This window comes from Melanerpes formicivorus, unplaced genomic scaffold (genome assembly GCF_026170545.1).
Source record: "Melanerpes formicivorus ecotype bairdi unplaced genomic scaffold, bMelFor1.0.p_v2 SCAF_193, whole genome shotgun sequence".
In the NCBI taxonomy this organism is placed as follows: domain Eukaryota; kingdom Metazoa; phylum Chordata; class Aves; order Piciformes; family Picidae; genus Melanerpes; species Melanerpes formicivorus.
This window is the reverse complement of record NW_027142545.1, coordinates 349,834-418,253: the sequence shown is the minus strand read 5'-3', so window position 1 is coordinate 418,253 and position 68,420 is coordinate 349,834. Positions and strand designations below refer to the sequence as shown.

Genomic DNA, 68,420 nt, shown 5'->3' with positions numbered 1-68,420 from the left:
TTAGTCCTTACTGCAGCTGGGCTCCTGCTCCTCCCCTTCCTGCTATTTTTAAACAAGTTACTTTTAATATTACCTAGACATTAATGTTTTAGATTGGGTACTATTCATGCTTCATAACTACTTTTCATAACTGTTTCAAGGGGTCCAGGCCCAATTCCACTGAGGTCAATTAGAAGAGTCCAAATAAATCCTTCCTTCCCCTCCTTGCATGAGTATGCAGCTTGTAAGAGGGCTGCCATTGGCCTGTGCTTCTATCTTCAAATATTCCAAAGGCAGATTTTCCTATGGGAAGAACTATCACTATATAATTTGTGGGTGGTACTTAAGGGGATGATACCCAGGCTAAAAGACTTCTCTAAGTTAGAGCCCAATTTTCAGCCATGCTGAACACAAATCTACCTGAAGTTAAATATAGGTGTTAGTGGTCAATACCTCTGGAAACCAGAACCATATTTTGTAACAACCCTCGTTTTGTCTCAGGCTTGTATTGTCCAGAACTAGGTTTAGAGTAGTTTGGAAGTGCATTTCAGTGTGTTCTTTCTGCAGATGTTGCAGCAAAGTGGTATATTATGGTATAATATGTTCTGTTTTATTTGTATCTTAACTTCATGCTTGTGAGTATCTGACTCTTATAAAATTCACTTTTAAATGGACTTCAAACTTTATGTAACTAAAGGCATCTTTCTTCACAGTAAGAGTATAGTGGGTCTTTGGTCTGGTATGCTATAAAGAAATGAAGGATGAGTTGTAAAATACTGTGAGAAAGATTGATTGATTGGTTTGTTTGTTCATACTGTGGATGGCTAACTGGATAAATACTACTGCAGCTTGGTGCAGAAACTTGAATTTCTTTTGTGTCACTGCACTTGCAGCATGGTCTAGGAGAAATGCTTTAAATAATAAGGCCTGAAGCCTCCATGCTGTATGTGTGAAGTCCCTGAACCCCAAAGGTCTAGCTGTAATCGTAACTTTGAGAATACTCTTTTAATGCTTATAAATGTAATTTTTATGTGGCATGCTTTAACTGAAGAGTTTCACATCTGTCTGGGGTGTTCTAAGAAATCAGCAATGATTTCTGGTATTTGAAACCAAGCTTGAAATTATGCTGAAAACACAGTTCTTGCAGAGACTTTTCAGCTGAATTAATTACAGTACAGTCAAGCCGTGGCACGTGGGACAAGGAACATCTGGTGATAGCCTTGGCTGATCTTACAGTAGATTGCATTGGTGAGTGTAAATAGTTTTCTGGACATAATTATGTAGTCATTATGCCCTTTATCAGGTTATGTACTTGTGATGGGTTTGGCCATCGTGACAAAACAATCCCACACTTAAGTCAAGGACTCTGGAACCGTTCACTTCCAGTGAGAAATTACTTGCAGACTCATTATGTTTATTGTCTAAGGCTCCTTGTAATAGGAAATCTCTTTAGGTACGTTAGCAGTGTACATCATTCTCTTTGTATATTCCAGCTGAAACTGTTAGAAACACAAGAAGAGATCTTGAAACAAGTCAACAGCAACAAAAAAGAAATCAAACTGTGCTATTTTTTTTCCATTCTCTTCTAGTTATATTATCTGTGAATTCATATATGTAGTGAGGAAATTTAATGGCTAGATAGCTTCAAGACAATTCTAGCTTTTAAAAAGCAAATAGAAAATCATCACTCTGTGAAGCTGAACCACTCATACAGCAAAGGGAAAAGAAATCCACGTTTGCCAAGCATATAGCTATATTGTCTTTTTTATTGTCGTCTGTCCTGTGCATAAGCAAAATGTCACCCCTGCAACCTGGTAGCATTCTCTGTCCACTCTGAAGACTAAAGGATAGGAAAAGATGCAGGGCAAATGAAGACCAAGCTGCTGTAGATGTTGATGTCTTCCAAGTGGCAAAATACTTCTGCTGTTTTATATTTGTAAATGTACGGCTCACAGACTGAAAACTGAAAACAAAGAGAGTAATCATGCACATCAACACATTAAATCCATTGAATTTTCTAATGAAATCAGAAGTCCTGACACTTGCTGGAGAAATATTTTCAGTTGATGCAGCCTTTTGAACAATAAAGGACACCATCATGCCGCTCTTCTTTTCTGCATCTGCACCCTTGTGTCCGCTTCTCTTGAAGCATGAAACCATCCTGACTTGGGCAGATTCCAGCTGCAGCATTGATGGGCACTTTATGAAGGAGGGATTCTGTGGATTGGGTTCATTTGGGATGTATCTCTGGTCTCTCTGCTTCCTTGTGTGTGGCAGGTTTACAACACAGTGAAATTATTCCATAGCAATGGGGCCCCAGCTTTGGCCTTCCCATGACAGCTTCCTCCCAGTGCTCTGCTGCCCAAGTCAGTGCAGAATTGATTTGCTACGTGTGTGGTTTTACAGCTTACCTGCTGCACTTCTTTCTTTCCTGGCACAAAACCCAGCTGCTGAGGGTCTGCAGAGGCACCAATTTGGATGGAATAGGTTCTAAAAGAATCTAACAAATATTACTCCCTGTTTGTGATAGGTAGCACATAGAACATTCTTTGTGCTTTCTAGAGGCAATTGGAAGGGGAGAGATCTTGGCTTTGTATAGAAAATCTCTACAAATATTTTCTCTTCTGCCAAAGAATTTTTTTCTTTCCTTTGATCTTCAAGTCTTAAACTTCTGTATGCCTAGATTTATGATGCCCTGCTACTGTATGTATTGTGAGAGTATTGTTTAGTTGCAGGTAGCTACAGAGTTTTAACAATGACTGCAATCACTGATGCACTGTTCAGATATGACAAAACTCTATAAAATCCTTTTGCCCTTCATGTTGTTCACAAATACAACAAACTTGTTCTGCATTAGATTTTAGAGATACCCAGGGCATATACATTTTAAATTATGTAGCTAGTCCAGGAGAAAACTGTTTGTTCCTGCTTATCAGGTGTTTATTAAGCATTTCCTGAACTTATAAAGGAATGATTTTAATCTGCTTAATCAATATGGGCCTGATTCCTTTGTTTTCACTGGTGTAATTTTGACTTCCACAGAACTACAGCTGCATCACGTCTATGTAAACAATAAATGCAGCACTTCTGTGGATCACTGTATGTAGCCTAGAGATACGAGAGAGCCTTGACTTAAAAGTCTCGTGCCAGTTACATTAAATCTTGGTGCAAACCTGAAAGTTAACATTTTAAGAAATGTGTATTATCAATAGTTTATGAAGAACGTTTTTTCCTGTTTAAGCTGTTGGTATTCAAGACTGGATGTGATTTGTGAGATTCAGCACAAAGATTCAACAAAAAATGCCCAAATACGGTGATAATTTCTCCCCTGGGGATTTTATGTGTTTATATATATGCAGCCTGTTTTCTGCAGCTGTATTTGACAAGCTATTGCACAGTACAATGAGATCCTAATTTTTACAGCCAATCAAAGCTGTGCCTTCCATGTAATCAGCTGTTTGCTGTGTAGCAAAACAAACCAATGCCCTATGAAAAATTAAGTTGTATTTCTTTTTTAATGTAGTACTCAGAATATTAGGTATATGAATCACATAAACCAGCACCTAATTAGATTATCTGCCAATCAATGATGGTGGTAGCACCAGCTATTTAAGAGGGGGAAAATCAGCAGCACCTGTGGGGTGCCTTAGAATGTGAAAAAATGGGGTCTATCATAATTTCTTTCTTTCTTTGCCAGTTAAGGAGATGTACACCTAGGGACCAGTTTCACTGTATCCACCACTGGTTGGTAACACCATGTCCTGAACAGGAAGATGTATTTCGCTGTGCTACTGACATGGACTAGTACACTCTTTTAGAGTAATTTGGTATGATGCATTGCATGTCTACATGCATAATGTCTACAATATCTAGGTATTCTTTACATCCCCCTCAGCTATTGGACTTGGTATTTTACAGTGAGAGAGTGTTCCACAATTTAATGACACGTTTAGTACAAAACATTTCCATTTAACAGTTCCAAACTGTCTCTTCCTTTTGAGTATAACCATTTTGGCTCAGCTCCCGTCCCTAGCAATGGGAGTGTCAGATACAGTCCCTAAGTGTTTGAAAATGCTATTCTTTAGTCTCCATTTATCAAATGTGTCTTCCACCCTTTATTATGCACTCACCATTTTAATTCCTGTTATGGCCTCTACCATTGTTTTCTCAGGGAGAACAGCATAACCCACGGTGGCTGTGTTTTTACTCTGAAGTCTCCTTGCATTCCCAGTGTGGCTTACAAATCCCAGCAGCCTTGCTCACAGCCTAATTCTAATTTTGTCCCTTCTAGATGAGTTAACAAGGCCAGATTGTGAACCTTTATTCCTGATAACTGTTCATAAGTGGTACTTTGCTGCAGAAGACTGGCTTGAAAGTATTTCTTCATATTGGGGAGGTGGAAATTGTGTAGCTAACAGGAAAGATGCCACTCAGTATGAGGGTACAACTGACTTCTGTTTTGTGAGCTTTGGAGATGGTAGAAGGAAGGGTTTGCCTTTTATGGGCCCCCTCCAATGCCTCCCTCAGGAGAGTTCTGGGTGTAAAAAGGTCAAAAGATCATCTTCCTGTGCTGACAGGAAAGGAATATCCTTGGGAATCTGTAATATTTATCCTCATGCAAGAGTCAGTGCAGAGAGAGAAAACCACCTTGATTTCTGTGCAACACAACCAGTCTGTTCTGACTGTAGGGCAGAGAGCTGGGAGGATGTCCTTTTGCATCCAGAGTATACTGCAATTCCTTCATCTTCTTGGCTTATGGAGTGATTAAGGGATCAGAAGCACAAGTAGTGCTCTTCTCTTTCCAGCTGCAGGAAATTATGAAGGAGAAAACAGGAAGACCCATCAGATCAATACCTGGCTCTGCTCCTGTTGTCACCGGCAGAATTTGAGATGTTTTTTGCTGGTGGGTCGGTTTAAATGACACCAGACCTGCTGGCAAGAGATGGGGTACACCTGTCTTAAAGTGGGGAAAGGATCAGGAGTTGGCAGGGCTCTCTGAAAGAGGTTTAAACTGGATTTGAAGGAGGAAAGGGATAAAACCAGCTTTGCTAGAGATAAGCCTCGGGGTGGCACGCCAATATTTGAGGGATGGTGTGCTGGAAAGGTCCTTTGGTCTGCTGACTCAGTGGAGGATGGAGATCCATGCAGCAGCAAAGACACCAGGGTTGTTGATGGATTAGAAAGCACAGAAGCATTTGAGCGTGGTCACATAGGAATGAGGGCTTCTCCCCCTTGAAAGGTGTCAGGATCAACAGCCCAGCTGAAGTGCATCTACACCAATACCTGAAGCACAGGCAACAAACAGGAAGAGCTGGAAGCTGCTAGGCGTCAGGAACACTATGGCATAGTTGTCATCATGGAAACGTGATGGGATGAGTTTCATAACTGCAGAGCTCCTTTGGAGGGCTATAAACTCTTCAGAGGTATGAGCAAGAAAGATGAGGTGGTGAGGTAGCCCTGTACATTAGGGAGTGTTTTCATTTGCTAGAGATTAATGGTGGTGATGACAGAATCAAGTTTATGGGTAAGAATCAAGGAGAAGGCCAGTGAGGCAGAGATCAATATGACAGTGGGGAAGAGTGTCTGGAAAGCTGGAGAGGCTGCACCTCGAATACTGTGTTAGGTTTTGAGCCCCTCACTACAAGAAGGCTGTTAAGGTGCTGGAGTACATCCGTAGAAAAGCAACAAATGTGAGGGAACTGGAATCATATGGTCTGGAGTAAAGAAGTTTCAGGGGAGACTTTCTTGCTCTCCTACAACTACCTGAAAGGAGATTAGAGCAAACTGGGAATCAGTCTCTTACTCCAAGAAACAAGAAATAAGAGGAAATGGCCTCATGTTTTGCCAGGGGAGGTCTAGGTTGGATTTTAGGAGAAGTTTCTTCCCAAAAGGGGTTCTGAAGCCCTGGAAGAGGCTGCAGAGGGAAGTGGTGGAGTCACTGTCTCTGGAGGTATTTAACAGACGTAGAAGTGGTGCTGAGAGATGTGGTTTAGTGGTGTGCTCAGTAGTGCCAGGACTCTGTTACCTTAAAACTCTTCTCCAACCTAAATGATTCTAAGATTGTGTGAAAAAGAACTGCCTTGGCAAATCAGGAGGCTGAGGCAATAGTATGCTGTTGCTAGCTGATAACTAGACAGTCTGTGCCAATTTCTACCTTCTGATGAGCGATGTAACCGGTCTAGATTTGTTAGCTCATGGCAATCCTTATCTGGACAGTATGCAGCAAGAGACAAGGATGGTGAGACAGCAGGAGTGATACAGTTAGTATTAATCAACCCAATACATCAGGAGTAGGTGCCTTATGAGGTTTGTTTGACAAATCCTGCCTGCTCTTGCCAGCATTAAAATGTAAACAATTTGAAGTATCCCACTGCTTGTGAGCTGAAGCAATCACTCCATTTCAGATGCTAAAAAGGAAACTAATTAGAGGAGAGGAAGGAAAACAGCAAAGCAAAGTGGAGTGAGATGAAGTGTCATTTTTTGAAGAGCCATGTCTTTCCAGTGCAAGTACCTGACTGCTTCCAAGCTTTAAGAATATAAGGTTCTCTCTAATGTAGTAATGCCACCTGTTGGGCTGTGTCACTCTGACTTCACCATTAGCAGTAGACATTCAGCCCAGAAGGTGCTATTTACCTTCTGCAAAACAGCATTATTCCAGTTACTGCATTTGCTGGTGCAGCACGACAAAGTCAAAGCACAACTCAACTTAGCAAATATTATTGAGTAAAATTGAAGTGATTCCAAAGGTTGTGGACTTGCTGTAGCCAGTGGCAGGTCTAATGCCCACACAGCTTGGCTTCAATATTTCTTTGTTGTCATTGTTTGATCCAAAGGACTAATTTCAACTCTGACATCAGATAACCGGAGGGGTTTGCTTCCGGCACGCTAACATCAGAGGGGCTTCGTAAATAGAGTCTGGCAGGCAATGAAACCATTTGGGTGCTAGGTAGACTTCCCCTCTCATGCTGAGTCTGCTCTTTCTGACATCTGAGCGTGCCTTTCATGAGTCTCATTTTTGTAGTAGGTCAAGAGATCTAAGCCTTAAATGAAGCAGGCTGTACCAGACACAGATTTTCATCACTGGTAGAATCATGACCTTGCAGTGTATAGTGAATTTAAGTTGAATACTGCAATGGATGGGACTTGTAATAACAATTGCTAGATGTTTTGTGGATGAGTAATAAAGAGGAGATCAGAGTACAGGACTTCAGGAATCCACAGTGCCAAGGAATTTCAAACACTACTGAATTTATGCTTTCTTTTGGCTTTGTTTTTGTGCTTTGGAAAGCTTTGAATAAAATTCAGGCCTTGTCCATTATTTAATTCCTTTGCTACATTTTTTGGCACTTTCATAGCAGCTTACTAGGGAGTGTGCATAAAATTGTACCGCTGTTAGATATCTGTTTGTGCAGCTAGGAACACAGTGGTGTTCCTCCTGTCCTAATGTATCACTTAAATGGAGATAAAATAGTGATTGCACTTACTCCTTAGGACCATCGACTTGGATTTACTTTCAGCTCTTGCTACATGTGTAACCATTTGGGCAGACTCCTTGAAGTTGTCAGAGCATACCAGTACTTGCTGCTACCTTACTCTGACTTGAAGTGGAGTTTTATTTTACACTCTTGTCATTACCCTGCTCATCTCTCACCAGCAGTAAATATGAGCAGTCCCCTTATCTTAGCAGCCAAAAAAAAAAGGTCAAATGTTTGAAGCCTGGCAGAGAGCATTAACTGCAGCCTGGCATTTGTCTGCCTTGGGGTTACCCATGTGGAGCTTTCTTCTCTTTTAGAAGTCTGAAGGTGGAGCAGGCAGATTCATTGCGTGTAAGGGTTTGTGGGGATGTGTCTGTTGCTTTCACCTTTCCCACAGAAGTGACAAACTGTCTGAGACTGTCAGGGCTGGCTTGAACAGCAGGAGCAGTACACCAGCTGCTAAATTTCCTTCCAAAAGAGAGATGGTGTGATGGAGCTTTGGAGAAACATGCCATGTGGTGCAAGGCCTCAGTGACACCATTCCTATTTTGGAAACCACAGTGTACTGATTTCAGAGTAGAATAGCATTAACCAGGTTGGAAGAGACCTTTGAGATCATCAAGTCCAACCTATCATCCAACACCATCTAATCAACTAAACCCTGGCACCAAGCACCCCACCCAGGCTCTTCCTAAACACCTCCTGTGACGGTGGCTCCACCGCCTCCCTGGGCAGCCCATTCCAATGGCCAATAGATTTTCCCACCTTCTTTAATGCTCCCCTTCCATGGTACTCTCAGGAAAGTCATGGTGAGGTTGATGACTGAAGTGGCCTTCCAAGGGTTGGCAAAGTTAAGAATCTCAATTATGACATTTTATCTGAAGTACTAATGACAACAAAGCCATCAAAAATGGCACAGGAGAAATGAAATAAAACAATTGTTTGGAAATAAAGGTTCTTCAGACATCAAAGTTGGTATGCTCATAGAAACTTTTCCTGTCATGCTGATGAAGTCCTGCTAAAAACCTAAACCAGAATCAGCTCTTTTTACTGTCTAGAGAGGTGAGGCCACACATCCAAATACTGTGCTCTGTTGTGGGTGCCCGACTACAAGGCCATTGAATTGCTGGAGTGTGTCCAGAGAAGGGAAACCAAGGTGGTGAGGGGTCCAGATCACAAGTCTTGTGAGGAATGGCTGAGGGAACTGGAATTGTTTAGTCTGGACAAGAGGAGGCTGAGGGGGGACCTCGTTGCTCTCTACAACCACTCTTTCTCTCTAGTATCAGGTGAGATGATGAGACGAAATGCCCTGAAACTGTGCCAGGGGACATTTAGATTGGATATTAGGAAAACTTTCTGTATGGCAAAAGTGGTCAGGCATTGGAACAGGTTAGGTGGTGGAGTCCCTGTCCCTGGAGGTGCTCAAGAAATGTGTGGACATGGCACTTCAGGATGTGATTTAGTGGCCATGGTGGTGTTACGTCGATGGCTGGACTTGATGATCTTTTCCAACCAAAACCATTCTATGATTGCTGTGTTCTGCAGCATATTTCATGTCAACAATCACACCAGTTGGAAACTTGATGTCAATTATTATTGCTTACTACACTAATGTATTGCATAATTAGTACATGTAATTCCTGAATAGTAACAAGAAGCCCAAGAAAGTTTGTAACTAGCTTAGAAATGGCATGAAATCAGGAAGGAGGACACAAAGACCAGCAAGGAAGAGGGGAAAGATCTGAAGGTTTCAGTGTGAACTTGAAGTAACCATGAGCTTTAAAATGCTTTCAGAAATTGTCTGCACTCAGAACAGACATCCTGGGAGTGCATCACGCAGTTCTCTATGTCACTTATCCTTCCTCACCCTCTGTCCATACACCTTTTCAGCTCTTGAAAAATGCCAATATAAATGTGCTGTGAATTGTGTGTGCCACAGAAATGTTCCTTTTCTTTTTATCAGGACATTGTGATTTATAACGACCAGCTCCTCTGTGTTGTGTCACTTATACCAGAAGGGTGGCATTACTCTTTGGTTTGAAGCGTAGGACAGGCACTGGCAATACAAAGTACATTTTGCTTGGCAAATGTGGCTGAAGAATGGCTGTGTCCTCCTCTGGGACATAGCAGCAAGGGTGAAGTGAGAACTTAGGAAGCTCTTCTTTCAGTTTTGTATCACTCCTGTCAGAAACAGGTTGTAGACTTCTTGTGCTAAAACTGCAGCCTGTACCAGGGAAAGGTTTGGAAGCGGCAGAAGGTAATTTATTCTGGCAGCTTTCTGGGAGCCATCCTGTGGATATGCAAAGGCACTCCTGGGAAAGCCTCTTCTGCTGGTCCTCATGCTCTGGAAGGAGGAAGTAGAGACCTACCTAAGTGCCTCTGTTCCCTTCCTTAAGAGACCTGTGTTACTGGCAGTGCAAGCCATTTATACTTCTCCAGAGTGAAGCAATGATGAGTTTGCACATGTAGTGCATTAAAAGTGAGGTTTCTTGCATTTGGATGCCAAGGGAAAGGTTGCTGCAAGCCAGTTGCACTGGTGGAGTTTCTGAGCAGCTGCTTGCTACCCCAGAAACACAGATTGAGAGGTGAGGAACTCTGCAATCTGGAAGCAGCTTTGCACAGCTCCTCGCTGAAACCAAAGACAAGGAACAGAATTCTGCTTTCAAGATTCTAATCTTCTTTTTCAACAGCTAAGTCTGTTGCTGTCATGTTTTGATGATAATGACATCAGAGGGCAATCAGTAACTTGGTCAGAAAAGGGACAGAAATGTTGAGAAGAGCCAGTTCTGATGAATGCTGTGTGGAAGATAGGAGAGGTCTTAGGCCATTAGTGATGACTGATGCTATAGGAGAAGCATCTCAATGATGTGTTAAAGGAATACATTAGGGTACAATATGAAGCCCCTCTAGACCAGAGAAATTGATCACCCAATTTCTTTCAAAGGTCTCCTTTGTACCTAGCCAGGAAGACTTGATGGGAATCCCTGTCAAGTCTCCACTTGATATCCAGTGCTTAAATGTTGCTGGATGGTTTCATCTGCAGACATTCTCAGATTGGGAGTGGCAACGTTTTGGCTGTTAGTGAAAAGGAAAGCTTGTTACTAATATTAGGCTCCTTTTAGTTGGGAGAATAGGTTGTTTTGAGCTGGCTGACTTTAGAAGAGTATTTCAGAGGTATTTAGAGAAGCACAAGGCAAGGTCATGATCAATTTCAAGGCAATTATTTCATGATTTAAGCCAGCAGGAGAGCCTAATGTGCAATCCATTTTCCTTTGTGTGCTTGAATAAAAATGAACCATTGAGAAGCCCAGGCTGGAGTTTCTGATGGCTCCTGTAAATAAATCATCTCAGCTGTCAGTGGCACCCAGAGCCTTGCAAAGGAGAAGATCAGTTTTCTTTTGCACTAAAGGTTAAAATAAAGTCCTGGAGATGCTGAGTGGAAGCTTTCCTGAAGCATTTCTATGGACTGCCATGGCTCTGCCATCATCCGTTCTGCCTTGCGAGGTGGATTCAGAGCTAGGAGACAGGGAATATTTATTCTGTATGGATTTGATTTCCTAGTTGGTCAGAGAAAGGTGGACTTTGCCCAGCCAGCACACTTGAGGCAGCCAGTGGGGCATCCTTGCTTGCTTAATGCACAGGGCCTTGGTGCTTGGGAAACGTTGTGGAAGGGTATCTGTGCCCAGCTCCTGCAGTCAGCACAGAATTCAGAGGCTGTGCAATGGTTTTCAGATTCCTGTCATAAGGTGTAACAGTTATTTTGTGTCTGTCTTCCTGTTCACATCAGAAGCTCTCCTCTTCTTGATTCCTTCTCTGTATTTAGCAGTTAGCTTAGTTCCATCCTAACATCACACTGCCAGGAACAGACATTCATTGCCCTTCCTCACAGGCTTGGATTTCTCTGTTTTCTTGTAAGCTGGTGTGTTCCATTCAGTATCTTGGATATCCCAGATACCAATGGATTAAGGTAGAATGTCCAAGGATTGTAAAGGTTTTGCTTCTTGTGGTGCACTTGAACTAAAGGTATTATTTAGCTGATAAGTTTCACTTGATCTGCCTGTTTCACCCTGTATTAGATTTTATTGCCTTAAGAGCACTGGCTTTCATGAAATCAGAAGAAGCTGGTGTCTTATTTGTGGTACATTGCATAACTTGAGGAGCTGAGTCTATTTAAGAGATTGATGCAGCACATAAAGCTGTATCTGGTGCACATAATAACATGTGATAGGACATGAGGTACAAGTTTGGTATATAAGCTCTGAGCCATTTACATTTCCCCAAGAAAGAAGCACAGGAAAATCCTGCTTTTTAGCCCCTGCCTGATGTTTTACCATCACTCTGTCTTCAGCTCATTTTGCATGCCTTACACAATGATATCATTGGAGCAATCAAATAGTATCTTCTAAATTGATAGTATCTTAAGGGGGCCTACAAGAAAGCTGGTGAGGGACTTTTTAGGGTGTCAGGTAGTGATAGGACTAGGAGGAATGGGAGAAAAATAGGAATGGGTAGATTCAGATTGATTGTTAGGAAGAAGTTTTTCACCATGAGGGTGGTGAGACACTGGGACAGGTTGCCCAGGGAGGTGGTAGAAGCCTCATCCCTAGAGGCTTTTAAGATGGATGTGGCTCTGGGCAACCTGATCTAGTGTGAGGTGTCCCTGCCCATGGTGGGGGGTTTGGAACTGGATGATCCTTGAGGTCCCTTCCAAGCCTAACAATTCTATGGTTCTATGACATACTAAATCTGAAGGATACTAAGGGTTTGTATCTTCCATTATAGCTTCCTTAATAGTTTTGTATTTTCTTCTGTTGAACCAAACATCACCTTTAAAAACCCACGTTGTAGATGGGTTAGGGACTTGGTGAAGACATTGGGGCATAACCTGAGCAAAAGCAGATTTTCTGTCTGGTCATTCCATCACTACAGAGCTGAAAGAGAGAAGTTTGGACTAGGAATCAGTAGAAAAATGATCCAGATGTTTCACAGAAAAAAAGCAATATACCAAAGCTGATCCTGTCCCACTAGAGATATTTCTTTCAGTAGGAGCCAAGAGCCTCCATTTTATTAGTCAAAAACCTGTTTGAAAACCATATGTTGATTGCTGCAATGACTGCTCAGAATGCCTTTAACCTGATTTTATGTGGGGGTTATGTGCCCTCAAGAATTCTATTACAAATACAGCACCTCTGTATACCAAGTCATAGTACAGGAGTGCATTGCTGCCTGTCTTGCAGCTTGGAGAGGCAGATAACTTGAAAAGTTTCCAGTGCAGGCCAGATTATGTTTGAATCCTCCTTCAGCAGCAGTGCAACTCATGCATGACTTTAACCTACCATTCACTGCTGGTGTCCCATGGCTTCCTAAAGAACTAATAACAAGGTCATAGAATTGTTAGGGTTGGAAGGGACCTCAAGGATCATCTAGTTCCAACCTCCCTGCCATGGGCAGGGGCACCTCCCACTAGATCAGGTCGCTCAGAGCCACATCCAAACCTGGCCTTGACTTGACAGGTTTGGGTGACAAGAGGTTGTATAGAGAAGGCTTTGTTTAGAGTAAGCTTTTGTAATTGTTTTTATTTGTTCTGTCCCTGTCAAATCAAATCTGCTGTGAAGAGCAAGAAGTTTGATCTGGAAGCTGTTTTGCTCTTTTATTTATGAAATGCTTGCTTCAGGGGTGTTTGAGAAGGCAGCTGTGAGACTGACAATCATGTATACATGTTGTTCAATGTTGATTTAAGATCTTTGCCTGATTGCAGAAGTGATATGGCTACTTTCCCCTTTCATTAACAGCTGTCTTGTTTTTTCTTGTCACATCTAGCCTAGGTAATATCACATCTGTATAAGTCAGTATAATAATGACATTATGTATGTATATTATTATTTAACCATTGCTCTCCAGGGCATAGTTAGGTCAGTCCTATTTTATTGAGAGTTTCTGTAGGCTGTTACAATCTGTTCTGTGGAGAAAACCCTGCAAATCAGCATTTTCTTGGTATTTCCAGTAGTGATGCTGTTGTATGGGGACAGTAGTGACAGCATCTCTAAATAACAAGATCCTGTAGGTATTGCAGGAAATAACACAAGAAGAAAATGCAGCTAAAGCACTGAATAAGTGAATGCTCTCTATAGCAGTTATTATTGCAGAGTTTTTCAAGTCATCTAGCATGAGAGTCACCGATGAATTTATGCCTGCAAATGCAAACAATATGAACCTGCACTGGTGTCCTTTGGGAACCTGTCACATGCATATTGTGTGCCTCCTTGAATTATTTTGTATATGTATGAACTAGGCAGCAAATTGTGCTTAAGGATAAATGATTGCTGGTTTGGATGTTGTTTGGGTTTGTTTTTCCCTGAGAACTGCCCCAAAAGAAGGATGAAATTGGAAGCTGTATGCAATCATGTCTCACCACTACACAATGATCTAAAGCTTGAAATGCAGAAATCTTCTTTTGGATGCTATTTAGTCAGAATGACCTCCCTGAGTATTCCTGCTAGCAAAATGCCTTTATAAATCAAATACAATTTATACTGACATTGATGTGGTGAACAGCATTTTGTAGATCTCTTCTCAAATACTTTTCACTCACCGTTTTCTCAGAGGCCCCAAACACAAAGAGAAGGTGACACAAGGAATCCTGGCACTGTTTGCCCCCATTTCATACCACTGTCAGACTCTCTTAAGACATTTGTATGCTGAACACCATGCTCAGGTTAGTTTAATTGCAGCAAATCATTTGTGCTGACCTGTACCAGGTAAAATCCTTTCCAGGCCATGATGTCATCTGTTAAGGCAGGTCATGTAACCTAGAATATGAATATCAGGTTATTTTGTTGCTTTAATGCATTGCAAATGTAGAGATTTCTTTTTTCCCCAAAATAGATTGAAACTATCCAAACACAATTGTCTTTAGCCACTGACTATCACAAGCTGTTTCATTATCACTTGTGCAAGTGTAGCCAAACAGCAGCTAAGAAGTTAAATATTATGGGTAAATTGTGAGGAAAGGATGAAGATAAAATCTTGATGAAGTTCCCTGGGAGAGCAGTGTGAGGGTTTCTGGAGATCAGATTTTCCTCTTGCATTTATAATATTTATTTAGTGGGTTGACCACTTCATATCAGACATGAGGCAATTTGGGAGGTGGTGAAGTCACCATCATTGGAGGTGTTTAGGAGGAGGAGACTGGATGGGGTGCTTGGTTGCATGGTTTAGTTGATTAGGTGGTGTTGGATGGTAGGTTGGACATGATGATCTTAAAGGTCTCTTCCAACCTGCTTTATTCTGTTCTATGTGCTTTGTTTTCAGCAAGTTCAGACAACACAGCTGAGAATCTGTCCCTCTCAAATGCTTAGAATTAAGTATTTAATTCCCTAAGGTGCTCTAACAGTAGTTAGAGAAGGAGCATTGCTAATGAACAAATCCATGTTTATGTGTATTGGAGTTACACTGTTCTTGTTGTTGTTGTTGTTTTATACATGAATGAAGTACTAGATAAAGGCTTTAAATTATGAGTCCTAACTGTAGACTGTGAGGTCCACAAAGAATCTGTGAAGAAGACTTTCATGTTAGATTTTAACCACAGTTACACAAAAGTGAGAAAAGCAATTGATAAATTGTCAGGAATAGTATCACAGTATCAGTCAGGGTTGGAAGGGACCACAAGGATCAGCTAGTTCCAACCCCCCTGCCATGGGCAGGGACACCTCACACTAGATCAGCCTGCCCAGAGCCTCATCCAGCCTGGGCTTAAACACCTCCAGGGATGGGGCCTCGACCACCTCCCTGGACAACCCATTCCAGGGTTTCACCACTCTCATGGGGAAGAACTTCCTCCTCACATCCAGCCTGAATCTCCCCACCTCCAGCTTCATCCCCTTCCCCCTAGTCCTATCACTACCTGAGATCCTGAGAAGTCCTTCCCCAGCCTTCCTGTAGGCCCTCTTCAGATACTGGAAGGCCACAATGAGGTCACCTCGGAGCCTTCTCTTCTCCAGCCTGAACAGCCCCAACTCCCTCAGTCTGTCCTCACAGGAGAGGTGCTCCAGCCCTCTGCTCATCCTTGTGGCCCTTCTCTGGACACCTTCCAGCACCTCCAGATCCCTCTTGTAATAGGTGCTCCAGAACTGGAGGCAGAACTCCAGGTGGGGGTCTCCCCAGAGCTGAGCAGAGGGGGAGGATCACCTCCCTTGCTCTGCTGGCCACACTTCTTCTGATGCAGCCCAGGATCTGATTGGCTTTGCGGGCTGCAAGTGCACACTGAGAGCTCATGTTGAGCTTTTTGTCCACCAGCACCCCCAAGGCTCTCTCTTCAGGGCTGCTTTCCAGCCAGTCCCTGCCCAGCCTGGATTTGTGCCTGGGATTGCCTCGACCCAGCTGCAGGACCCTGCCCTTGGTCTTGTTGAACCTCCTGAGGTTGGCTTGTGCCCACCTCTCCAGCCTGTCAAGGTCCCTCTGGATGGCCTCCCTTCCCTCCAGCTGTCTGCTGCACCACACAGCTTGGTGTCATCAGCAAACTTGCTGAGGGTGCACTCAATGCCACTGTCCATGCCACCCACAAAGATGTTGAACAAGCCTGGTCCCAGTACTGATCCCTGAGGAACTCCACTTGTCCCTGGCCTCCACTGGGACATGGAGCCATTGCCAGCCACTCTTTGGGTGTAGCCATCAAGCCAGTTCCTTATCCATCTAGTGGTCACCCATCACACCCATGTGTCACCAGCCTGGAGACCAGGATGTGGTGTGGGACAGTGTCGAAGGCTGTGCTCAGCTCCAGGTAAATGACAGCAGCTGCTCTCCCCTCAGCTATTAATTTTGTCACCTGCTCATAGAAGGCCACCAGGTTGGTCAGGCAGGATTTGCCCTTGGCAAAGCCATGCTGACTGTTCCCAATCACCTCTTCACTATTCTTCTGAGCCAGTAGTGCCTCCAGGAGGATCTGCTCCATGATCTTTCCGGGCACAGAGGTGAGACTGACTGGCCTGGAGTTCCCTGGTTCCTCCTTCTTACCCTGTTTGAAGATGGGAGCAATGTTTCCTCTTTTCCAGTCTGTGGGGACTGCCCCAGACTGCCATGACTTTTGAAATAGAATAGAGAGGGGTTTAGCAACCTCCTCTGCCAGTTCTCTCAGCACCTGTGGGTGTATCCCGTGGGGTCCCATGGACTTGAACACTTCCAGGTTCTTCAGGTGATCACCAACCTGCTCTTCACTTCCCATGGGCAGTTCTTCCTTCCCGTCCCTGGCATTGTCTTCCATAACATCAGGAGTGTGACTGGAGGCCCTTGCAGTGAAGACTGAGGTAAAGAAGTTATTAAGTACCTCAGCCTTTTCCTCATCACTTGTGGCCATGTCACCAGTTTCCTTTCTGAGGGGGCCCACACCTTCCCTAGGCTTCTTCTTCCCATTCATATGCCTGTAGAAGTTCTTAGTGTTCCCTTTAATCTCCCTGGCTAGATTCAACTCAAACTCTGCTTTGGCTTTCCTAACCAGGACTCTTGCTGCTGGGGCAGCTTCCTTATCTCCCCCCTGTTCTAGCTGTCCTTCTCTCCACTTCCTGTAGAGTTTCCTTTTAAGTAATAGTGTGTCCAGTAGCTCCTTGCCCATCCAGGCAGGCCTCCTAGCATTCTTACCTGCTTTTCTCTTTGTTGGTACACAGAGCTCCTGGACACAGAGGAGGTGGTCCTTGAATACTGACCAGCTGTCCTGGGTCCCTCTTCCCTCCAGGGCTTTGTCCCAGGACACTTTGGCTAGCAGATCCCTGAAGCCATCAAAGTCTGCACGCCTAAAGCCTAGGGTCTAAGCTTGGAATACTTCCTCCTGATTGCCCTGAGGAGATTCAATTCAACTGCTTCATGGTCACTGCAGCCAAGGCTGTCTCTGAGCCTCACATTGCTTACCAGCCCTTCCCTGTTGGTGAGAACAAGGTCCAGCACAGCACCATTTCTTGTTGGTTCCTCTACCATTTGGAGGAGGAAGTCATCTTCTATGCAGTCCAGGAACATCCTGGATTGCTGGTGCCTTGCTGTGCTGTCCCTCCAGCAGATGTCTGGGTGGTTGAAATCACCCATGAGGACCAGGGCTTGTGACCTGGAAGCCGCTTCTATTTGCCTGTGGAGGGCCTCATCTGCTTGGATCTGCTGGTCAGGTAAATCTGTACTCCAAAGGAAAGCATTTTGCTATCTTAAGTTATATCTTTCAATAGCTCATGAAACTTGTGTCACATAAAAACCTTTCTTTAATGATTCAGGTACATAGTTTCTATACCTCAGCTGAGTATTTAGCTTGGATTGCTGATTGGTAGCCTCTTTCCTTCCAGCTTTTGATTGTATGTTTTGCTCTTTTTAGAAGTTAAGTGCTTAGGTAAGGATTATAGGTAGGGTTTTATATTCCTGAAACAGAGCAAATGGAGCAGAGTTCAATGTAATGGTATTGCCAACTGCTGGCCTTTGACATTTCCATGGCTTTTCTGTCCATGGAAATTGATCTTTCTTTGCATTACTTTAATAAATGCAGATAGCACATCCCTCTCAAGACTCAGCCAAACTAAACAGTAACTAATGGCATCCTTTAAACCAGTTTTGCATGTCTTAGATTTCAATACAAGTGTAACTTCTTGATCTGCAGCATGCCAAAACATATTGAGTGACATCCTAATAATCTGAAACTGTTTTCCTCTTCATTCACATGAGTCCAAACACTTTGTAGCTATATATGTGTGTGTGCTTATGCACAAATAAATGTGTGTATAGGCCACTGAGGTCTTCAAAGCTAGGCCATACTGGATGCAGGCTGCATCAGTGTCAGAAACTCTACTAGTGATACAGTAGCAGCAGGCCTTGGGCAGCATTATTACCACATTTATGTTCAGGCACAGCTGTTACTATCACATCTCGGTAGAGAGAGAAGTCTTGTACTTTGTTCTCCCAACTCTACATCCCTTTCTAAACCTGCACAATCCTTTCTGGTGCTGAAGGCAAATCTTGTTGCCCAACCCACAAGCCAGTACTGTTCTTTCCCCAGCAACAGTTTGGATGAATAGATGTTCCTCTGAGGTCCCTGGACGGAAGAAGTGAGGAGAAATGTTGAAGCATAAGGGAAGGCAGGAGAGTGAGAGACAATAGGAAAGTTAGGGAAAGGGATCTCAGCCTTGGGGACAGGCCAGAACAAAAATGATGTTGTGTATGAACTGATTTCACAGATCACTGCTGTGAGAGAGAGGTAAGGAAAAACTTCATGTGCTCCAACCACAGCTTTGTGCCATTTCTGCACAAGTGAAGATGGGTTACCATCAGGTGGAGGCTTGGTGGCCAAAGGTGGGATTGGAGCAAATTGGATGGAAATTATCAGCTCCCACCCAGCCCTGCCCCCTCCAAATCCCCTCTCCACCCCCCAAAAAAAACCCCAAAAGGTGAAGGACTAAATGGGTAGATTTTTTTTTCACCTAGTTAGCAGGAAGCAATCTGTTGAAATGATTCTTGGAGCACTCCAAAGGGGTTTTGGCATGGTGCCTTGGGAACCTGGGTGAGGTGCATGTATCCTTGAAGGAGTGAGAAGAAAACTGTACACACCAGGATTTCCATGGCTCACCTAGTGATAGTAAGTTATTAGCTGTCACCACTGGGGCACAGAGCACTGGAGAGGTTGTGGAGTCTCCTGCTCTGGAGACTTTCAAAACCCCTCTGGATGTGTTCCTGTGCAACCTGTGTTAGATTCTGTGTCCTGCTCTGGCGGGGGGGGTGTTGAACTTGATGACCTTCGGAGGTCCATTCCAACCCCTAACATCCTGTGATCCTGTGGTTATGTCTTTGTTCAGAGTAAAAACCAGCCCAAAGGTGAAACTGCTCCAGGGTGTTATGTGGATGGAGAATGGCAGAACAGCTCAGCTGGTACCACCCTCTTTGGTGATAGTTTTGAGGCTGTTGGTTGATCTGGTCACAAGTGATTGATATTTCTTTCTCGTTTTGAAACCCTTTTTTCCCCTCTAGTGTTCCCCTGAGAATAACATAACAACATGCACAGGATTGCTCTGTCAGCAGAGTGTGTTCTGACTTTGCTTCCCATCTCCCTGAGAGCCATATGCACAGGATTGCTCTGTCAGCAGAGTGTGTTCTGACTTTGCTTCCCATCTCCCTGAGAGCCATATGCAGAGGATTGCTCTGTCAGCAGAGTGTGTTCTGACTTTGCTTCCCATCTCCCTGAGAGCCATATGCACAGGATTGCTCTGTCAGCAGAGTGTGTTCTGACTTTGCTTCCCATCTCCCTGAGAGCCATATGCAGAGGATTGCTCTGTCAGCAGAGTGTGTTCTGACTTTGCTTCCCATCTCCCTGAGAGCCATATGCACAGGATTGCTCTGTCAGCAGAGTGTGTTCTGACTTTGCTTCCCATCTACCTGAGAGCCATATGCTTTCAGTAGCAGTGAGAGAGTTAAATTTCACAGTACTGAAGGATGCTGGACTTGGAAAATTGACCATAGGCTATCATAATTATTGATATTTAGCAGGTGAAAAATCTGCCCAGGCCACTGTTATTGCAGCAGACATAAATGTCACAGGATAAACTGCTGCTGTGCCCTGTCACTCCTGCCATGGACATGTAGATAGAGATCCTCAGTGGGACTGCGGGACGTGTAAATATCCTGCCCGGTGTGGCTGGGACTAGCCTTGGCTCCACTGGGATGTGCTGTCAGGTGAGGGGTGTAAAAGCTTAGCAAATTACTGGGAACCTGCAGACCTTGCCTGAGGCTCTGGGCCTGGAAACAGGAGTGGGTGTTCTCTGCTTGGTTAGTGTCAATATCCACCTCCCTTTAAAATATTAACACAACAAAATACAGATTTGAACACAGTGTGAAGGGAAGTGTCTCCTAAAGGAACAGGAGATGTTACTGAGCCCTCTGCAAGGGCTCTAACTTAGGATGCTTATCATCTTTTAGTGTCTGGTTGTGGCTCTTCTTAAATGCATAGACCTTTCAGAATTCAGAGGACTATTTTCCTTTCCTTTCTGATGTGGCCTTCTTTCTCCCCACATACCCTGAGCCATCAACTTTCATTCTCTGCTGTGCTCCTGGAAAACATGAAGGCCAGGGTCTGAGAATAGGTTTTTTTCCTCAATTAAAACCAGAAAGCAGGCAAGTGAAAATAATCTGAAGATTTCAAGAAGCTGCATGGGGGAAAAAAAGTAAGAGTCACATATCTTGTGTGCAGACAGTGACAGTCTAGTAAGTAAGATCATGGTTTCTTACTTAATTATACCTGTGTGAAAGAATCGAGTGTTGCACACAGGTATCATTTAATAAGCATGCAGGTGTGTCTGCAGCCTTTTGATCCCCCATTGGCAACACTTTACACCCCCACTCTCTACACAAGGGTGCATGGGCTTCCTGCGGCTGTAAGGAGCCACCCCAGGGGCACCCCCAAACCTACTTTTCTGCCGTGGCTTTCTCCCCGGAGGCAGGGTCTGGTGGGGAACGGGGCGGTGCGGAGCGGGGGCCGGGGCGGTGCGGAGCTGGGCCGGGGCGGTGCGGAACGGGGCCGGGGCTGGCCGCGCTGTTCGCCGCGCTGCCACTGGGGCTATCTTTGTACCATTCTTCATCCAGCAGCAGGGTTCTCGGCGGTTTGAGCGAGCCGTGCATCCAGGAGCCAAAACAGATGACCACCCTCCATCCCCCCCTCCCCACACACACTCACGCACACACACACGCACCCCTCGGGGCACCGTCGCGGCGCCGAGATCACCCGCCGGACATCAAGCGAAAGGGATTCGCCTGGAGGGCAATTTCGGCTCGGGGGAGATCTATTGGATTAGTAGGATCATCTGCTTGCGGACGGAGAGAAGGAGCGTTTGATCATTTCTATTGCTTGCCTGATGGTCGGATTTAAATGGAGGTGGCTCGGCACGGATGAGGCTGAATTCCGGAAGGGGATTTCCAGCTCCCCGCTCCCCTCGCCCCGATCCGAGGAAAGGGGAGAAAAATAGGGAAAAATGGATCTAATTGGGAAGTGTCCGGGGCACGATTGGGAAACCTCCAGCTCGCAGCGGCTGGGAGCGAGCCGGAGAAGGCGAATCCAGGGAATTCCAGTTTCTGCTGCGGCTGCAGAACAGCGGCCGTGAACTGGTAACTCCTTTGATGCTCTCGGCGTGCGGGGCGAGCCCGAGCCGGGATGGAGGGAGGCGGTCGGGATGGAAGGGGACAGCCCGGGGTGCTGAGCCACCCCCGAACAGGGCAGGGCGGCTGCGGGGCCGGGGCTCGGGGCTGAGCCCGGGGACGCTTTGCGGTTCCGGTTTGGGATCCGTGTGTGCATGTGCGTGCGTGTCCGCGGGCAGGGAGATGCCACTGAAGCTGCTGCAACCGGCCCGGGGTGCGGGGCTGCGCGGGGGCTGCGCGGCTGCGGCGGCGAGCCCGAGCTGTGCCTCGGGGGACCTGCGGGAGGCAGGAATCGCTGCGGGGAGGGGTGGGGGGTGGGTGGGGGGAGCAGGGTGTTGGGAGGAGATTCGCGCACACACACACACAGCCCCGCACACGCACACCCCACATCCCCACAAGCGCGGTCCGCCCGCTGGCTCCTGCCCCCGCCGCCGCCGCCCGAGCGAACTTTTCCTGCCCCGGTGCCCCCGGGCAGGCCGGGCCCAGCTCTCGCCTTCGGCCCGGGCACGGAGCTGCGCGGTCGATGCCGCCTCCTCCGCGCAGTGCCGAGGCTCTCTGAGGCTGCCATGCCTTTCCCCTTTCCCTTCTTCAGACATCTTCTCGCCTGGGTGTGAAGTCCGGGTTTGTCTCTCCCCTCCCCGTTCCTCTCTTCCTGACGATCGCACTCGAGCCTCATCTTCACTTGCTGAAGGAAAATCAATTTTCAACAGGTTTAATTGAAATTAATCAGTCAAATTACTTAATATTAATTGACTTATAATTAAAGGCAGAAAGTTACCTTGGAATCAGGAGAAAGGATGTTACCTGGGCTCGTTTTAAGGATCCATATGGCTCTACAGCAATGACATTAACATAATTGTTTCAATACAAGAAGGAAGAGCTTGATCAAAGGGCTGCGTTCCTGCTGCTTCAGGGGACACAATCTGGGCAAGCTCTTTTCTCCTGTAAATGTGCTGACCTTTGTAAGGAATCCCATTTGAGTTTGACGCTGGTTTTGCTTGCTGGAAGGCCAGTTTATTTCGGCTCTAACAACTCTGATATTAAAAAGCCACCAGCATGCAATGGAAACATATCTTATAGCAGTTATCAATATCAAAGGGAATGTGATTAGGTGTTCTGTACATTTGAAATGAAGAGGATGATTTTTTCCCCTCCCCAGCATGAATTGTTGTAGGAAATATTTCTTTCCAGCACAGGCATCCACAGTGGCAATATTTCCATTTCTCCATAGCCTTAGTGGGCTCAGGCAGTGCTGGTAAATTCACAGAGATAATTGAGGTCTGAAACCATCAATGCCCAAACCAACTTTTTCGTACTTCCTTCAGACCTAAGGGTCCTTTTAGGCTGGTTTATTTTTTCCAGCAGCAGTGTGTTTGATGCCTCTACAGAGCATTGCTGCTGGTGACAGAGCAGCACTGGGATCCTTGGGACCTTTTCTCCTACTTGTTTCCTGTTTTCCATTGGCTTAGTTGAAACAAAGGACACTTATGAAATGGCATGTCTGTTATTGCAGGCACCTGACAAGTGAGAGACTCATGGATGATAGAAATGAACGTTTAAAACTAGATCCCATGATTCAGGGCCCTGATTTTCAAAGCTCCTGACTTCCATTGGCTGCACTGAGACTTGTGTGGGCTCAGCAGCTGTAACACGCAGCCCACTGCTGCAGCTTTGGAACTGCAGACTGGGAGCCAAAAGCTGAGTAGCCGTGTTTGAAAGTGCTGGTTGGGTGTTTGGTTTGTTGTGGGCTTGTTTGGGTTTAGTTCTTTATTTTCATTATTGTTTCTCTTTCTGTTTTTCCCTTCCTTCTTCATTCCTGGTGCACACTGCTGGGTTAAAGAGGAGCACTTCTTAGTTCCTTTTGATAAGTGACACTGCTTTGCTTAGACTGCAGCTACAGACTGCAGCAACCTTCCACAGCCAGTGCTGCAGTAAATCATTAGAGGGTCTTTAGGTGCATATAAAGAGATCCCATTTATTCTGCATACTTCATGTGAATCATATGCAGACTGTGGGAAGAAAACTGAGACTGAGGATAATCATATTAAGTGTGCTGGGAAGCATCAGTGGTGCCAGTGGTGCCATCCTTGCCCTCAGGGCTTGGCTTCCATCTTGGTTTGTGTCTCTGTGTCTCTATCCCATGGCATTGTTCTTCTTCCCATCCCAGCTGGGTTAGTTTCTTCCCCAGCCCATCAGCCTCTCTCCCTTCTTCCCTTTCTCTTCCCTTAGGAAAGGCAGAGGGGTTCATGGAGAGCCTCTGGCACTCCTCTGGTGCCCAGCCCTGCCCTGCCCCTCAGTTTGGGATCACTAACCCCACAGCAGCCTAATCACCAAAGGGCAGGTGACACTTTCTAGGACCCTCTGAGCCAATGCTGTGGATTAAGCCAAATGTTATCAGTTTCCATCAAATAAGTTCACAGAGGACCTCTGTGGCTCCATCCTCCTGGCACCTTCCCTTCTGAAAGACAAAACTTAATTCAAACCAGGACCTTGTGGCTGGGCACCTCCTTTGTCAGAGGCAGCTGTAGCAGCAAGAAGCACTTCAGACACCAGAACTGCCAACCCTTGCAGTTTTGCATGAGACTCAGTGGATTTAGAACTCCTTAAGCTTCATCCCCTGAACCCTTCTGATTGCAGAAAGTTGCAGATATCATTTAAAAGATGTCATAAAGAAAGGAAGTCAGTTCTGAGCCTGGTGTTCAAAAGCCTCAGTTCTAGGAGGTAAAGGACAATAGTCCCAAATGTAATTAAATCACAGAATCAATAAGGTTGGAAAAGACCTCAGAGATCACCAAGTCCAACCTATGAGCTAATACCCAACACCTCCTGACAACTGAACCATGGCTCCAAGTGCCACATCCAAGCCTTTTCTGAACACCTCCAGGGATGGGGACTCCACCACCTCCCTGGGCAGCACATCCCAGTGCCCAATTCCTCTTTCTGGCAAGAACTTTCTCCTCATCTTCAGCCTAACCTCCCCTGGCACAGCTTGAGACTGTGTCCTCTTGTTCTGGTGCTGGCTGCCTGGGTCAGACTTTGCCCTTGCAAGGATTAATGCTGTGTGTACCAACTGCATCAATGAAACCAGGAGGATCCTGGCATCACAGAGTGGTAGTGGTTGGAAGGACCACCAGAGATCATCCACTCCAAGCTCCTTGCCAGAGCAGGGGCACCCAGGGCAGGTCACTCACAAATACATCCAGGTGAGGCTTGAAAGTCTCCAGAGGAAACTTCTCAACCTCTCTGGGCAGCCTGCTCCAGTACCCTCACACCAAAGAAGTTTCTCTTCATGTTGAGGTGGAAGATCAACCTCCAGCCTGACAACCTCCAATCTGACAGCCCCCAGCCTGACATCCTCCAGCCTGCCAACCTCCAGCCTCCAGCCTGACAGCCTGACAGCCTCCAGCCTGACAACTTCCAGCCTGACTTCTGCAGCAGGTCTGCTGTGTGTCTGCACACACACACACACATGCAAGGCCACCTTGGGAACCTTTGTGCCTGCCCATGACCACCTCTGGGCCCTACAGAAGTCCTCAGAGGTAGGCTCAGGACATGCTGACCCTGCCTAGGGTCAGGGGATGCAGCAACCTTGTGGCCCTGCTGCCCTACAGGGTGGCTCCCTCCCAGTGGAATGCTGCTTAGGGAGCTGCAGAAGCCCCCCAAGCCACAGCAGCAGCAGCAGGACACAGTGACAGACTCAACCCTTCCCTACTCCTCAGCTCCACTTCAGAGATCTGGATTAGTGTAGGAATTCAGCAGAGGCTGTGCTGAAGCTGCACCTGCCCAAGAGATGGCAATGTCTCACTGTCAGACACAGCCTCTGCAAGGCAAAGAGCTTTGCATGAGGGAAAGCTTTTGTCTAGAGCTTATTAACCCATCCTGAACGCTGCAGGCAGGCTCTGTTTCCATCCTGTGCAATCCACTCAGCTGAAACTACCCAAGTCAAGAAGCATCTCCTGAGATAAAAGGCTGAGAGAGCCCCACAGCAGCAAATTTCCTGCAGCAGTTTTGTCCTGCTCCCCTGGGCCACAATGTCACACAACCACAGAGCTGTTTGGGTTGGAAAAGGCCTCTAAGATCACCCAGTCCAGTCAGCAACCCAACCCCACCATGGCCACCAAACCCTGTCCCCAAGTGCCATGGCCACACAGCTTCCTTGAACACCTCCAGGGCTGGGGACTCCACCACCACCCTGGGCAGCCTGTGCCAGTCCCTGACCACTCTTGCAGCAAAGACATTGTTCCTCATCCCCAACCTAAGCCTCCCCTGGCACAGTTCCAGGCCATTTCCTCTTGTCTTATCACCTGATAGCAGAGAGAAGAAACCAACCTCCCCCCGGCTCCAGCCTCCTTTCCTGCAGACACACAGTGACACGGAGTCTTTGCAGTCATCTTACATCAGGGAGTGCTGCAGCACCCTCTGCGCATCAGGAAGTGGAAAACTCAACTTCCCTTTCACCCAGCTTCCTCTTTGCTCTGGCAAATATCTGCTTGGCAGGTTCCAGCATGGACCACAGTGGTGTGCAGAGACTTGGGCAGGCTGAGAGCTGGGCACAGAGGAACCTAAGGAGGGTCAAGAAGGATGAGAGCAGAGTCCTGCAGCTGGGCAGGAAGAATCAACTGCAGCAGCACAGGCTGGGAGGGGATCTGCTGGAGAGCAGCCCCAAGGAGAAGGAGCTGGGAGTGCTGGGGGGCAGCAAGCTCTGCATGGCACAGCAATGTGCCCTGGGGGCCAAGAAGGCCAAGGGGGTCCTGGGCTGCATCCAGAGGAGTGTGGCCAGCACAGCCAGGGAGGTTCTCCTCCCCCTCTGCTCTGCCCTGCTGAGACCTCACCTGCAATATTGCATCCAGCTCTGGGCTGCCCAGCTCAGGAGGGACAGGGATCTGCTGGAGAGAGTCTGAGGGAGGGCTGCAAGGATGCTGAAGGGACTGCAGCACTGCCTGGGGAGGAGAGGCTGAGAGCCCTGGGGGTGGTTAGTCTGCAGAGGAGAAGGCTGAGAGGGATCTGATCAATGTCTATCAATAGCTGAGGGTCAGGAAGGAAGGGACAGGGACAGGCTCTGCTCAGTTGTGCCCTGGGATAGGACAAGAGGCAATGGATGGAAACTGCAGCACAGGAGGTTCCACCTCAACATGAGTAGGAACTTCCTCACTGTGAGGGTCCCAGAGGCCTGGAGCAGGCTGCCCAGAGAGGTTGTGGAGTCTCCTTCTCTGGAGCCTTCCCAGCCCTGTCTGGATGTGTTCCTGTGTGACCTGTGCTGGATTCTCTGCTCCTGCTCTGGCAGGGGGCTTGGACTGGCAGATCTCCAGAGGTCCCTTCCAACCCCTAGCATCCTGTGAGCTGTGATCCTTGGCCCCTCACCCAGCAGCAGAGGCAGGGAATGTATCTCCCAGAGAAAGGGAATACAAGATAATCACCAGCATCACTTTGAATTATAAAAGAGTGCAGACATTAGAGCTCCTGACTAGGGCAGGAGCAGAGTAACTTCCTTCCTTTCCATCTCTCACTGCAGGCCTTGAAAGGGGAGAAAGAGCCAAAGGTGCTGCAGTGGGAAGGATTTCTCTGTGCAAGGTGACAGAGCCTGGGCTGCACCCAAAGGCAGTGCCAAGCCCTGCCACCTGCCAGCCCTGCTGAGGAAATCATAGAATCATACAATCAGTGAGGTTGGAAAATACCTTTGAGATCATCAAGTCCAACCTGGCACCCAACACCTCCTGACAACTAAACCATGGCTCCAAGTGCCACATCCAATCCCCTCTTGAACACCTCCAGGGATGGGGACACCACCACCTCCCTGGGCAGCACAGCCCAGTGGCAAATTATTCTTTCTGGGAAGAACTTTCTCCTCACCTCCAGCCTAAACCTCCCCTGGCACAGCTTGAGACTGTGTCCTCTTGTTCTGCTGCTGGGTGCCTGGCAGAAGAGACCAACCCCCACCTGGCTACAACCTCCCTTCAGGGAGTTGGAGAGAGCAAGAAGGTCTCCCCTGAGCCTCCTCTTCTCCAGGCTAAGCAACCCCAGCTCCCTCAGCCTCTCCTCACAGGGCTGTGCTCAAGGCCTCTCCCCAGCCTTGTTGCCCTTCTCTGGACACCTTCAAGTCTCTCAATGTCCTTTCTAACCTGAGGAGCCCAGAACTGGACACAGGACTCAAGGTGTGGCCTCAGCAGTGCTGAGCCCAGGGCACAATGACTTCCCTGCTCCTGCTGGCCACACTCTTCCTGATGCAGGCCAGGATGCCCTTGGCCTTCTTGGCCACCTGGGCACACTGCTGGCTCACGTTCAGGCGGCTGTCAATCAGCACCCCCAGGTCCCTCTCTGTTTGGCAGCTCTCAGCCACTCTGACCCCAGCCTGTAGCTCTGCATGGGGTTGCTGTGGCCAAAGTGCAGCCCCTGGCACTTGGACTTGTTGAATGCCATCCTGTTGGCCTCTGCCCATCTGTCCAGCTGGCAAGGCCCCTCTGCAGAGCCCTTCTGTCCTCTAACTGACCAACATCTGCCCCCAGCTTGGTATCAGCTGCAAATGTGCTGATGCCTGACTCAATCCCCTCCTCCAGATCATCAATGAAGATGTTAAAGAGGATGGGGCCCAGCACTGATCCCTGGGGGGCACCACTGGTGCCTGGCTGCCAGCTGGCTGTGGCACCATTCACCACCACCCTCTCTCCCTTCAGCTTTGAGTTTGCTACCAGGAGGGCAGTCACTCTAGAGGGAATCCTTCCTCTCTCTACAGTGTTCACATCGTTAGCATTACCAAGGTGCTGGGGAAGGGATTCCCCACCGGATCCCCGAGCCCAAACAAATGAGAAAGAAGTTTATTAACCTTTGGGGCAGGGAAATTATGATGAATGAAATGAATTAATTCCTTCTATCATCCTGCCTCTCAACCCTGAGGAGCCTTATCTTCTGAATTGGAGGCAGAGGAAGGCTTCCCCAGCTCCTCTGGGGGCAGCTGGAGCTCAGCGCCGGTGACAACAGCGCTGAGGAGAAGCTGCACCTCGCGGCTGCTGCCCTCCAGCACAGTGTGAGCTGGCTCTGCCTCTGGCTCCAGCACCTGCCAAGAGAAGAGGGAAGAGTCACTGAGCAGAGCCCAGAGAGCCAGGCTGAGCAGGGAGCCTCCAGCAGCAGCCACACCCAGGGGCCACCAAGGCCATCCCCAGGCCTCAGCCCCCAGAGAGGGCAGCAGGAGAGCCTACTGCTGGAGGCTGGGGGTCACCTGCTGGCCAAAGCCACCAGCGCTGCAAACACAGCCCTGGGGACTGCCCCTGGCTCCCAGGGCCTGACCTTGCTTTTCCTGGCCCCTAGAAACCCAGCAGCCTCTCCTGCAGGAGTCAGTTTCCCTCCTGGAGCTCTGGGGCTGGAGCAGCCCAAGAAGGAGCAGCTCCAGCAGCTCCTTTTCCTTCCTGTCCTAGCAGCAAGGATTTCCCAGAGAGAAGTCTCCTGTGGGGCATCAGCCACGCTGCTGGGGGCTGGGAAAGGGCACTGGGGGCTGGGAACCAACTCCTTTGGGAAGTCTCTGAGTGCTGTCCCTCTGCTGGGCAAGAAGCTTTGGGGCCCAGGTCTGACACTGGCTCAGCAGCTGGGGCAGAGGCAGCAGCCAAGAGCAGTGTGTTGGACAAGCAGGAAAGGCAGAGCAGGAGCTGCTGCTGAGATCCCCCCAGCAGAGAGCCCACAGCCAACAGCAGAGGAGGGTTGGGTTGGGAAAGACCTGGATGCCTGTGGAGGCCAAGCATCAGCCCTCTTCTCCAGAGGCCTGGCCAGCTCTGCTGCCCTGCTTGGTGCAGACAAGGCTCAGAGCTCAGCCCCAAGGGGCCAGGGAGCTGCTCAGCACACACAGCAGAGTGCTGCTGCTGCTGCTCTGCACCCCAAAGCAAGCAGCAGGGGCTTGAACTCCTCGGGAGTGCAAAGGCACTGAACCAGAGAGAGAGATCTGCCCTCCAGGGAATGGAGACCTGCTCAGTGCTGACCAACAGCTCAAGTGGAGGGCAGGGGGTGGGAGGCAAGGGGCTGGGGCCAGACTCTGCTCAGTGGTGCCCAGGGACAGCCAAGGGGCAATGGGCACAAACTGGCAGCCAGGAGGAGAAGAGGCTTTGGTGTGAGGGTGCTGGAGGCCTGGAGCAGGCTGCCCAGAGGGGTTGTGCAATCTCCTTCTCTGCACAGCTCCCCACCCCCTCTGGCCCCTGTGCTGCTGGGCAAGCTGCTGGGGGTGCCCTGCTTGAGCAGGGGCTTGGACTGGCTGAGCTCCAGAGGGCCCTTCCAAGCTGCAGCAGGCTGGGCAAATGTGTTCAAAACTGTGAGCTCCCACCCAACACAGGCTGCAACACTTCAGCTCTTGGCTTAGGCTTTGCCTGTGGCCAAAGCCTCTCTTGTCAGAGACTTCCCCACCTTGGCTGAGCCCTCAGAGCCCCCAGCAGCCTCCTCCCCTCTCACACACTCTGCTGCTTCCCCTCAGGGATGGAGTCAGTGCCAGGAGGAAGAGCAGCTCTTGGCCAGCAGAGAGGGAGATCTGCTGCCAGCAGCAGCTCCTCTTGGGGCAGCTCAGGGAGCTTTGGCTGCTGTGCTTCTCACCTTCTTCTTGAGAGGCCAGCTGGCACCTGGGGCCCTGGTGGTATCCACCCACTTGAGGGTGCCCAGGCGGTCGTCCCAGTCAGGGACCTCCTCTGGGGGCAGCTGGAAGCAGATCCTGGACAGGAGACACCTCACAGGGTGCCTCTGGAAGGTGACCTCCACTGCTGACTGCAAGGTGACTGTAACATCTTTGGCACAGCCAGCATGCAGGTGCCCCACCTAGGGAGAAGCAGAGAGCCAAGACCAACCTGGGATCACTGCCAAGGCCAGGCAGGCTGTGGGTGCCCTGCTGGAGCAGGGGCTTGGACTGATGATGCCCAGAGGTCCCTTCCAACCCCAGCATGCTGGGACTGTGTGAAACTGCATCTGACTGAGTATTCATCTGGGCTTTGCTAGAGAGGAACAGCACCACAGGATGCCACCTCCCACAGCATGGAGCCTCTTCTGGCCCCAGCAAACCAGGGAGGGCATCTCCTGGGTGGCACTGAAAGGAGCTCTCACTGCTCCCTGGTGGCTCCCCAGTAGCTCCTGGGAAGCTGCCAGGCAGGGGGTGAGCAGCAGGGGGGCAGAGACAGCCAGGCAGGGGGTGGGCAGCTGGGGGGCAGAGACAGCCAGGCAGGGGCTGGGCAGCAGGGGGGCAGAGACAGCCAGGCAGGGGGTGGGCAGCTGGGGGGCAGAGACAGCCACGCAGGGGGTGGGCAGCTGGGGGGCAGAGACAGCCAGGCAGGGGCTGGGCAGCAGGGGGGCAGAGACAGCCAGGCAGGGGGTGAGCAGCAGGGGGGCAGAGACAGCCAGGCAGGGGGTGAGCAGCAGGGGGGCAGAGACAGCCAGGCAGGGGCTGGGCAGCAGGGGGACAGAGACAGCCAGGCAGGGGCTGGGCAGCAGGGGGACAGAGACAGCCAGGCAGGGGGTGAGCAGCAGGGGGGCAGAGACAGCCAGGCAGGGGGTGAGCAGCAGAGGGGCAGAGACAGCCAGGCAGGGGGTGGGCAGCAGGGGGGCAGAGACAGCCAGGCAGGGGGTGAGCAGCAGGGGGGCAGAGACAGCCAGGCAGGGGGGGAGCAGCAGGGGGGCAGAGACAGCCAGGCAGGGGGTGGGCAGCAGGGGGGCAGAGACAGCCAGGCAGGGGGGGAGCAGCAGGGGGGCAGAGACAGCCAGGCAGGGGGTGGGCAGCAGGGGGGCAGAGACAGCCAGGCAGGGGGTGGGCAGCAGGGGGGCAGAGACAGCCAGGCAGGGGGTGAGCAGCAGGGGGGCAGAGACAGCCAGGCAGGGGGTGGGCAGCAGGGGGGCAGAGACAGCCAGGCAGGGGGTGGGCAGCAGGGGGGCAGAGACAGCCAGGCAGGGGGTGGGCAGCAGGGGGGCAGAGACAGCCAGGCAGGGGCTGGGCAGCAGGGGGGCAGAGACAGCCAGGCTCACCTGGGGGCAGAAGTGGAAGGGGGCCTCAGGCAGCCACTGGAAGCGCAGGGCCTGCTCCCTGCTGCGGTTGGTGAGGCTGAAGGTCACGGAGCAGGGGGTGCCCAGGGCACAGGCCCCAAACTGGATGTGGTGCCCTGGGGCAGCTGTTGGCAGGGAGAGAGAAAGGTCTCAGTGTGCAGGCAGACCCAGCTGCCCCCTTACCCCACAGACACTCAGGGCTCTGCCTTCTCCAAGCCTTCCTTCCTCTGGCACCTGCAGCCCAGGACGTGGCTGGGCCTGGGCTGTGAGCTCAGGGGGCAGCTCCTGGGCAGACTTTCACCCTCTGCACCCCCAAGGCCTTCTCTGCAGGGCTGCTCTGGGCCCAGCATGGAGCCCTGAGGGACACCCCTCGTCCCCAGTCTCCATCTGGACATTGCTGATCACTGCCCTCTGGCTGTGAGCAATTCCTTAGCCAGCAGCAGTCCACCCCCAGAGGACACAGAGGATCAGCTGTGCTCTGCACAGCACCCCGGGGGCTGGCAGGCCTCCTTGCAGAGGTCCTCAGCCCAAAGCTGCTCTCTGGGAGCCCTCCCTGCTGGCCTGCAAGCTCCTGCCTGGGCAGGCCAGCTTCCCTGGGGCTGCCAAGCAAGGCTGCTCTGCAGGCTCCAGCAGGGGACAGCAGCTGGCTGCTAAATCTGGGCCAGCCCTGCGCCGGCACAGCCTGAGCCCAGCCCTGGAGATTCCTGTGCCCTGCTCCGGCCTGGCAGCCTCTCCTCTTACCCTCCAGGCTGTCCTCCTCCAGGCTGCTCTCAGGGGGGTTCTCCTCCTCCCTGTCTGCCACCAGCCCCTGGATGTTGTCCAGGCTGAAGTCCTCCTGGCAGCCTGCCCCCAGCAGCCTGATGGTGCTGGCCCCAGCAGGGTTGTCCAGCACTGCCAGCTGCAGCTTCCCTTCCAGGCGTTGGGGCAGGCTGGCTCTGAAGAGCACCTCCAGTTCTGCTGCCTGCCCACACTGCAGGAGCAGGGAAGCAGTGTGGAGCTTCCTCTCTGCACAGAGATGGACAGCAGGGACAGGTGAGGCACTGCAAACATTGCCATGCTGCACAAGAGGGAGCCCAGCTTCAAGCCCAGCTGCCTCTAGGCACAGCCTGCCTCACCAATGCTCCCAGACCTTCCTCCCAGGCTCACAAGGCTGGGACCCCAGCAGCAATCTCCCTGCTGCTTGCCCTCAGCTCAGCACTCAGCTCTGGCTCAAGCTGCAGCCAGCCAGCTCCTGCCTTCAGCAGAGCTGACCCAGAGAGTGCCTTGGGCTTTGGCTGGCTGGCTGTGGGCTCAGGGGCTGCCTCCTGCCAGGCTGGGGACTCCCCACCTGCAGCAGCAGAGAGCTCAGATGCTCCACTGAGGTGCTGACAGCCCCCCAGGACTCAAGCCCCCATGTCCAGAGGAAGAGAAACACTTCCCAGAGCTTGCCAGAAGGAAAGCTGCAACCCTGCAGAGAGTCCCTCTGCAAGAGCCCAGAGAGCCCCAGGACACAGCCCAGGGCCAGCAGCTGGTTGCTGCTTGGCCAAGCCAGCAGCAGGAGAGGAATTCTCCCTGGGGGGGTGAGCACATCTCATGCTCCAGGACTTCACCTTCTCCAGCAGAGTCCTCCATGCCCACAGCCTGGTAGAGGCACTTGGTGCTGGGCCTGGCTTTCAAGGAGAAAGCTCCCTCCTCATCCAGCAGGTCCAGCAGCACCTGGGAAAAGAGCAGGAGCACACTGGGGTGGGCACAGCATGGCCCAGGGCCTGAGCCCACGCTGCTGCTGTCCCACCACAGGGAGCCCAGGGTGCTGCCCCCCTTCCAACACAGCTCTGAGCACAAGGCTGGAGTGAAACCAGACCAAAGCCAAGGCTCCACAGCCCCTGGGAGCTGATGGAAACAGCAGCAGGCAGGACAGGAGGGCCCAAAGTGAGGAGCACAAGGGGACTAAGCCACAAGTGAGGCTCAGCAGAGCCTGGTACAGCAGGAGCAGAGCCAAGCCAGTGCCAGCAGGACAGGAGGATGACCTCCAGCCCAGCCAAAAGGGGAGAAGGGAGCCTGGGGAAGCCCTGCCCCTCCAAAGCCTCTCTCAGAGGAACTCCCTTCCTGGCAAGCAGAAGGCAGCCAGGGGCTTCCACCAGACTTTCTGAGGCCCCTTCCCAGGCTGTTCCCTGAGGCAGGGAGCAAGGAAGCAGCACAAGCCCCAGGGCTGGCTCAGGAGCGGCAAGGCCAGCAGCAGCCGAGGCCAAGGAGAGGAGGACACAAGGGAAGGGCTGAGGGCACCTTCCTGGAGGCAGCTGCTGGCAACAGGCCTCTGCCCACTGCTTTGCCACAGCAGAGGCTCAGGAGGTCGTCCTCCTGCCACAGAGGGGCTCTGAGCACAAGCCAAGGCTTTCCTTTGGGCTCCAAGGGCACCTGCAGAGCCGTGGGGCACCTGCCCACCCCCCCGGCTGCGCTGGGCCCTCTCCTCCCCAGCAGCAGCCTTGTTCCCCGAGCAGAGTTCCCTCAGCAGCTGCTCACCTGGGCAGGGACAGGGCCAGAGTTCTGCAGGACCAGGGGCAGCTTCTCCCAGGCCCCCAGGGGCAGCTTCCTGAAGAGCAGCAGGGGGTTCCCTCTCCTGTCCCTCCGCGCCGGGCGCAGGACCCTCACCTCCGGCACCTTCCCCTCGCCGCTGACCTCGAAGCTCAGGCTCTGTGCTCTGCCTGCTGCAGGGCTGCAGGAGAGGGGCAGCAGAGCCATTGCTCACTTGGCAAGCAGGGAGGCCAGGGCCAGCTGCTGCCCTTGCCCTGCCTGGGGCTCCTGGCCCCCAGGACACAGCTCCCCCTGGCTCCTCTCCTCCCGCAGCAGGAGCGGAGCGGCAGGAAGTGGCCAAGCCAGAGGCACAACTCAGTGACCCCAGCAGGGAGCTGATCTCCAAGGAGCTGCTCCTCAGGGCAGCAAGCTGCTGGACCTGGCCCCAGCTCAGCCACTCAAGGGCTGGGCCAGGGCAGGGCAGGCCCAGGCCACACAGGGGGCCCAGGGCAGAGGAGCTGAGCTCTGTCAGAGGGGAGCCAATGGCTCCTTCAGCACCAGAGCTCTTCGTGCCCCCCAGGAGATCCAGCAGATCACCTCCTCAGCACAGCAGCAAGGAGGCAGCAAGGGCAGCTGCCTCGGGGCACAGAGCCACTGCAGCCAATCCTTTGTCCTTGGCAAGCTCCAGCTCAGCTGGAGCTGCACAGCTCCACTGCTGCCCGAGTCCCCCACCCCCTGCTGGCTCCTCGGGCTCACAGAAGCCTGCAATGCTTTGCCTTGGAAGGGACCTTGGAAGCTCATCCAGCCCAAGCCCCTGCAGGCAGCAGGGACAGCTGCAGCTCCAGCAGCTTGCTGAGAGCCACAACCAACCTGAGCTGCAGTGGTGCTGAGCAGGGGGCAGCTCCCACCTCTCTGGGCAGCCTGGGTCAATGTCCCACTGCCCTCACAGTCCCTGCTGCAGGCTGCAGCAGGACATTGCCTTCCCTGCTCTGCTGGAGCTCAGAGCCACAGCTGCTGATTTCCCTGCAGCATCCCTGTGGGCAGCAGAGGCTGAGAGCCCTGGGGCTGCTGAGCCTGGAGAAGAGCAGCCCCAGAGGGGATCTTGAGTGGGAGGCTGCTGGAGCCCTGCAGCAGGCTGCCCAGAGAGCTTGGGGAGTCTCCTCTGCAGAGAGTCCAACCCCCCCTGCACCCTGGGGTCCTGGGCAAGCTGCTGTGGGTGCCCTGCTCAGGCAGGGGGGTTGGGCTGGCTGAGCCCCAGAGGTCCCTTCCAAACCCCTCCCTGCTGGGGTGCTAAGCACTCTGCCCAAGGCCACTCCAAGAGCCAGAAGCCGTCAGGAAGCTCCCTCCCAAGCTCTCCTGAGGTGACTTACCTTCTCTGAGCATCAAGGCAGGCCTCAAAGGTGCACTGGTACCTCTGCACCTTCTGTGGGCTGAAGGTGACAGTGGCAAAGGCCTGGGAGCAGCTGGGCACACACAGCTGGGCAGGATCCACCTGGAACACCTGGCCAGGGCGGCTCTTCAGCTTGGGGGAGCCAAGAGAGGAGGCTTAGGAGGAAGTTCCTCCCCAGGTGCTGCTGCCTCAGCCATGCATGGATGAGGAGGAGCAGCCCCAGGCAGCCTGGCCCCCTGCCTGTTGCCTTGGACAGGCTCCTTCCATCTCAGGGGGTAACCCCAAGCAGTGCTGAGCCAGGGGGCAAGCCCAAACCATGGCCCCCAGCACCACAGCTCCACAGCTTTGAAACCCCCCTGCAGATGCCTTGGGCAGCCTGGGCCAGGCCTTGAGAAGCCTCCAGGGGAGGAAATTGCTCCTCGTGTCCAACCTAACCCTCCCCTGGCACAACCTGAGGCCATGGCCTCTTGTCCCAGCACTTGCTCCCTGGGAGAAGAGGCTGAGCCCCCCCCAAAAGGCTCTGCTGGGAGCCCTGGCTCAAAGTTGAGGGCAAGCTCCTCCTCTCTCTGTGCTTCCAGGAGAGGCTCACAAGGCCCCAGCTCTCCCCCCAAGCACCCAGGGGCCTTGAGCTAAAGCCTTGCCTGGGACACGCTGAATGCAGCCCAGCTGTCAGCTGAGCTGGCCTAGCCTGGGCAAGAGGAAGCCATGAGGCTGGGGAAGAGGGCAGCTGTCAGGCAGGCTGCAGAGTGCCCAAGGCCTCCTGTCCCTACCTTCCTGGGGCTGGCTTTGATGGAGAGCAGCACATCACAGGGGACTCTGTTCCTGTTGCAGATGCTGAAGCGCGCCGTGGCCCGCTGCCCCACCAGCACGTCAGGGAAGAGGAACTTCCTCTGGTCGGTGAGGAACACTCCCTGCTGCTCCTGCCCTCTCTGCAGGCCTGGGCAGAGGTTGCTGCTGCTGCAGATCTGGTGCCCCTCAAAGATGGCCTCGATGTCATCGACCACGAAGGCTGCGAGCGGAGCAGAGCAGAGGGAGGGCTGAGCAAGGAGAAGCTTCCTGCTGAGCTGCCCCTGGGGCCCCCTGGGGGCCTCTCCCGCCCTTGGAGAAGCCCTTTCTGCCCAGGCAGCTGCCAAAGCCAGCCCTGGCTAGGGGAGCTGCCTGTCAGGAGGGAGCTCAGGCACCCTGAGCACCAAAGGCTTTCTTCTGCTCCTTCCATGCAGCCCTCCCAGCCTCTCCCACTGCTGGAGCTGACAAGAACCTGCGAGGAGGCTGAGAGGGGAGCTCGGGCTCAGGCTGGCTGCTCTCTGCCAGGACTGAGGTTGGGTGCTGAGCAGCAGCAGCCTGGCCCCAGGGAGCTGTGGGCAGCACCTACCTGGAAGGCAGGACTCGGCCAGCAGGGTGTAGGGGATGCCAAGAGGGTTGTCCCTGGGGTCCCTGTGGCTGATGTCGATGAGCAGCTGCTCCTGGCACGGCCCTGGCGGCCCCGCGGCGCAATCCACTCTCACCAGCTGCTGCTCCCCAGCAAGGATGCAGCCAAAGGCAGGGGACACAGTGAACATGCCCAGGGTGAGGCCAGCCTGCAGAGAGAGAGCCAGCAGAGGCTGATGGCCAACAGCCTCCCCCTCAGCCTCCCAGCAAGGAGGACTCCAGGCCTCAGCCTGCAGCTGGGCCCAGGGCAGGCAGGGAGGACTCCGTGGCCCAGAGCACAACCCAGGAGGGGAGAAAGAAGCCAAGCAGAGGTGCAGGCCCAGCATGCAGAGCGTGTCCCACGCCATGGGGACAAGCCCCCAGCCTGGGCACAGTGTGGAGGAGCCTGTGCTGGGCAGCAGCAGCCACTCACCTGCCTGCAGCTCAGCCTGGCTGCAGCAGAGGTTCCCTCCAAGCTCTGCCTCCGCTGGGCCTGGGAGGACTTCCTTTGGGGTGCACCAGAGGGGAGAGCAGAGAACATCCCTCAGGCTGAGCTCCTCCTGCCCCCCTGCAAAGCCAAAGCTTCCTCCCCCTGCAGGAAAGTCCTCCTGCTCTTCATGCCCCCTGCACCACCTGTGCCTGCAGCTGATGGACAGATGGGCTCCAGCCCCAGGGCCAGGAGGATCCCCAGGAGGATCCTGGGGCCTCTTTCTACACCCTGCTCACAAGCCAGTTGCACAGGCAGGCAATAAGCCAGGGCTCACAGGAGATGGACTTGCTTGGCTGGAAGGGACCTTGCAGATCATCCAGTCCAGCCCTGAGCCCAGCACTACCAGGGCACCACTGTTCCATGGCCCTCAGCAGCAGCTTTGAAAGCCCGACAGGGACAGGGACAGGGACTCCACCACTGGCCTGGGCAGCCTGGGCCAGGCCTTGACAACCTTCCAGGGGAAGAAGTTCTTCCTCATGGCCACCCTAACCCTCCCCTGGCACAACCTGAGGCCTTTTCCTCTTCTCCTGTCGCTTGGGAGAAATGACCAAGCCCCACCTGGCTCCAAGCAGCTCCCTGCAGGGAGTTGGAGAGAGCCAGAAGGGCTCCCCTGAGCCTCCTCTTCTCCAGGCTGAAGCCCTCCCCCAGCTCCCTCAGCTGCTCCTCACAGCCCACGTGCTCCAGGCCCCTCAGCAGCCCTCTTGCCCTGCTCTGGCCACACTCCAGCCCCTCAATGGCCTGGGAGCCAGGAAGCCAAAGCCGAGGCCAGGAGGCACAGCGCAGCCTGGTTGTGTGTCCTGCCTGCCACAGCCCAGCCCTGCTGTGGGGCCCCCTCCAGCAGGAAGGCTGCTGCAGGCCTTCTCTCACCCTTGCTCTGTGGGCTCAGCTGCCCCCTGCTCTGCTCTGCAGATGAGGAACTGGAAGGGCAGGAGGCCTGTGTTGTGCAGCAGGAAGCTGCAGGCTCTCCTGGTGCCGCTGGCCATGGCCCCGCAGTCGAGCAGCGCCGCAGGGCTGATGCTGTACTGGCTGAGCACAGCTCTGGCTGAGAGCCTCACTGGGATGCTGGCCATGGGCTCCCCTCCTGCACGCAGGCTGGGCTCCAGCACCTGCAAGCAGAGAGCGGCCTCTGTCCTGGCAGCACAGCCCAGCCGCCCAGCAACTCCTGCCCTGCTTGGGAGGCCTCCTCCAGAGCTGCATTTCCAGCCTCTCTGCCCAGCCTGGAAGGCCTTGGAAGAGTCATTGCTCAACCTCCCTGCAGGCCCTCGGCAGCTGCTCAGCTGAGCAGCACCACAGCAGGTGCTCCAGAGCCCCAGACAGCCTGCCCTGCAACGCTCCCAGGGATGGGGCAGCTCCCCCCTCTCTGCCCAGCCTGGGCCAGGCTCTCTCCCCCCTCAGTGTCAAACATTTCCTCCTGCTCCTCCTCTCCAGCCTCAATCTCCCTCTTCTACTTCCAAAGCATCAGCCCTGGGCAAAAGTCTGGCCCCAGCTTTCTTCCTGGCCCCTCCAGGCCCTGGCAGGCAGGAAGGAGCACAGCTGCTGTCTGAAAGCCTTTGCTGTGCACAGAGGAGAGAAGAGTCCCCAGCTGAAGCTCTCCTTCCAGCAGAGCCATGTCCTCCTGCCCCCCTCAGCCCGGCTGTGCTCACCCTGCCCGCCCCAGGCAGCTCACCTGGCACAGCAGCACGGCTTTGTCCTCAATGCTGAGCTCCCTCTGAGGGTGGAAGAGCAGCTGGACAGCGACAGGGCGCTCAGAGAGAGGCAGCAGGCCCTGCTGGGGCTGCACAGTGAAGTGGGAGGCCAGGTCCTGGGTGCTGGGGCCTGCGGGACGCAGCCTGAACCTGGGCAGGGAAGGAAGGAGGAAGGGAGGAGAAGATCTCTGCAGTGAGCAGCCCAGGGGCCAGCAGCACAGCCAGCACTGGGCATGGCACCAGTGACAAGCAACAAAAGGCAAGAGGCCAGCCCCAGCTCCTGGCAGAGCCAGGCAGTGCTGAGTGCTGCCAGCTGCCCTCCCCCCCCAGGCTTTTCATCCTGCTCTAAAGAGTCTCCTGAAGAGAAAGGACTTGGCCCTGGAAGGAGGGCAACAGAGCTCAGCAGGGACTGGCCTCGACTTCAGGGGCACAGAACCCTGGAACCCAGCATGGAGGGGTTGGAAGGGACCTCTGGGCATCATCAGTCCAAGCCCCTGCTCCAGCAGGGCACCCACAGCAGCTTGCCCAGCAGCACAGTGCCCAGGGGGGGTTGGCAGCTCTCCACACCAGGAGACTCCACAACCTCTCTGGGCAGCCTGCTCCAGGCCTCCAGCACCCTCACACCAAACAACTTTCTCCTCCTCTTCACATGCAACCTCCTGGGCTCCACTTTGTGCCCACTGCCCCTTCTCCTGTCCCTGGGCACCACTGAGCAGAGCCTGGCCCCAGCCTCTTGCCCCCCACAGCTCCTTTGTCTCTTGCTGAGCATTGCTCAGCTCCCCTCTGGGGCTGCTCTTCTCCAGGCTCTCAGCCCCAGGGCTCTCAGCCTTTGCTCCTCCCAGAGCTGCTCCAGGCCCCTCAGCATCTCTCTAGTCTCTGCTGGACTCTCCCCAGCAGTTCCCAGTCTCTCCTGAACTGGGGAGCCCAGACCTGGAGCCAGGACTCCAGATGTGCTCTCCCTAGGGCAGAGGAAAGGCAGAGGAGAATGTCCCCTGACCTGCTGGCCACACTCTTCTTCCTGCACCACAGAGCCCAGGGGCTGGGTGTCTCCTTCTGCTGCCTGCTGAGCTGTGAGCAACTGGGCTGTGGCTGGAGCCTGGAGCTCAGGACAGTGCCAGTGCCCACCCCCAGCAGGGCAACAGCCTCCAGCCATGCAGAGGAGCAGACTGCAGGCCTGGGCAGGTGGTGGCCCCAGGCACTCCCAGAGCAGGCAGCTGGACCAACCTGTATGCAAGCTTGCACTGCCCTTGGTTCCTCAGGGTCAGCACTTGCTTGGCACTCCCCAGGACGTTCAGGACTCCAAAGTCCAGGCAGCCCTCTGCACCTGCAGGACACCCCCAGAGCGAGGGAGGGAATGGGGAGGAGACAAACATTTGGAGATCTCAGCTGGGACCAAGCCCTGCTCAGCAACTTGCCAGCCTTGCAACTTTGCCCTGGCTCCTTTGCTGCCCTTTCTCTTCTTCTTGAGAGAGGAGCTGCAGGCCTTGGCAGCCAAGGAGCTCAGCCTCCACCTCCCTGCTTCCAAGCACAGATCCAACCACTTGATGTGCTGTGCTGAGCCCTCAGCAGCTGCCAGCTGCTTCTGCACACCCCTGCTGCTCCAAAGCCCCCACATCAAACCAACAGGAAGGGGCACACTTCAAGGGCCAGAGATGAGAGAGGCAAAGCTCTGTGTGGCCTGACAGGGCTTTACTCCACACAGCTGGCAAGAGGCCTGTGTCATGGATCCGTGCCAGACTGCACTGCTGTCCCCTCCCATCCCCTCCCCTCCCCACTCCCATCCCCTCCCCTCCCCTCCCCACTCCCAACCCCTCCCCTCTCCCCTCCCATCCCCTCCCCTCCCCACTCCCATCCCCTCCCATCCCCACTCCCCTCCCCTCCCATCCCCACTCCCCTCCCCTCCCATCCCCACTCCCATCCCCTCCCATCCCCACTCCCCTCCCCTCCCATCCCCACTCCCATCCCCTCCCATCCCCACTCCCATCCCCTCCCCTCCCCTCCCCTCCCCCCTTGCCAAGGCCATGCAATCCATCTGAACTCCTCTGCTCTGGGGCCAGCCACTGACCTTCAGGCAGGGTGATGTTCAGAGCAACTTCGTAGGCCTCGGCCAGGACCTGGATGTTCTCCACCTGCACCACACCCTGGACATTTTCTGCATCTGAAACCTGAGGCACCAAGAAACAAACCCTGCTGGAGTCCTTCTCCTCAGTGTTTCTGGCAGGCACCACCTGAGGAGCTCTTGTCTCCAGCAGCTGTGTGTAAAGCCCCTGGGAGGCACCCACAAGGTGTCCCAGAGCAGGTGGCAATGACACCCAACTCTCTCTCTCAGCACACAGCAGCCTCCCTGCAAGGCAGCCTCTCAACCACAGGCAGCAAAACCCAGGCAGAGATTTCTTTGCTCTGCCTTAAGAGCCTGAGCAGGAGACTCCACAAGCTCTCTGGGCAGCCAGCTGCAGGGCTCCAGCAGCCTCACCAGACAGATGCTGGAACCTCCTGGCTTCTGCTTTCTGCCCATTGCCCCTCGGCCTGTTGCTGGGCACTGCTGCCAAAGCCTGGCCCCAGCCTCTTGCCCCCCACCCTTCAGCCCTTGCTCAGCACTGAGAGCTTGCCAAGCAGCATCCTCCAGCCAGGGGCTCTTGCTGCTAAGGGCCCAGGCAAGGTGGGGACAAAGGCATCTGCTGAGGGCTCCTCCTTGGGCCTTCAGGCACAGGCTGCAGGGCCCAGAGCACTCTGCCCAGCGCTGCCAGGCAGGGCCCTGCGCCCTCACCTCCAAGCGGATCTTCTTCTCCACGCTCAGAGGCTTGCTGGCCCTGAAGCACAGCTGCACGGCCAGCTCCGAGCGGGGCCCGACCGTGCCCTGGCTCTGCGACACCCAGAAGCTCTGGCCGAGGCTCTCCAGCCCGCTGAGCCTCCAGGCCACCGGCAGGGGGCAGCTGTTCCGCAGCAGCAGCATCCTGCTCTGCTCCCTGCAGAGACACCAAGGCTCCGTGCCAGCTGCTGGGGGGCACAGCGGCAGCCCTGCCGCCGGCAGCAGCCCTCCCCGCGGCGCTGAAACCAGCCTTCGGGCTCGGCTCTTTGCCACAAGCCCCAGAGGCCAGGCCCTGGGGCAGAGCCGGCCGGCAGAAGGGGATGCCACGGCAGGCAGAGCCAGAGCAGCTCCTCCGCTCCCTCTGCACCAGCAGGGGAGATGCAAATGCAGCGGGGCAGCAGCGCTGGGGGCTGCCCTGGCACCTCCAAGGCAGCAAGGAAGGCTGAGCAAGAGGCTGGCAAGTGCTGGCAGCCAGAGGGCTGCTGGCCAGGCTCCCATCTCAGCAGCCACACGGCAAGGGGAGGGGAAGGCAAGTTGCAGCAGAGCCACCCCCGGCACAGTGCCCCTGGCCTGACTGACCTGTGCAGAAGCACCCTGGCGAAATGCAGCTGCCTGGGGCTGACCTCCAGCTTCACCTGCACCCCCTGGCAGCACAGCTGGAAGACCACTGGCTCTGGGTTGTCCTTGATGCGGCAGATGAGGCTGTCCTCCACCAGGCCAACTGCAGTGGGGTAGGCCCAGACGCTCAGCTCCTGGCCCCAGCCCCGCAAAGAGAAACACAGAAGAGCCTCCAGTGAGCAGGAGCAACGGCTCCTGGGCTCTGCTGCTGCTGCTGCTGCTGCTCCCACCTGCCTGGCCCCTACCTGCTTCTCATGAGGCTGCAGCTTCATGCTGGCAGGCTCCAAGAGGAAGGTGCCCCTGCTGCCACCCCCGCTCCCAGGAGAAGTGCACCTCTGCCTCCCAGGGGCTGACGTTGCGGATGGAGAGCTGCTCGCGGTTGCCAGCCTGCAGCACAGCCTTGGACCTGGCCACAGAAGGGGCAAAGGCTGCAGGGCAGCTCCAACAAGCAGCCTCAGAGAAAGCCTCACCTCCAGGGGCACTTTGCATGCTGCCTGCCTTCATTCCCAGCTTCCCTCAGTGCCCAGCCCACACTTGCTGCCTCCATCCCAGAGCTGTGCACAGGCCACCTCCAGAGGCCTTCTGCACACCAGGACCCCAAAGGTGCCTGCACAAAGAGCAGCACAGCAGGCACCTGGATTCCTCCCCTCCTCTGCTGGCTTGCCTTCCCTGCAGGCTTCCCAGAAAGGCTGGGACAGGAGGTTTGAAAGAGCTCAGCTCCTCTCTTCCACAGCAGCCAGGAGACTGCCTTGGCCCAGCTCCTGGCTGAGCCTGAGGCTGAGGGGGGGATTCCCAAGAGGAGTCCCAGCGTTAACAAATGCCTCTTGGCTCGGGGCTGGGACAGAGTGTGGAGAGAAAAGGGCAAAAAGGGCAATTCCTCAGCCTGGCCAAATCCTCTCCTGGCTTTTAAACACTTGGAACTGCACTTCCCTGGGGGGTCCAAATGCCACCAGCTCTCCAGAGCCCCCCTGCAGACAAAACTTCATTCCCAACCCTGAAAGCAGGGAAAGAGGGAAGTGAAGAGCAGGAAGATGGCAGCAGCTCCAGGGACAAGACTCTGAGGCCAGACTGGATCCAGCAGTGAGGATCAGGGAAGTGGAAAGCCTATTTCTCCTGCTCTGCAGGTGTCTGTGTCCCCTGCTGACAGCTCCAACCATCCTGGCTTGCTGACACTGCAGAGCCATGGAGGCTTTACAAAGCATCAGCAGAGAAAGCCTTCCCTTCAGGCTGCCCCCAGAGCTCCCAGCACTTGAAATACCACCACAAAGCTGCTGAAGCTGAGATGGGGGCTGACAAGTGACCCCCAGCTGCCTTCAGGCTGCAGGCAGCACGTGGCTCTGGCCACCAAGGCAGCCCCCAGGCAGGAAGAGCAGCTCCATCCCTCCCCAGCTCCTCCAAGCCTCCTGTGCCTGCTAGGTGCTCAAGCTGCCAGAGCTGTGCTCCTCCAAAGCCACCAAAGCCCCAGCTCTCTGCCTGGGCCTGCCCTGAATCGTGCCCCTGGGAGCAGGTTCCTGAGAGCACAAGGTGCTGCAGATCCCTTCTCAACCCCCCCTGCATGCAAGCAGCACGGCTGGGCTGGGCAGCACCTACCGCTCCCTGGCCTTGCCACACAGCAGCGGCCCGAAGTGGAACACCCTGGTGCCCAGCACATACTCCTTGGAGAGGATGGCCTCAGCTGCCTTGCTCTGCCTGCAGCGAGGAAACACCTCCCTGGGCACAGGGAGTGAGGAGCTGTGAGATGCTCTGAGCACAACACCTGCTCCCAGAGCCCCCACTCTGAGCGCTGGCCGAGGCAGCAGCAGCGCTGCCCAGCTCCAAGCACAGCAAGAGCTGCTGGGGGGCTGAGGGGCTGAGGGGCAGAGCCTCAGCTCTGAGCTCAGGGGCAGCAGAGCGGGATGGCCCCAGGGGCCAGCCTTACCGTGGCTCCTGGCTGATGGTGGGGTACAGGCAGCTGCCCCTGCAGTGCAGCTGGTAGGGGCGCTTGGTGCCCAGCAGCTCAAAGTGCAGCCTCTGCTCAAAGCTGCCCAGCAGCGCCGAGCTGAAGTGGACCTGCAGCACCACCTGGCCCTGGGCAGGCACTACCCAGCGGTAGCTGCTGCTCCTGGCAGGGAAAGAGGAACCTTCAGGCACTGCTGAGGAGCAAAGGAGAGCAGGAGGAGCTGGGCACTTGCTGGGGGGGAGCTGGGCTCAGCAGCCTCCTTGGCAAGCTGGCCCTGAAGCAGAGGGATCCCTCCTCCCCCACGGCTCACCTGGCACAGCTCTCTGGGGCTGGCACAGTGCCCGTGGGCCTTCGGCCCTCCTCAGAGGGATGGATGGAGGCTACCGTGGCTGACCTGCGCAGAGCTCTCCTGCCATCCCCAGAGCTCCGCTTCCTCCTCACAGCTTCCTGGCTGCTGGAGGCTTTTGCCCCCCTCCAGTGGCCTCTGCCTGGGGCTCCCTGCTCCTCTGAGAACTTCACCCCAAAGGGAGAGAGCAAAGGGAAATGTGCCCTGAGAGCCAGCCCTGCAGGGGGGGCTCAGCAGAGCACAGGGGCAGCACCCCCTCAGGGGAGGCTCTCTCCCTCCCAGACTTGCCCTGTGCTCAGGGCAGAGAGCAGAGCTCTGTCTCTTCTGGACAGCCAGAAGGGATGGCTGCAGGCCTGGGGCCCTGGCACCTCTTCACTGCCCTTCCACTCTGAGCCTTTGCCACCCCCCCCTGCCCCCATCCAGCCCTGGCACCTTCACTGTGCGCACAGAAGCAGCCTCCTCTTCTGGCCCTGGGGCACCTTGTGGCAGGAGGACAAAGTGCTGCTCGGCCTCTGCCACAGGCAGCTCTCTCTTGGCTGGGTAGTGAGCCACAGAGTAGAAAGCAGTGGGGGGCAGGGGGGGCCCTGAGGGACCCAGGCCCAGCTCCTCCAGGACCTAAGGCAGAAGAGCAAACCTCGGTCATGCTCCCGGCACCTCCATCCTCACCCCTCCTGAAAGACACTCAGCTGTTGGTCAGCTCTGATGGAGGGAGGTGGAGCACAGCCCCACCCCCAGCCCAGGCTGCTGGGCAGGCTCCAGAGCAGGGCCAGGGCCCACAGGGGGCACCTGCAGAGGAATCTCTGCTCCGAGTGGCTCAGCTGAAGGAAGCAGTGCCCTGGAGCTGGCCTGGCACCACCTTTCTCTCCAGACCGGGAGAGCAGCTGGCAGGCAGGAGGCCTGCACAGAGAGCACTCCCTGGCTGCCCCCAGCCAAGCCACAAGGCTGCTGTGGGGCAGCAGCAGCAGCCTGGGCAAGGCTCTGTGCCCTTGGCACCCGCTGGGACACAAGGCCCCAGGGCCCCCCCGGGGCAGGCTCCGGCGCTGAGCCTCGCGGGGCTCTACCTGCTCCGGCCTTGGCAGCCTCCTGCTCTCCAGGATGGTGCTCAGCACATCTGCACAGCTCAGCACCTCGATGTCTAGGCAGGGCACCCCGACTGCCTGGCCGCCGCCTGCCCCTGCTGCACCTTCCCCTTCCAGCTGGGCCAGCTTGCGCTCCCCCAGCCTCTTCTGGAGCTCCTTTCTAGACTTCTGCCTCCTGAGGCGGGGGGAAGGCTGCTGCTGGCCTGCTGGCTGCAGCACCCCCGGCTCTGCAGGGACACCCTGCACCCTGTCCCAGCAGGACAAGAGATGAGCCACATGCTGCCGTGACGCCTCGTAGCTCTGGAACCGCAGGGCCAAGCTCTGCTCGCTCTGCTCCCCTGAGCAGCTGTCTGCCAGGCCCAGCTTGCTCTGCTGCTCTTCTTCTTCCCTGCCAGGTGCAGCAGAGGCTGAGCACTCCTGGGCAGAGCCCTTCTCGGTCCTCCTCTTGGGGATGCTCTGCTGCCTGCCGGGGGCCTCCTTGCTGCTGCCGCTCGATGTCTTTGTGCTCTGGGCAGGAGGAGCAGGAGAAAGCCATCAGCATTTCCAAGCTGCAGGACACTGAAGATCTTGGCAAGAGCAGCCCAAGCCTCACCCCAGACCTGTGCTAGGTGCTCTACAAATCCCAGGCCAGAAGGCAGCTGGCACCCACTGGAGCTCCACTGAAACCCAAGGCCTCGGCGCCAGACCCACGAGGAGGCAGCAACTGAGGAGCTGCTCCAAGCCCAGCAGGGAACTCCAGAGGCCTCCTTCCTCCTGGGCAGGCCCTGGGGCTCCTTTCTGGGCTGCTCAGCACCCCTGACTCCTTGGCAAGAGACACCTGGGCCCTGCTGCTGGCCCTGCTGCTCTCTCCTGCCAGACAGGCCGGAGCAGACCTCACTTCCCAGAGGGGACCTGGCTCAGGGCTGCAGGGCACAGGCAGGGCAGGGAGAAACGCTGGAGCAAAGCCATCCAGGCCTTCCCAGGGCATGCCTGGAGTTGTGTGGAGCCAGGACTCAGAGGCAGCCTGATCCCAGAAGAGCAGCTCAGCCACAGGGCCGTGGCAAAGCCCCCAGGGAAGCAGCAGCAGCAGGCAGCAGCTGCTGTCTCCCAGCACAGCCCCAAGCAGGAGCAGGCTGCCCAGCAGGGCCTGGGGCTGCTGGGCTCTCAGCAGTGCTGCAGCTCAGCAGCAAGGTGCCCAGGGCTCTTGCTCACACAGCCACCCACCTGCCTGACCAGGCTTCTCTTCCCTCTGCCTTTGCCCTGCTGCTCCAGCTCCTCTGCCTCCTTGCAGCGCTGCTGCTGCTCCTGCTGCTCTCTAGCCAGCTGCAGCCTGCAGCGAGGCAAAGGGAAAAGAGCTCTTGAGAGTCACCCTCACAGCCCTGGGCTTCCTCAGCCCTTCTCCCTGGGCACAGCCTGCTCCTTCCAGAGCACAGTCACAGCACCCAGGGGCTGCAGGAGCTCCCCTCCTGCAAAACAGGAGTCCTGCTGGAGCCCAGCTGTGACCCAGGCAAACCTCTGCTCTCTGGCCTCACACAGCTGTGCCTCACACAGCCCCACAGCACATCCCCCCTGCTTGGGGGAGGGAGGGCTGAAGGGGATGGAACCGAGGCCACGAACTCAGAGAGCCTCCGAAGGGCGAGGGCAAGGCAAGCACAGAGCCCAGCTGCCTGCAGCAGGCTCTGAGCCCGAGGCCTCGGCACCAGCAGGAGCAGGAGATGTTCTCAGCCCCCAGCAGGAAGCTCTCTCCTCTGCCGGCAGCCAGGCAGGGGGAAGGCACCACCCCTGTGCCGCTCGGCATCGCCACTTTGGGGCTCTCCTCCGGACCCCCCCCGAGCTCAGCCCAGCTCCCCAGAGCAGGGACACCTCTCCGGGAGCCTGTGCTGGGCAGCTCCCCACAGAAGGCTTACAGACCTCTGCTTCCTCTGCCGCTGGAGCTGCCGGATCCTGCTCTCCAGCTGAGCTTGCTGCTGCTGCGGGAGGGCAGCAAACTCCTCCTCCCCCAGCTCCCAGAGCAGGGCTTCCTCCCTCCTGGCTGCAGCTTCCTGCTCCCGGCCTGCAGCAGGGGTCAGAGGAGAGAGCATCAGCAGAGCTGTGCTGGGGGAGCCGAGAGGAGCCCCAGCCCAGCCCCCTGCCGGCAGCTAGCAGGGAGCTCCCAGCCCTGCTCCCAGCTCCAGAGCCCCAAGCTAGCGCCAGGCTGGCAGCTCCTCTGCCTTGCTGGGCTCAGGCCCCAGCGTGGGGCACATCTGGCTGCTGCTCAGACACTGAGCCCCAGCAGCCTGCACTTGGGCCCCAGCTTCAGTGCTGCAGCCTGAGAGAAGTCTCCCAGCCTCAGCCCTGCTGTGCTGGCAGCAGGAAGGAGGCTGAAGGCTTCCTACAAACACCTCTCCCCAGCTGTGCTGTGAGCCAGCTCCACCTGGGCAGGGCTGAGGGCTGAGGGGAGAAGCCTTGGGAGGCAGGGAGATGAGGAGCCTCACCTGCCCGCTCCTCTGCAGCTGCCTGCCTGGCTTGCCAAGAGCCATAGTCCTGCAGCAGGTTGACAAAGTAGATGTGGGGTCGGTTTCCCACAGCCTGGAGCAGGCAGAGGAGAGCAGAGAGCGTGCTGCCTGCACAGAGGCTCTGCAGGCCATCAAACACCACTCCCTGGCAGCAGTCCCTCAGCTGTGGAGAAAGGCCAAGACAAAATCAGCTGTGCCCTGCCTGCAGCTCTGGGCCACTCGGTGAAGCCCCTTGGCAGAGGGCAGCAAGCAGCTGTCCCCAGCTCTGAGCTGTCCCCAGGGCCCTGCCAGCTGCTGGCATCTGCAGCTTCCCCCAAGGAGAAGAGAGCAGAATAGAACAGACCAGGCTGGAAGAGACCTTCAAGGTCATCACGTCCAGCCCCTCACCCAACACCACCTAATCAACCAACCCATGGCACCCAGCACCCTATCAAGTCTCCTCCTGAACAGCTCCAGGGATGGGGACTCCACCACCTCCCTGGGCAGCCCATTCCAATGGGCAATCACTCTCTCTGTGTAGAACCTCCAGCCTGAACCTCCCCTGGCACAGCCTGAGACTGTGTCCTCTTGTTCTGCTGCTGGGTGCCTGGGAGAAGAGACCAACCCCCACCTGGCTACAACCTCCCTTCAGGGAGTTGCAGAGAGCAAGAAGGTCTCCCCTGAGCCTCCTCTTCTCCAGGCTAAGCAACCCCAGCTCCCTCAGCCTCTCCTCACAGGGCTGTGCTCCAGACCCCTCCCCAGCTTTCTTGCCCTTCTCTGGACACCTTCCAGCAACTCAACCTCCTTCCTAACCTGAGGGGCCCAGAACTGGACACAGGACTCAAGGTGTAGCCTCAGCAGTGCAGTGTACAGGGGCAGAATGACCTCCCTGCTCCTGCTGGTCACACTCTGCCTGATGCAGGCCAGGATGCCCTTGGCCCTCTTGGCCTCCTGGGCACACTGCAGGCTCATGTTCAGCCTGCCATCAACCAGCACCCCCAGGTCGCTCTCTGCCTGGCTGCTCTCAGCCACTCTGACCCCAGCCTGTAGCACTGCCTGGGGTTGCTGTGGCCACTGTGCAGCACCTGGCACTTGGATGTGTTCAATCTCCTGCCCTTGGACTCTGCCCAGCTGTCCAGCCTGTCGAGGTCCCTCTGCAGAGCCTCTCTGCCCTCCAGCAGATCAACTCCTGCCCCCAGCTGGGTGTCATCCCCAAATGTACTGAGCCCAGGAGCCCTCCAACAGCAGGACTCCTCCTCCTCTCCCAGCCCTCCTGCGCTGCCTGGCCCTCTCCAGCAGGAAGCTCTCCTTCCCCCCCTGGCCACGCACCTGCAGCCTCTCGGAGAGGATGGCCACCAGCAGCTCCTGGGGCAGCACACAGCTCCCCAGGCCCAGCTCTGCCACGCCGCTGCCCCTGGGGCTGAGCCGCAGCTGTGCCGGAGGCGCCGAGACCAGAGGAGAGCCAGAGGAGCCCTGGGGGTTGAACAGCAGCACACTGAACATCCCCAGAGCAGAAAGCCCCCTGGGAACCCCCTGAGCAATCCCAGCTGCTGGCCTTGGAGCTCTCACTAGCAAGAAACTCCAAGGCAAGCGTGGGCCAGAGGCTGCAGGGGACAAGCCTGCAGAGCACAGCCCTTGAGCAGCAGCCCCCAGCGCTGGCAGCAGCCCACAGCACAGGAAGGACAAGCAGGAGCTCAGGCCCAGGCAGCGTGGGGCCAGGAAGGGTCCTGCTGGGCCAGCCTGACCTTCAGCTGCCCAGGGCAGTGCTGCAGTCCCCACCCCTGAGGCACTGCAAAGCCACAGAGATGGGGTGCTGCGGGACAGGGTGCAGTGCTGAGCTGGCAGTGCTGGCTCAGCAGCTGCATTTGATCCTCCTTCAGCCCTGCCCCAGGCAACACAGCTCCCAAAGGGAAGGGAAAGGGCCCTGGCATCAGCCAGCGCAGGCCAGGCCTCACCTGGGAGCCTGAGGACTCTGCTGCAAGCTGTCTCACCACAGACATCTTCCTCTGGCCTGCCCCAGCTCTGGCCTGGCCTGGTGAGCTGAGGGAGTGCTGGCTGCCTCTGTCCCCAGAGCTGGGCTGGCTCAGGCTGCGGCTGAGCCTGGCCTTGGAGTAGCGTCGCCACCCCGGGGAGCCTGCAGAGGGCACAGAGGACTCAGGGGGCTGCTGTGGGGAGCAGCCAGGCACCTTCCAGAGCAGTGGGCACCCTGGCAGGGACAGTGCATTTGCAAGGCACAGAGCTCTGGATGCACTGCCCAACCTCTGCTGCCCATCTCCATGGAGCTAAGAGCTCCACGGGAGACAACCCCAGCAGGGAGCCAGAGCCTTCTTCCTGCCAGCAGCTTGCAGGCCAGGCAGCTTCCCGGCTGAGCACTGCAAAAGCAGCCCAAGCAGAGCCCAGCTGGTGGCCACAAGGGCCAGGCTGGAGCTAGCAGGCAAGAGAACAGCTCCGAGGAAGATGCTGGGGGCTGCCCCAGCCCCAGCAAAGGAAGCTGTGCAGAGGAGGCAGAGTGCCCCTGCCCGAGCCCTCGGGCTGCAGCCTGAGTGCCCAGAGAGGCTCTCGGAAGGGCTCTGCCCTGCTCCGCGCCGCAGCCCTGCTCCCCAAGCCCCCCGGGGCCGTGCCACTGCTCTGGAGCCGGCAGAGGCGCAGCCCCGGGGGCTCCCGCAGCGCCGCTCCGGGCCCAGCCTGGCTCCTTACGGCCATCCTGTGGCTGCTGCGGGCTCTGCTGGCTGCCGGCGCTGCACAGCTCCCGGGCTCGCCGCCCTGCCGCGCTGCTCCCGGCCGCCACGGCCTCGCTCACCACAGCGTCCAGGGACAGGCAGGCGGCGCCGTAGTGCTTGGCCAGGGCGGCCGCTGCCGACGTCTTGCCTGCAGAGAGAGGGAGGCTGCTTGGGGACCCCTGCGGCCGCAGGGCTTGCCGGGGACAGGCTCTGCCAGGCCCCCACGCAGCTGAGGGCTGCAGCCCACCTCAAGCCTGCGCCCAGGCTGCCGCTTCCAGCCCTGTGCCAGCACCGCTCGGACCCTGCCCTGCCCTGGGCTGCTTGCCCTTGCCTCGGGCAGCAGCTGGGCACAGCTCGGGGCTGGGGAGCGCTCCGCAAGGCAACGTGGAGCACGGCAGCCACCGTGGTGCCATGCGGCCACGGGGACAGGCTCACCCTCCTGGGGGGAACGAGAGCCCAGCTGCCTGGGCACAGGAGGAGCCACAGCCCTGGCAGCAGCTGCTGAGGGCCTGGGGCCAGCCCGGCAGAGCCGTGCCTCACCTCCCGGCACCTCAGCCGCTCAAGCCAGCGCCATGGGCCGCCAGGACACATCTCCCCTGCTTCCCCCCTCCTCACAGCCCAGGCTGCAGCTCAGCTACCTGCCAGGGGTGCCCCATGGACGATGACCACGATGCCCCTGCCCTGTGGGGCTGCAGCTCCTTCGGCAGACGCAGCGCTGCCCAGGGCCAGGACCCTATGGACTGGGCTGGCCTGCGGCTCTTCCGAGGCCTCCCTGGTGCCAGTGGTGCTTTGCTGATGCTCTGCTGTGCACACACAGGTACAAGAGTCAGCCTCCTGCCCTCCTGTCATCCTCCTCATCCTCACCAGCCCCTCGGCTCCCGGCAGAGGAGACTCTGCTCAAGCCAATGGCACACCCATGGGCTCGCCCTGCCCTTCCTCTCAAGCCTGTGCAGATCAGGCTCTGCCCTGGATGCTGCTCCAGGTGCCCACAAGTGGATGGGCTGGCAGAAAGAGGAGAGCAGAGCATGCAGCAACACCCAACAGGACTGAAGCCCGGTCTCCTGCCATGAACTGCCCACATGGCCCTCATGGGAGCGTGGTGCCAAGCTTGCTGAGCAAGAAGGGCAAAGCCAGAAAGGAGCATCTGAGACAGTCCCAAGGCAGAGGCTCCATCTGGGGCTCATCCAGGAGCTGGGTGCTTGAGGAATGGCACTGCAGCAGATGTGGCTGGGCTCTGAGTTCCCCAGAAGAGCCCTCAGGAGGTCACCCAGAGCCTCCTCAGCTTGCAGTGCCAGAGAGGACAGCAGCGGTGCTGCCCTGCCTAGCACAGCTTCACCATCACCCTGATCCCAGCAGCTGCTGGGGCAAAGCTGAGGCTCATTTGGCAAAGCTGAGGCAAATTGCCCAGGCCTTTCACTTGGCCCTGCTCCCCCCTGCCAGGAGCCATCCTCATTGCTTCCCCAGGCAGGGCAGATAGGAGCTGGCTTTGGTTGCACTCCTGGCTGTCCCAAGCCACAGTTTCACCAGGGCCTTACTCCACCCAGCTGGGGCATGAGGACTGCTGGAGCCCCAGAGAATGAGGCCCTGGAGAGCTGGGGGCTGGGCTCCCTGCTGAGCCCCCACTCAGGACAGCCGAGAGCAAAGCCTCACCCTCGTCCTGGGCTGTGGGCTGCTCAGGCTTGGCCTTGGCCTGCTGATCCTGCAGCCTTTTCTGGCCCCGAGACAGCTGCAGCAGCTCTGGAGGCAGCTGCTCCCCCGGGGCACGAGGAGGCAGCAGCAAGGTGCTGCGGCAGTCGAAGCCTTCCAGCGCCCTCAGGATCTGTGCATGGGGAGGAGAAACCACCCCTGGGAGGCACTGCTGGAGCTCCAGCCCGGCCCGGCCCCGCCCACAGCCACAGCCCCGCCCACAGCCCCGCCCACAGCCCCAGCCCCAGCCACCCCCAGCCCGCCCCCGGCCACAGCCACAGCCCCGCCCACAGCCCCGCCCACAGCCCCGGCCCCAGCCCCGCCCACAGCCCCAGCCCCGCCCACAGCCCCGCCCACAGCCCCAGCCCCAGCCCCCCCCAGCCCGCCCACAGCCCCGGCCCCAGCCCCGCCCACAGCCCCGCCCACAGCCCCAGCCCCAGCCCCCCCCAGCCCGCCCCCGGCCCCGGCCACAGCCACGGCCACAGCCACCCAGCCCGGCCCCAGCCCGGCCCCAGCCACAGCCACCCCCCCGGCCCCGGCCAGCTTCCCCCTCTTGCCTTCCTCACAACTGCAGGACCAGCCAAGCCCCTCCACAGCCTGCCAGCAGAAGAGGCTAACTCTGAACCACCACCCCCCCCAGGCTGTGCCCTGCCTCCTGTCTCCATCTCCCTGGCACAAGGCTGGGAACACTGCAGTGCCCTGAAGCTGCACAAGGTGGATGTGGGGAGCAGAGCTCCTCTCTTTACCTGCTCCTCAGCAAGGTACTGCAGGTCATACTCCAAGGAGTAGAACTCGATGGGGAAGCTGCAAGGGTTCTTCACCACCACTGTGCCCTGTGCCCCAGGGCTGGATGGCAGCACTGGCCCCAGCTCCAGCACTTCAGGCTGGAACTCCAGCCGTGGCTCCAGCCCACTGCCTGAGACCAGCAGCTGGAGGTGCTGGCTGCTGTGGCAGATGTGGATCTTCAGAGTGCTCCTGTAGAGCTTCTGAAAAGAGAGAAGGGCAGAAAGCTCCTCCATGAAGTGCCAGGGCCTCAAACCCACCCTGTGCCCCGAGGCCAGGGCTGGCAGTAGCACCTCTGAGCTGAATGGAGAACAGAAAGCAGGACAAGGAGGGCTGCTTGGAAACTGGAAAAGGCAGAGTCAGGCTCAGGGAAGGGAGACACTTGGCATGCTGAGAGTGCTGAGCCCCTGGCCCAGGTTGCCCCACGGGGGAGATGCCCCACAGCAGCACAGGGCTTTGCCTTGCATTTTGGAGAGGGAACCTGGAGCAAAGAGCTGCTCAGCCTGAGCCTGCTCAGCATAGCCCAGGGCCCTCTGATCCCCCAGGAGCCAGGTGGGAGAGCTGCTGCTAGCCCAGGCTGGGCTGGGCAGAGGGACTCCCCAAAGGACTGGCCCTGCCAGGAGAGCAGAGCAGGCTGCTGGCTCAGGAGTCCTGCTGCCAGCAGCTGAACCTCTCCCTGCTCTCTGTGCACCTCCAGCTCTCCTCAGCTGCCCTGGAGCAGAGCTCCTTGGAGCCTGCCCCATCAGAGGAGGTCTTTCAGCACTCCCTCTCCCAGCAGCTCCACAAAAGGCTGCTGGCTCTGTGGAGCAAGGGCAGGGGCAGTGCTGGAGCACGGAGCTGTAACCTTTGCCCTCTGCAGGCTGCTGGCAATCTGCCTCTTGTGGGCAGCAGGAGTGCCCAGAGGTGGGAGATGCCCCATCCCTGGCACCACTCCTGGGGCAGTGCAGTGCTCAGCAGAAAGGTCTGCAGGCTTGTGGTGCCCAGACACAGCCCTGGCACCGCTGTGGCGGGCAAGGAGCAGCTGAACAAGAGGGGCAGAGGAGCTCTCCCTGGCCAGACAGGAGGGGAGTCCTCTGCTCAGGGCTTGGCTCCCCAAGCCCCCTCTGCAGAGGCTGCAGCAGGGGAAGCTGAGCTTGCAGCAAGCTGCCCGTGGGGGCAGGGCTCAGCTCCTGCTCCCAGCCTGGGCTCTCCTGCCCACACTGCCCTGCCAGACCTCCTGGGGGGGACACCAGCCCAGCTCACCTCTTCCACGGGGCAAAACCTGACTCGCAGGTTGCACCACTGCCCAGGGGCCAGGACTCCAGCTGAGGGAAGCACCTCAAAGACGCCGGCCTTGGCCTTGGGCTCCTGCAGCAGCTTCCCACGCCTGCTGGCTGCCAAAGGCTTGTCCACCTGAGCACAGAAACCAGGGGCTGAGGTCTCCTTGCTCTGGCAGGACACAGCTGGCTTCCTGCAGTGCTGGCACTCCTGGCCTCAGAGCACCCATCCCAATCAGATGGGGCCAGCCCTGGCCTAGAACTGGTGGCCAAAGGCAGAGGCAGGACAGGCAGCAGGGGAGGCTGCTCCTGACGAGAGGAGCAAGGGCTGAAGGTGGCAGAGAAGGGAAGCAGCAGCTGCTCAACAGGCCCAGGGCACCCTCCAAAGCCTCCTCAGCCCAGCTGGAGCCCAAGTGCTGAAGCAGCCAGAGGAGCAGAGGAGGCAAGAGAGAAGCAGGAAAGGCAGCCCAGAAGATGCAAGTGGCAGAGTGTCTGTGCTTTACCTTCTGAGCAGGCTCCTCCCTGCTGAGGAACCACTGACAGGGCACTGGCAGCTGGTTGTAGAGCCGAGTGGTCTCCTCCTGGCACTGCCCACACTGGAGAGGGGAGAACTCCAGCCTGGCCCTGGAGAGGCAGAGGGAGGGCACAACCCCCCTGGCACGCAGGAGCAGACGAACCGTGGGGCCTCCTGTCACCTGGTGAGGCACAGAGCAGCCAGGTGAGCTCCAGCTGGCCTCTGCTGCTGGCCCCAGCCTGCCCCCGCAGGGGGTGAGGGCAGAGGGAGGGGAGGAGGCACAGGGCACCTGGATGGGCAGCAGCAGGGCCGCCTGGCCCAGCGGCAGCCTGGCACTCTGGGGCTCCAGGCACACGGTGAAGCTCCTGCTCTGGGAGCAGGGCAGCTGCTCCACGCGCTCCAGCTCCACGCTGAAGCCTTCAAGAGATGGACAGGAAGCAGCTGAGGCACAGGGGACAGCAGCTGGGGCACCAGCAGCCTAGGGCCACCTGAGTGTCCTGGCTGGCAGCCCTGGCAAGGACTCTGCCTCTCCAGAGCAGCTGCTGCTGCGCCTTCTCCCCCGGCACCGCTGCAGGCCCAAAGCTTGGCACAGCCAGAGCCCAGGCCCCAAGGGGGGAAAGGAAAAGGTTTCAGCTGAGGAGCTGCAGCAAGGCCAGGGAAGGACACTCAGACCTCTTCAAAGGAGAATTCCCAGCTAAGATTTGCCCATGCCCTGCTGCTGCCTAGAAACAACTGAGGGAGGCCTCTGGGCACCCTGCAGAGACAGCAGGGCAGTGCTTGGTGCTGCTGCAGCCTTGCCTCAAGGGCCGCTTCAGAGGCCTGTCTGGATACAGCACAGCCCCTGCCAGGCTGTCTCCTCAGCCAGGGCTGAGCACAAGTGCCACGACCTCAGGAACTTCACACCAAGCAGCTCAGCAGCACCCAGGCTCCAGCTCCTTGCAACACAAGGCCAGAGAGCACCCAGAGAAGCTCAGCTGCTGCTGCTGGCAGCCAAGAGCAGAAGGTGCTGAGAGGGGAGCAAGGTGAGCAGCCCACCCAGCCCCTGCAGGGCAGAGTTAGGGCAGCCACAGGCAGGCCAGGCCCCTGGGCACTGCTGGCCAGCAGAACTCAGGCTCCAAAGCAGCAGGTCCCCAGCAGGACAAAGCTCCCCAAGAGCTCTCCGTGGCAGTGGCTCAGGCTGAGCTGCCACAGGCAGCTCTTGCAAGGCCACAGGAAGGGTCCCCAGCACTGCCTACCTGTGCCACACAGGAGCTGCCCAGGCACTTGGAAGGACACAGGGAAGTGCCCCAGGCTGGTGACCTTCACGCTGCGCCTGTGGATGCCACCCAGCCCCACGCAGCCAAAGTCCAGGATGTACTCAGGCAGCTCAGCTCTGCAAGGAGGAGGGAGGGCACTCCTGACCCCACAGCCTGGCCACGTTGCCATGGCATGGGAGGTGCAACTCCAGGGCAACAACTCAGCTCAAGCCCCTGGAGCCCAACACCTGAGCAGCTGGTGCCAAGACTCTGGCCGGTGCCAGGGAAGGCAGGGCCCAGCTTCTAGCAGCTCCCAGGGGCACCTTCAAGCACAGCTGGCTGCCAGTGGGCACTGCCCACAGCTCCTGGGCCACTGCACACAAGTCCACTGCACCTCCACTGCTCTCAGTGCAGCTGCTGAGCCTGGCCCACAGCCCACCCCTGAAACTGCTTCAGGACCTTGTCAGCAGAGTTCTCCCTCCCCCTCCCCCCCCAGGAAATCTTCACCACTCTGCACCCAGCTCTGTCCCCAGAGCCCCAGGGGCCGCAGCCAGCAACCCCTGTGAGAGCCACAGGAAGGTCCTGTCCAGAGCCATCCCACTGGGAAAACACAGCCAGGATCTGTTCTGCACAGCACCTTCTGCCTGAGCTGGAGCCTGCTGCTCCCACTGCTCAGCATCAAGGAGCAGAGGGAAGGACCAAGCGACCTAGGGGAGCCCTGCAGTCCCCCCAGCAGCCAAGGCCCCTGAGGGAGACTTTGCCAACCTGCTCTTCGGGTCAGATGTGGTCTGGTGGCACCAGGAAGCCAGCTCTGAGCTGCCTCTTTCAGGGCTGCCCAGCAGGGATGGTGTCTGGGCTGGCTGGAGGGGCCTCATGGTCTGCACTGGGTCCCCTCAGCTCTAGGCACAGAGCCCAGCATCTGTGGGGAGCTGAGAGCAGCTCCACAGCTCAGGGAAGCGAGGACACTCAGCTGCTCCCAGGCAGCACGGCACAGCTCTCAGGAGCAAAGCCTTTCTGCTGGCCACAGCTGCTCCAGGCTCTGCAGAGCCCAGCAGCTCTCAGCAGCAGGGCTGCACTGCTGGCTGTCACCCCCAGAGCACCTGCAGATGGCCAGGGATGTCCTTACTCACTCGAGAAGCCTGCGGCGAGCAGGCAGCCTCAAGGCAGCTTCCTTTGGGGCGCTGCAGGCCACAGCTGCCTGCTGCTCCAGGATGTGCTCCTTGAGCAGGATGTCCTCCAGCTGCACCTGCAGCCCAGTGTCCAGCTGAGGCAAGGAAAGACAGGGACTGCTTAGCCAAGGGCCTTCCCAGGGCATGGGCTCAGCTCCCCAGGAGGCTCCCAGCCTGCTCTTGTTGGGAGGGCTGAGGGAGTCCTCCTGCCCCACTGCCTGGGACACCTCCAGCTCTCTTTGGCAGGACCTTGTCTCCAGAGCTACCAACTCCAGCCCCTTCAGCTGCCCAGGCACTGCAATCCAAGCTGATCTGGCCAGACACAGAGGGACAAGCCAGGGACCTGCCAGAGCTCCAGGCATTGGCCTGCCCCCAAGCAGTGCCAGAGCAGCCTGGAGCAAAGCCCTCTTGCCAAGGAGGCCAGGAGGAAGCTGCTGCTGCTGCCTCTTGGAGATGAGCAGCGAGATCACAGTCCCAGGGCTGGCTCAGGCACCTGGCACACCTGGCAGAGCTTGGCTGGGGAGCAAGAAGCAGCCTAGAGATGGGGCCCCAGCAATTCATCCCCAGGAGCAGGGCCTGCAGGATTCCCCCCAGGCTGCCAGGAAGCTCCTCCAGCTCCAGCAGGGACAACTAGCAGAGCTGGAGAGCTGAGCTGATGATGTCCCAGCTAAGTGTGGCAGGGAGGGCCCACCTGTTAGCAGGGCACCCAGAAGCCTGCTGTGGGCTCCAAGGGGATCCATGGCACAAGGGGGAGAGGCTGGCAGGTGCCACACGGGGCAGCAGCTGTTCTCACCGTGGCGTCCGAGTCAGCTGGGGGTGGTTCTGTGGCTGCAGCCTCCCCCAGGACATCTGCTCTCTCTCTCTCCTTGTCCTGGGCCAGCTCCCCTCTCAGCTCCCTGAGAATCTGCTCCCATCTCTTGTTTCCTGAGGGCAGAAACCCCCCCTCAGGTGGCAGCGTGGGCATCTGGGCTGGGCAGCCCCCTCCCCACAGCGCCTCTCCCAGCAACGCTCCTCCAGCAGCTCTGGGCAGTGGGAGCTGCTCCTCCTGCCTGCAGCCTGAGCTTCAGCCCTGCCCAGCTTCCTCCCCCAGAGCAGCAGCTCAGCCCCTGCCAGCTGATGCCCATCCAAGCCTGCCCAAAGCCCTGCCTGCGTCTCGCCCGGCAGCTCGGCAGGGCTGCAGCAGGGAGTCTGCCGGGACACAGCCCCCAGGGACTGCCAGAGACTCAGGAAGCAACCAGTGCTGCTCTGAGAGCCCTGCAGCCTCCAGGCTTGGCTGTGGGAGATGGGGGAAGAGGCAGGGGAGCATCCTGAGGAGCAGCCAGGCAGTGCTTGCCTTGGATGTTCCTGGGCAGGTGCAGGCAGAGCCTGGGAAAGCTTCCCTCTCCTCTCAGGCAGATCTCCTCTGGCTGCAGGTGACCCACTTGGAGCTGGAAAGCCTTGCAGAAGAGCCCAGGCACTTCTGGCAGGTAAGAGACTTTCAGCACCTGCTGCTGGCCGGCTTCAAGGCAGCCCTGCAGGGAGAGGAGGGAGGGAATGCAGCAGAAAGGCTTGGCTGGAGTTGAGGCACAGCTGGCCTGGAGGGTCTGAAAGGCCTCTTCCAAGCCCAAGGATCCTGTGATTCCATCCCCCTCAGCAGAGGCAGCTCCCAGCCCTGGCTGCTGCTGGGGGATCTTCCTCTGCTCTTCTCCTTCTCCCCATTTGTTCCCTCCAAGCCCAGCCAGGGCAGTGCAGGCTGGCACAGGCACAGGCACAGTCCCTTGTGCTGCCCCCATCCTCACCGTGCTGGGCACCACCAGGGGCACGCCGGGCAGGGGGCTGCGGGCAGTGGCCGTGCCAGGGCTCAGCACCACGAAGGTGAAGGGCAGCTTCCCACTGTTCTGCAGGGTCACCTCTGCCTCCAGGAGCGAGTCCCACAGCTGCAGAGAGGAGAGAGGAGCAGGCAGTTAGAGACAGGCCTGGCACTGGGCATCTCCTGCAGCTGGCACTGGCACAAGAGCCAAGGCAGGCAGCACAGCAGAGCAGCAGGAGAGGAGGGCACTTGGCTCTGCCAGCTTCACCTGGGGACCCCCAGCCACAAGGGAGCTCTGGGCCCTGCACAGGAGCTGAGCTTTGGGGCACCCTGCAGAGGGACAGCACCAAGCATGAGAGCAGAGAGCAGCCAAGTGCCTTGAGGAGGACTTAGCATAGAAGGGTCCAGGCTGGCAGGGACCTGCAGAGCTCAGCCAGTCCATCCTGCCCCCAGGCAGCAGGGACCTGCAGAGCTCAGCCAGTCCATCCTGCCCCCAGGCAGCAGGGAGCTCCAGAGCTCAGCCAGTCCATCCTGCCCCCAGGCAGCAGGGACCTGCAGAGCTCAGCCAGTCCATCCTGCCCCCAGGCAGCAGGGACCTGCAGAGCTCAGCCAGTCCATCCTGCCCCCAGGCAGCAGGGAGCTCCAGAGCTCAGCCAGTCCATCCTGCCCCCAGGCAGCAGGGAGCTGCAGAGCTCAGCCAGTCCATCCTGCCCCCAGGCAGCAGGGAGCTCCAGAGCTCAGCCAGTCCATCCTGCCCCCAGGCAGCAGGGAGCTCCCCTGCCAGGGCGGCCGCGCCCGGGGACCTCCCCGCTCAGACTTCCCAGCTCGGGTGGGGTGGGGATGGCCATTCCAGAGCAGCTTGGAAGCAGAATGCATCACTCCAAGGTGGTGCTTCCAAGGCCTGGAGCCAGCACAGCAGCTAGCCCTAGGGCTCAGTGGGCAGCCCCCAGCAGAGAGGGCTCCAGACAAGGAGAAGCCTGCGCTACCTGCAGCCCAAAGTCCAGCTCCGTGGTGTCCAGGTGGTAGCTGAGGAGCGAGGCCTCCCCACGCAGCCTGAGCTCGTAGCTGGGGCCTCCCTGCACCCTGCAGAGGGCCCTGGCACAGGCCACAACGTTGGGGTGGCCAAAGAAGCTGAAGGTGACCTGCTGGCTCTGGCCTGGCTGCAGCAGCCCGTAGAGTGGCAGCACATCGAACACCTGGGGAGGAGAGGGGCAGAGGCTGAGCAGGGGAGGGGCTGAGTGGGGGCAGAGGCTGAGCAGGGGAGGGGCTGAGTGGGGGGAGAGGCTGAGCAGGGGAGGGGCTGAGTGGGGGCAGAGGCTGAGCAGGGGAGGGGCTGAGTGGGGGCAGAGGCTGAGCAGGGGAGGGGCTGAGTGGGGGCAGAGGCTGAGCAGGGGAGGGGCTGAGTGGGGGCAGAGGCTGAGCAGGGGAGGGGCTGAGTGGGGGCAGAGGCTGAGCAGGGGAGGGGCTGAGTGGGGGCAGAGGCTGAGCAGGGGAGGGGCTGAGTGGGGGCAGAGGCTGAGCAGGGGAGGGGCTGAGTGGGGGCAGAGGCTGAGCAGGGGAGGGGCTGAGTGGGGGCAGAGGCTGAGCAGGGGAGAGGCTGAGTAGGGGGAGAGGCTGAGCAGGGGAGGGGCTGAGTGGGGGGAGAGGCTGAGCACTTGGATTGGGAAGAACTTAATCAATGCACCCCTCTAAAGTCATCTGGGAGGGATCCTGGCAGCAAGAAATTCTCTCTGCTGCACAACTTGGCTTTCCAACCTTCCTCACTGGCTGGAGGATCACACCAGGTGCTAAGCTGAGAGGCCTTGCAGCCAGGGGGGCCTCCAGCCCAGCTCCTCTGACTCCTGCTGCTCCTCACTCTCTGATCTGCACTCTGCTGTCTCTCCAGATGCTACAGCAGAAGCCACTGGCAAATGTCCTCTCCAGCACTTGCTTAGTGACAAGGTGAAGAAGATGTGCAGCTTGTGGCCAGCAGGCCAGGGGACATTCTCCTGCCCCTCTCCCCTGTCCTGGGGAGGCTACCTCTGGAGTCCTGGCTCCAGTGCTGGGCTCCCCACTTCCAGAGAGACAGGGAACTGCTGGAGAGGGTCCAGTGGAGGCTGCAGAGCTGCTGAGGGGCCTGGAGCAGCTCTGGGAGGAGCCCTGGGGCTGTTGAGCCTGGAGAAGAGCAGCCCCAGAGGGGAGCTCAGCAATGCTCAGCAAGAGACAAAGGAGCTGTGGGGGGCAAGAGGCTGGGGCCAGGCTCTGCTCAGTGGTGCCCTGGGACAGGAGAAGGGGCAGTGGGCACAAAGTGGACCCCAGGAGGTTCCATGTGAAGAGGAGGAGAAAGTTGTTTGGTGTGAGGGTGCTGGAGGCCTGGAGCAGGCTGCCCAGAGAGGTTGTGGAGTCTGCTGGTGTGGAGAGCTTCCAACCCCCCCTGGGCACTGTGCTGCTGGGCAAGCTGCTGTGGGTGCCCTGCTGGAGCAGGGGCTTGGACTGATGATGCCCAGAGGTCCCTTCCAACCCCTCCATGCTGGGGTGCTGTGAATGCCCCCAGAGCTGCTGCACAAGGAGTGTTTTGGCTCAGCCCTACACCATGTCCTGCATGGCCTCTCCATGCCCAGCTGCCTGGAGGGATGTGAGGCCACTCTGTGAGCAGTGCTGAGGGCCAGCAGTGGCAGTCCCAGCTGTGGAACTGCTTCTCCCACTGCAAGGCTGGAAGCCAGGCAGCTTCCCACTTGCCTCCTCCAATCCCAGCCTGTGGGGCTCTGTCTCCTTCAGCTTCATCAGCTGCCTCATCCCAGCTGGGCTGGGAGCTTCCACAGCACCTTCCAGGGCCCCCTCCTGCTGCACAGCACCTTCCAGGGCCCCCTCCTGCTGCACAGCACCTTCCAGGGCACCTTCCAGGGCCCCCTCCTGCTGCACAGCACCTTCCAGGGCCCCCTCCTGCTGCACAGCACCTTCCAGGGCACCTTCCAGGGCCCCCTCCTGCTCCGTGGCACCGGACAGCAGCTGCAAAGCAAGCCCCAAGGGCTGCAGTGAGCAAGTGGCTGCTCTGGGTGAGAGCACTCTGCTGCAGGCTCCAGCACCTCATCAAGCCAGGGGCAGCTGAGATGGCAGCTGGGAGCAAATCAAGTCTGGCTATGGCCATGGCATCTGCTGAGTGTGGCTCCAAGGCCAGCCCCAGGCCAGGCCTGGGCTCCATCCTCACCTCCTACACACAAGCTTGCAGGAGCCTGGCAGAGAGCCCAAGGGGGCAGCTGGCAGCCTGGTGCCAGTCCAGCTCTGCTCCCTCCTGCCCAAAGAACATGTTGAGAAGCTCCTGCCTGGACAGCTTAGGTTCTCCAGGACCAAAGCAGGGACACAGCTGCCCCTGAGACTCCCCAGCACAGGCAAAGGAGGACTGAGGGAGGGCTTGGCCCAGCTCTCCAGTTTCAGGTGGTGCTTTGGTTTCATTCCATGCCCTGATGGCTGCTGGAGAGCTGAGGAGCTCCACCAGGTCATTATTCTCCAGACACCCTCCTGAAGAAGGCAGATGAGATGTTTTCCTGCCCTGCAGCAGCTGGCAGCTTGTCTTCAACCTCAGAGGTGCCAGCTTGCAAAGGGAGCCTTGGCTCTGGCCTTCTGAGCCCTGTTTCTGAGAGAGGCTTCTGGGCTTGCTCCTCCAGCTCCAGAGGCTCTGCTGCTTCAGGAAGCTGAGAAGTGCTTTGTGCTGGGGCCTGGCCACCAGCAGGCTCTGCAGGAACGCTGCTGGGGCATCCTTGGGCCTAAGCAGAGCTACATCTCCCTGGCAGACAAAGCACTGGGCAGGGCTGAGTCTCCCCTTGGGTCAGGTCCCTTCCTGAGCCCTGACAGCTCTGGGGCTGTCTCTGCCATCCCAGCCCTTGGCTAAGGCCAGGATGTGCCAATGGCTGGGGCTGAGCAGGTGGCCCCTGGGGATCAGGGCTTGGCACAGAAGGAAGCTCAAAGCCTTCCCAGCAGCATGCAGGTAAAAGCCTCATTTGACACTGGGAAACAACCCAGCCCAAACTCTCCAGAGGCCAGGAGGAGCTGAGGGAGGCCTCCCCCAGCCAGACTGTCCTGTTTGTCCCTCCCCAGCAGCCCTGTGTCCAGCTGCTGGCCCTGCTGCCCTTCCTGCTCTCAGGTGGCCGCGGGGCCATGAGAAGGGAGGTTGGCAGCAGCAGGGCTCTGGGGGCAAACTGGGAGGTGTCCCAGGAAAGCTACCTCTGCTTCCAGGCAGTCCTGGGCATCTGCTGGCTCCTGGGCAGGGTCCCCCACTGCCCCCAGGGCTTGGGCTGGCTCCTCCACACCCCCATGGCCGGAGCTGCTCCCTGCAGAGGCCGAGCGCTGCCCGCAGGCTCTCTCCTCCTGCGCTGCTGGGGCCGGGAGGCTGCACCTGGAACAGAAGCTCCCTGTGAGCAGGGACTGCAGGGGCAGGCAGGGGAGACTGCCCCAGCAGCTCCTCGCTGGCCACTGCTGCTCTGAGCTCAGCACTGGCTCTGGCCCAGCAGCTCCAGCCCAGGATGGAGCAGGGCCAGGCTCTGGGCTGCCCAGCTTGGCACAGGGGCAGTGCAGGCACCTGGCTGCTGGCAGACAGGGCAGAGGCCAGGGCTGGGGGCCAGGAAGGGCACCAGGAAGGGCAACCAGACACACACTGTGCAAAAAGGGAGACTGAGAAGCAAAGGGGCAGAGCCCAGCAGAGACCTTCTGGTGGCCTTGCAGCACTCCCAGTGCCCTACAAGGAAGCTGGGGACAGCCTTTGGAGCAGGGCTTGGTGTGCCAGGCCCAGGGTGGGGGGAGGCTTGAGCTCAGAGATTCAGAGCAGACACAAGGCAGACATTTGGGATGCTGAGGAGAGGGAGACACTGGCCCAGGGTGCCTGAGGAGGGGGGAGATGCCCCATCCCTGGCACCACTCCAGGGCAGGTGAAGGTGGAAGGAAAAGAAGCTACCAGCCAGGTTGCAGCCAGGAAGCGATGGAGCCCTCAGCCTCTGTCCTGTCCCTGCAGCAGCCCCAGGAGCTGAGGCTTTGTCTCTAAAGAGACAAGGTGAGAGCAGGGGCTGAGGGCCCTGGGGCTGTGCAGCCTGCAGAAGAGCAAGCCCAGAAGGGATCTTCTGAGTGCTGGGCAAGAGCTCAAGGGCAGGGGGCAAGAGGATGCCTGTGGTTTGGCAGCAGCAGAGCAGCTGTGCTTGGGGGGACAGAGGAGTGGCCTCTGCTTGCCTGAAGGTGGAGGCTCTTGGAGCAGGGGCTGGGTGCCAGGCAGGCTTCACCTCTGAGCAGCCAATCCAGCCCCCACACAGCCAAAGTTTCTCCTCCTGCTCAGATGGAAGCCCCAGGGGGCAGCAGGCTCCGTGCCCTGGCACTGGGCACCAGGCACTGGCCCCAGCCTCCTGCCCCCAGCCTTCAGCTCCTGCTGAGCATTGCTCAGCTGCCCTCTGGGGCTGCTCTTCTCCAGGCTCAACAGCCCCAGGGCTCTCAGCCTGTGCTCCTCCCACAGCTGCTCCAGGCCCCTCAGCAGCTTTGCAGCCTCCCTGGGACTCTCTCCAGGAGGTCCCTGGCTCTCCCGAGCTGGGGAGCCAGCACTGGACAGCGTCCTGGGGGCAGTTCCTGTGTCGGTTCTTAGGACTGGAATGAGAAGAGGTGGGGCTGGCAGGGCAGGCAGAGAGCTCCCAGTTTGTCTCTGCTTGTCCCAGGGCCCAAGCAGGGCTTTGGAGCTCCAGAGACAAAGCAGGACTGGGGGGCATGGGCTCCAGGAGAAGTGCTGCCAGTGTCTCAGAGGCTGCCTTGCAGAACAGTGTCTCCTGCCCAGCATCACAGTGCTGCAGGACTCCTGTGCCCTGAGCAGCCAGCCTGAGCTCAGCTGGAGGGCTTGTTCCTGTTCCCACCAGGGCAAGGGGAAAGCAATTGGTCAGAGCCCAGGGAAAGCACCTTGGTCTCTGCAAAGCACAAGCAGGACAGCAGGAAGGAGAAGAGCTGCAAGGAGAGGGCAGAGGTGGCCATACCTCAGCTGGCTGCCCTGGCTGTCTGGCAGCAGCTGCCAGCAGTAGGAGACAGGCAGCTGGCTGCAGTTGGTCATCTCCAGGCTCTGCACAGCTCCAGTGCCATTGAGGATGCAGCCAAAGTCCACAGCCATGCTCTGGAAGTGCAGGCTGGGGCAGCAGACTTCTCCCCGCAGCAGGACCTGCTCCTGGTGAGGGTGCTCCAGGAACTGGATCCTCAGAGCCTGCTCCACTTGCCAGGAGTGCAAACCCTCTGCATGAGCAGGGTTAAAGCTGATGCAGAGCTGCAGCTCCTGCCCTGCCTCCAGCTTCATGGGCTGCAAGGAGAGGAAGAGCATCCAGCAGCCGTGGGATGCCGTCCCCAGGGCTCAGGGCATGAACCATGGCAGTGCCCAAGTGTGGCTCCAGCAGGGCCTGCCTGTGCCAGCCCCACCCCACTGCTGGCCCAGCCCCCCTCAGGCTGCAGCAGAGGCACCAAAGCCCCCCCCAGAGCAGCACCCTGGCACCAAGGCTGTTTGCCCTGCTCCTCCCAGCACTGCAGCCTGGCCCTGGCAGGGCTGGCACCGGCAGGGCACAGGAGTGGTGCCCATGCCCACATCACCACCTGTCTGGCAGGGCCTGTGCCCAACCCCTGCCACTGACACAGGGGGCAGGCAGGGGCTGGAGGAGCATCCTCAGCCCTCTCAGAGGCAGGGCTGCCCTTGAAGGGAGCAAGCTGCTCCTGAGGAGCAGGCAGACAGCTGAGGCTGGCTGCTGGGATGGCTGCCAGGAGGCAGCTTGACTCGCTGGCTTGCCCAGAAGGGGCTGGAGCCCTTCCCTGCATCTCTTAGAGCCAGGACTCTGAAAGGAAGCTGCAGCAAGGAGCCAAGCAAGCCACAGGGCAAGAGGAAAGGGCCTCAAGTCGCACCAGGGGGGCTTCAGTTCGGCCATGAGGAACAAGTTCTTCCTCAAAGGCTGTCAAGGCCCGGCCCAGGCTGCCCAGGGCAGTGGTGGAGTCCCCATCCCATGGCAGAGTCCTGGGGATCTGGTGCTGAGGGCCATGCTTTAGTGGTGAGCTGGCAGTGAGGAGTTCCCAGTTGGCCTTCTTGAGCTGAAAGGTCTCTTCCCACCCAAAGCATCCCATGGCTCTCTTCCCCATTCAGAGGGTATCTTCTTCCCTCCAGCAGCTCATTCCCAACCTGATTTAGCTCAGGCCAGCCCTCTGCTGACTCCACAGCAGCCAAGTCTCTCCTGGAGGCCCTCCCAAGAGCAGCACAGCAGCACAGCCCTCCCTCTTCCCACTCCAGCAGCAGCAAGGCCCAGGGCTGCTCACCTGAGCATCTGCAGGCAGGGGCTGCTGCTCCAGGTCGCAGATGGAGAAGGGCTGCCCTAAGGCCAGGACCATGCTGAGTGGCAGGGGGCAGATGTTCTTCAGAGCAAGAGGCTGGGCCAGGGGAGTTAGGACATCCCCTGCTTGCTGCAGCCACAGGAGAGAAGCATCAACCAACCTCAAGTGCCCAGGCACCTCCTTCCCCTTCTGATGCCTTTCCAACCCTTCAGCCCCCACAGCTCAGCACAGCTCCTCTGGACTCTTTGGGTTTGTTTCTGCCCTTCTGGAAGGGCTTTCTCTAAGCACAGCACAGCTGCTGCTGGCTGCAAACCACAGCACTGCCCAGGGGCCAGGGGCACAGCCTCATGGGCCAGGCAGGGAAGGGGACCCCGAGAGGAGGCAGCTGCTGCCAAAAGATCAAGCCCAGAGTGTGAGCCCAGAGCATCTGACTCCAGTGGTGTGTCCTCTCTTGGGGACAGCAGCACAAGAGGAGTTCCAGTCACCTAGCTTGCACCCCTTGCAACCTTTCCAGCTCCAGGAGCCTCCTCAAAGCAGGGCTGCTGGGCAGGAGGCAGGGGAGAGCCTGCAGCAGCCTAAGGTTGGCTTTGACCAGGCACAGCCAGCCAGCACCCTCCAGGCACCTGCTGCCCCTGCTACAAGATGCTGAGGGGCATCTGCCTGAGGAGCAAAGGCTGAGAGGCCTGGGGCTGCTGAGCCTGGAGAAGAGCAGCCCCAGAGGGCATCTGAGCAATGCTCAGCAGGAGCCAAAGGGAGCAGGGGGTGGGGCCAGACTCTTCTCAGTGGTGCTACACCAAGGAGGGCAGAGTCGAGCTGCTGAGGCTGTTCCCAGCCCCAGGGGAGCCAGGAAGGACCTCAGTGCTAATGGCCAAAGCTTGGTCCTGCTGCAGTCTTCAGCCAAAGCCCTGGGGACTGGGAGCAGCTCTTTCCCCTCCTGCTTGCAAGCCCAGCACAGGCAGCCCACAGCTTCCAGCCAGCAGCCAGGGCTTCAGTGCCAGGATGCCAGCCAGAGGCTCACCTTCTCCACGTGGAAAGAGATTGCTGTGGAGGACATCTGCAGGGCAGGAGCAACGAACTGGCAGCTGAGCTCCACCTGCAGGATCTGTCTGCTCCTGGCCTCGCCGCCCACCGCGGCCTGGCACAGCAGCTGCTCCCTCACCGCCTGCAGGGAGAAGCCACAGGGCACAGGGGGGCTGCCAGCAGGGGGCCAGGAGACAGCCTGCAGCTGCCAGCCACGGCCCTGCCACTGCCCTCAAGTGACACTCCCTGCTCCCTCTTTGCCCCTGCCCTCCACAGCCTCTGCTGCAGCCCAGTTCTGCTGAGCTCCAGAGGCCATCCTGCTGCAGCCAACAGCCACACAAAGCTCTGGGCAGGTCTGTGCTGCCTGGGACAAGCCCTGCCCCAAAGGATTCTGCCCTGGCTGTGCACAGCGCTGCAGAAAGCTGGAGGAGCTGCTGGGATGGAACTGGAGCTAGTCTCAAGCTCTGCCAGGGGAGGGTCAGGCTGGCTGGTAGGAAGAAGTTCTTCCCAGAGAGAGAATTGGCCTCTGGAATGTGCTGCCCGGGGAGGTGGTGGAGTCACCGCCCCTGGAGGTCTCCAGGGAAAGCCTGGAGGAGGCTCTCAGTGCCAGGCTCTGGTGGATTGGACAGGGCTGGGTGATAGGTT

At 57.1% G+C, this 68,420-nt stretch overlaps 1 protein-coding gene and 1 long non-coding RNA gene across 2 annotated transcripts; both read right to left on the bottom strand.

Moving 5' to 3' along the window:
• Positions 1-28,396: 28,396 nt before the first annotated feature.
• Positions 28,397-30,439, bottom strand: LOC137457705 (uncharacterized). The gene is made up of 2 exons (XR_010991389.1): positions 30,165-30,439; positions 28,397-28,650 (listed from the first exon to the last, which is right to left on the bottom strand). It is a non-coding gene; the product is annotated as an uncharacterized lncRNA (long non-coding RNA).
• A 222-nt stretch (positions 30,440-30,661) lies between these two features.
• On the bottom strand, positions 30,662-57,810 carry LOC137457712 (hydrocephalus-inducing protein homolog). Its single transcript, XM_068169556.1, has 28 exons — positions 57,626-57,810; positions 56,496-56,632; positions 55,550-55,677; positions 55,250-55,441; positions 53,454-53,693; positions 52,672-52,840; positions 51,660-51,824; positions 50,999-51,169; positions 50,257-50,435; positions 49,631-49,774; positions 48,302-48,485; positions 47,739-47,880; positions 47,052-47,157; positions 42,446-42,618; positions 41,825-42,023; positions 41,123-41,222; positions 40,282-40,381; positions 39,039-39,207; positions 38,240-38,478; positions 37,316-37,388; positions 36,848-37,052; positions 36,246-36,484; positions 35,456-35,607; positions 34,095-34,287; positions 33,185-33,290; positions 32,337-32,600; positions 31,578-31,720; positions 30,662-30,700 (listed from the first exon to the last, which is right to left on the bottom strand). The coding sequence occupies exons 1-28, from the start codon at positions 57,808-57,810 to the stop codon at positions 30,662-30,664; spliced, it is 4,536 nt and encodes a 1,511-aa protein (XP_068025657.1).
• Between the last annotated feature and the right edge of the window lie 10,610 nt (positions 57,811-68,420).

Coding starts and splice junctions, on each gene's coding strand:
- LOC137457712 (XM_068169556.1), bottom strand. CDS start 57,810: ATGCCCTGGGAAGGCCCTTGGCTAAGCAGTCCCTGTCTTTCCTTGCCT. Junction 55,442..55,549: donor CCCTGCTGCTGCCCATCCAG/GTGCCCTGTGCC, acceptor GTGCCTCACCAG/GTGACAGGAGGCCCCACGGT. Junction 51,825..52,671: donor GCCCACAGCCCAGGACGAGG/GTGAGGCTTTGC, acceptor GTGTGTGCACAG/CAGAGCATCAGCAAAGCACC.